The sequence below is a fragment of the Nicotiana tabacum genome, chromosome 18 (assembly GCF_000715075.1).
Source record: "Nicotiana tabacum cultivar K326 chromosome 18, ASM71507v2, whole genome shotgun sequence".
Classification (NCBI taxonomy): Eukaryota; Viridiplantae; Streptophyta; class Magnoliopsida; order Solanales; family Solanaceae; genus Nicotiana; species Nicotiana tabacum.
In genome coordinates, this window is record NC_134097.1 from 110,063,238 (window position 1) to 110,135,326 (window position 72,089).

Genomic DNA, 72,089 nt, shown 5'->3' on the forward strand with positions numbered 1-72,089 from the left:
GTGCCGGATTTTCTTGAGACCATGCCCGATCCATTTCAGCCATTTGTGCTTTTAATTTCCTCATCTCTTCTTTCATAGCACCCACATCTGTTACCTCAACCTCATTCGAAGGGTCTACGATGCTGATTTCCGAATCCTGCCCGGTCATTTTTACTTGATCTTTCGACCGGGTGTTATACGGGTGAGTTGCCAGAATTACCAATCAACTAACCACCTGCCTGGACTCACAAATTTAGACAACCACTTTGTTAGCGATTAGGTCTTAATAGATTTAACAACCGCACGTTGGCATGAATGCACTTATACAGTTATTCATTTCTATTATGCGTTTGCTCTATTGCATGCGTCATCCCGACATTTCATCCCTTGTTTCTTTTTACCTTTCTTTCGGATTTCTTCACCTTATCCTTCTCTTGTGCTTCTTCTTTCTCTCTCTGTTTTCCGCTCTTTTCTTTCTTTCTCTCTTTCTCGGTTTTCCTTCTATTTTCCTTTTCTTCTTTCTGTTTTCTTTACGATTATGTTGAATCCTGTGGAGATTACCTACATATCGTGACCCCGCACGAATCAGACCGAGTGTAGTTCGTGCGAATAAACGCGAAAATAAAAAGTGGAAGTAAGAATTTTTTCGAAATTTTCAATTTTTATCACTAAAACAAACTATTACAAACGAAACTTAACAGAAACAATTCTTAAAAGCAAATACAGACTCTAAAACTGCAGACATACTTGACCTGGGCAGATAACAGACATACGAAAGACTGACTCAAAATGGTAGAAAATTACAGACACGGACTATGCATATTCTAGTGCTTCAAACTTAGGTGTCCGCGGGGCGTCGTTCGGCCTCGCCGCGGGTCTAGGGTCCAAATCCCTTTCAAGCTGCTCTAACTCATTCATGGTTCGCTTCACATAGATCATCACTGCTGAGACAAAAGTAGTACGGGTCATGTCTTCACAAACCCGACATCTACTGGTAATAGCATGAGCAATGGCTCTAATCCTGTCTCTTGTTTGCTTCTTTTCTATAAGCAAGCGTCTTATCTGATCGCTGCACGTCTTTAAAGCTCGAGAGTCTTGCAGGTGTTGGTCTTGCAGCTGCTGCACTTCTACCTCCATTTGGGCCAGCAAGTTGTAACAATTTCCACTTTCAATTTCAAAATCTCTAGCCTGCCTAACCGCTTTACCCTCAAGGGCAACCACTTTTATCTTTAAATTGGCAACAATTTTCTCATGGTCCCTTTTCAAATGATTCAAGTATTGGCGACGCTCCTTGGTTCTTGTAGCCCACTGTGCTTTAAGTTCTGCCATGACATTCTCAGATTTTTCTAACTCATCCCGCCATTCCCTGACTTCATTTTCCAATCTTTTTACCAATTGTTCATCGGATCGGCTCCTCGGTTGCTTATCGATGGTTATCTTCAACTGTCGGATTTGGGTCCTAAGTGCATCATTTTCTCGAGCCAGTCTATTATTTTCCCCTTGATCCGCGGCAACCTGTACACTGTTCTCGAATTTTAGACTCTCAACTTGCTGCTTTAGTTTACCAATCTCATCTCGATAGCTTTTTTCCTTTGCTAACCAGTCCCACTGCTCTTGGGATGACTTGGCGAAATCTTCGAGATGAGGTCTTTTAGCCGGTCTCCCACATGCCACGTCACCTTTGAACCACTCGTGATACCCTGGGGCAACTTCCCCTTTGAACCTATCTGACATGCAAGTGTTTGCCGTCAAATGTTGACACTCGCTCCAAATTTGGCGAACTTCTTCCTCGGGGAATCGACCGTCAGGAATGATTTCGACCACTTGGGTACTCAAATCTTCATCTCTCGGTACTACTTGATATCTACCGAGTTGCCTTAGAACCCGATATGGCGCATAGGGCTGGATGCTTTTTAGTCCCATCAACAGAAAATGCGGGCGGGCTGATGGCATATATACGACCTCTTCGACAGGCAACCATCCAAGCACCCACTGTATCTGGCTGGCATTGAGGTTCCGAAATAGTAATGCCTAGGCCACGACTCCTTCAGGTAGACTATCCCCCTTGATTCTTATGTAAAATTCACTTATACAAGTTTTCTCAACCAAACCATAACTCAATAACTGAGAGCGAGGGCACAAATGCTCAGTCATCCACATTTGTAACAACAAGTTACATCCCTCAAAAAATTTGCCCCCAGCTTTGCACGCAGTGAGAGCTCTGAAGATTTCAGCCACAATCATAGGTGCTAAAGTGCTTTTCCCCATGGTTTGCAAAGTACTGACGACGCCCGCTACTTTGAAATCAATATTACCATCTTTCCTTGGGAATATTAGGAGGCCCAAAAGAGCTATCATAAATGCCACTCGTCTGTGTTCCTCCCATTTTTGTCTGCTATTTCTACTGCACAGCTTAAAGTCTGGATTGTTGAACCCACCCACATGGCCATATCTATCATACATGAAGCGGAAACTGCATAAACCCTTTGCAAAATCTGGATGGTGAACTGTTCTGGGTATTTTCAAGGAATCCAAGAATCGGTGTATGGTAATGGCCCTAGGAGCAATCAAGTATTTGAATCTCAATGGAGCTTGATCACTTCCAATGTACCCCGCTATTTCTTCCAATGTTGGGGTGAGTTCAAAGTCTGAAAAATGAAATACATTATGTGCCGAATCCCAATGGGCGACCAATGCCCTGATAATATCCCCCCGAGGCTGAATGTTTAATAAATCCGGAAGGTCTTTCAAATATTTTCTCACTTCGTCTTGCCCCTCTTTGCCTAAGTCATTCCACCATAATTGCAACTCAAAAGGGATTTTGGTCATTATTGAAAAGGGCTCATTCACCATCGTGCTCATCCTGCACATTTATTAAAGCGTTTTAAGCAAAAGAAAACTCTTGTTCGACTCAAAACAACTTGTCTATATTTGCGACTCAAAATTACCTATATCTTTTCAAGCGAAGAACTTGACTTTTAAACATGGACTTTCAGTGCTTTGGGAAAATTTTTTAAGGCTATTTATGACAAGACGGCTCTACTTAGCTTCTTCCCTCTTTTTTATTTCAAGATAAAATCAAACGAAAACACATGCCCAAAGGTGGCTATTTATGCCAGGTCAGCCTTCCGGCGTTTCGTTTGGGAACATTTGGCTAATTTTGACAAAAACGGCATCACCTGGTTTATTTATGACCAAAATTAAAGTTTTGAGATGTTCTAGTTATTTTTTTGCAAAAGGGAAAGTTGGACCCGATGAGGGTTGCCTACGTATCTCACGCCCTGTGAGAATCAAACCATGCGTAGTTCGCGCAAATTAACCGAACTATTTTAAAATATGACTCTTTTTTCCATTTTTATTTTTGCCATTTCCTAAGCGAATAAAACTATTTTTGGAAGCAAGACTCTCTCCGTTTTTTCAACAAATAATAAAACAACCTATTTTCCAAACTAAAAATAAAAGACTTTTTTTTTTTAACAAATAATGAAACAACTTATGCTTCCCAAACTAAAACAACAACCTTTTCTTATCCTTTTCTTTATCAACAAACAACTTTCCAAAAATAAAAGACTCTTTTTTCTATTTTCTTTGCATTTTTTTTAAAAACAAAATAAAACATTTTCCTTTTTTTTTTCAAAATTTCGGCAGAGTTTCGCCAGTAATTGGTCATTGATTTTTATTTCTAAAGTAATCAATTAACTCCCTAACTGATATATTTTTTTCCACTCTTTTCTCTTTTTCAATTTTCCAACACCCGAGATTCAGAAACCGGTCAACATGCAGGTTCGAAACAAATAAATGCACAGCACAAGAGAATACATCAGGATGGTCTTTTCATTTCAGGTTGCTAGTCCTAGACGGACCCAACCCCTGTGTTGAGTCCCCTAAGTCAAATGCAACGTGATACAAATAAGCGTTCCTACTAGGGATCCGGCATAAAGTCATGTTATTCTATGTTCAAAACCTGGGTTAGTGTTCTAGACCGTGTACCCGAGCGGACAACTCGAGTCGAGGAGGGGGCAACTTACCGGAAACCAAAAGGCCATCCGACTTCGTAACTTGTCCGGCCTCTTTCTTATTTCAAGGTATGACACTAACAGAATAGGGAGTCTCAACCAGTAAGCACATCCCCGGAGGTGAAGAGAGAAGGGTGTCGGCACAGTTTATATACAGTTCAGAAAATATCAAAGCGGTAACATTTAGCACATTCGGCATAAAACATGTAGGAAAATCGGATATAATTAAATACAACAATTTTTCTAAGCTCGAATTCTGAACCCTGAACCAAAGATTCTGGGTTTGAGTTCCCCAGCAGAGTCGCCAGAGCTGTCACACCTCCTATTTCTACCTACACCCCCGGAAGGGCGTGAAGGAGTTTTTCCAATTAAAGGACAATCAGAACGGGATTTAATTATTAATTATTCAGAGTCGCCACTTGAGAGATTAATGGTGTCTCAAGTCACCGGTTGTATCCCGAACCGAGGAAACATATGACTCTGTTTACAGTCCGCAAACCAGAAATCCGAGTAAGGAATTCTGTTAACCCGGGAGAAGGTGTTAGGCATTCCCGGGTTCCGTGGTTTTAGCACGGTCGCTTAACTGTTGTATTTGATTTTATCTGATTTTAATACATGCTAGCTTATGTGCCTTTTATTAGTTTTACACCGCTTTTATTATAATTATTTTTTTTAGAATTGCGACATCATGAAAACGCGTTTCGAACCACGTCGCAATCAATGTACCCGTAGTTATCAACACATTTCGACTTCGTCGAGATTTGGATTTGAGTCGCATCAATGCGCACCCGAATTTAGGAAAGCCTTTAATTAAAATCGTGCCTAAAGATTCTAACGTATTGTTATTTTGAGAAAGGTGGTGAAATTCGCTAAACAACCTTTCCCAATCTAAACAACGAAATAATTATGCTATTAGTTACTTAAGGATCCTAATTGGTTAAGGCCAACAATTTGTTAAATTTGAATTTTGAATATTCGGGCAGAAATGCTGAGAAAATGGGCTTTAAGCCCATATGGTCCAAATCATGCCATTGCACATGCTGCAGGCACAGATCCATAAATCGTTAGGCGTCGGACATGAAGCAGGCCCAAAATTTTAACTCGTTGACAGCAATTATATAGCCCAAGGATCGAACCCTTGGGGAACCTCTTGAATTAATTGTGTTCTTAAGCCTTAATGCACCTATGCCTCAATCCAATTTGTCACTTAACCAAAAATCTGGGCTACCTATTAATATGCCAGGCCCAAAACTGGCCCAATACTAAGCTATTGAATGTACAATTCATATTAAACCCAACATTAAAAGTAGTCACGGGTATCGAACGCCAAATCACTTACGATTTTGCAAATTTGAATTCAACAGACATGTGAAATTTAAGCACAACTGAAAGCTACGATTACATCAACATGAAATGTACGGCCTAAACAGTCCACAGTTTTGACTACCTACATGAATCTGCATATCCCAGTACCTACTTAATAATAAAAATGAACAAACTCATGCTTAATAATTCATCAGTCCAATTTATACAATCCAGGAGTAGTCTAGTACACAAATGTCATGAAATATTAAGTAAGCTAGCTGTTTTATACATTAAATCAAGCACAAACATGAGGAGTTCAGAGATCAACTTTAAACAGCATATTTACTTCACTTCCATAGACTTGAGAGCCACAGAACAAATACCTGGAAATTGAAATGTAAGTAGAGAGAAGGAAAGGAGTCAGCTACTTGTAACAACAACAACAGTAAACTCAGCAAGATATACCACAGGACAGGCCAGAAAATGCTTTTAAAAATCAGAAATACATGCAACCTCCACAGATCAATTCAACACATACTTCAAATATACTCCTGACCCTCACAGCTGAAACCAAACACACATGCGATACTGCTAAACCCCAAAATCCAGCTGAAATCCAAAAAAAACTAATAATGAAACTATCATATTATTTTTGATTGCTTCATTTTTTGATGTTTTGTTTTCTGAATAAACTTGGAATTAAAATGCCAGCTGAAATTGAAAGCAGGGAGGGGAGTTTTGATGGGATTTTTGAGCTTAGAGCTGGAAGGCAGAAGCCGAGAGAGGAACCCCCTTTCCCAAGGCATTTCATGCCCTTTTATAGGCAACTCCAAAGAGAATAGATCAGGTTCTGATTTTCCAATCAGTCCCTCCCTATTTTCAGTTTGGTCCCTCTATTCTTAACTTGCTAAACAAGTAAATGCCTTACAATTATTAAAATCTACACTTGTACCCCATTCTAGAAGGCCCTAGGGTATTCCTCTACCCATACAATACCTATACTGCCCTTCCATATATCTTGATATTACTATTCTTATTAGAACTACCCTTTTTCATACCCAGATTACCCCTGAAAGCCCCTTAAAGTTACTGAACCTAACCTCATCCTTAACAGCTATAACCAATACCCTAATTTAAATCTACAACTAACTGAAATTAATTAATTAGCATTCAGAAACTAACTAATCAGACTGACCAAAACCAATTTGTTCAATTATACCAACTCAATCAAGCTAAATGAAATTAAACTGAGCTTAAGCTAATATGATCAAAATTAAGTGAACTTAAACTAATTCTTAAACCATGAACTTACAATCATTCAAACAACTATCAAACTCAGAATCAACAGTAATTGACAGAACCTAAACTAATACAATTAAATCATAAAATCAACAGAAAAATTAATGAAACAAAAACTGTAAATAACACTTCAAACATGCGAGTAAAAGGAAGCAGTAAAAACTCACAGAGGCACAAGGGACTCCGGCCAGTCAGAAACGTCTGAATCCTTTCAGATTTTTGACGCGTAACATCCCTAACCATGTGTTCTTACAAGAGAACACATGGTTAAGGATACTACGGTTCGAAATCAAAAGGATTTGGTTTTAGGGTTTGGCCAGAAATTCTTAGATCTAAGATTCGGGCCGTTTCACAGTGATTTGAAGGAAAATAACCATAGATTAGTGTTGAGGAAGGGTCGGGGGTTGTGGGGTGTGATTTTGGACTGATTTAGATGAACTCGTCACTTGGTCGGAAAATTTCAAACTAAGATTCGACGAGTTCCGGCCTTGTTCGAGGTAAACCAGTGGGTGCAATGGAAAGAGGAGAGTGAGGAGGATCTGTGGTGTTAACCCCGGAGTGAACGGCATAGGTTGTGTTCAACGCCGGCGAGGGATTTAGGGGCGGCGCGGATTAGGGTTTGAGGAGAAGGGTGGGGTAAGGAAGACGAGGCAAATGGGGGTAGGGGGGAAGTTTCGGACACTTAAATACAGGTAACCTAGTTAGATCCGGACCGTTGGATTGATGAGATCCAACGGTCCTGATTCAGAGACCCCGAAACGACACCGTTTCATTTAGAAGGGGGGCAGACCGGGCAGGGATTTGGGCTGGACAATTTTGAAGCGTTTGGGCCTGAGAAATTTCTTTAATTTGGCCCAAATTTGGGTCTTTTATTAAGACCCAATTTCTAATCTTATTTCCCTTTTTGTTTTCTTTTCCCATTTTTACAATTTTTTATAATTTTTCTAATTTTTATGGAAATGTAAAACTAACATGAAATCCTAGCTATTTCAAAACAAAGACTGATTAATTACTAAAATTGTTCAAAAGCTATTTCATGACAAGTTCATAGTAAAAATCATTAAAATGCAAGAGTGGCTAATTTTTGTGATTTTCATGTTTTGTTTTTTTAAACAATTAACCCTTAATTGATACTAAAACCTAAACGCAAAAGAAATGCATATTTATGTACTTTATAGAATTAACATGCGCAAATAGAATGCAACAATTATCAGAAAATGACGCCAAAATTGCACAGAAATTGTAAAAAATAAAGGAAAATTATTTTGTTTGAGATTTTGGGAATAATCATATTTTAGGGCAAAAATCACGTGCTCACATTAACCATCACCTCATGCCCAAAGACTTCATCTCATCAAATACAAGCTACTCTACTGATACGCCACACCAATACCACCTAGAATCAGTAACTAGGCAATCCATGCACCAACAAGCAAAATTCAAATGCACTCAAAAATGAAAAATGACTCAAATAAGAGAACTGTTTCGCAAGCTCAACAAGTACCACCACAATGCAATGCTAAGAACCCATCACACACAATAGAAACAAAACACACGAATCTAACACAAAGGATCATATCCCAATATAACTCTGCTGCAATGCATGACCTCATCCAGCACCGGTACCATGAAATTCCTCAAGCCAAACTACTTAAAATCATCAACCACACGCAATTCGCTATCAAGTACACAAAGTTCATGGCCATAACCATGAATAAGCAAACAATACAATATACCACAACCGAAAAAGGCCATAACTAAGGTGCAATCAACTATTCCACACCCCAATAACCATTTCGCTCGAATTCTGCTACAAGACTGAAACAGAGCCGCACCAGGTGTGCATATAGCCAACAAATCACCACCCCTTGTAGCATAGAAGAGTAACACATAGAACATATCAAAACACGAATGAGCTCAACTCTAATCGAATGACTCACCCCTCAACACTAATAGTTCTAAGTCAACAAATTCGACCCGGTGTAGAATGCACATCTTCATTAGGCCTACCAATGAGCCCCCAAATCAACCCTGGTCATCCACAAATAGATAAGTAAGCCCTCCAAAAATCCACAATGATCTAAGCATAACACGTACCGCCATCTGGCTAACTTTGTCCACATCTTCACAGTCCGCAACCGCGAAACAATCTACTTCTGAGAACTCCCAGTCTCCAAATCCATAGAACACACGAATCACCATAGTTGATCCCAACTCCACTACCCAAATGTCTAACACACCTCTTATACACGATCATCCCACGAGGAATACTTCTATAATTATTCTAGGCCATATAGTAAAATCTGAACATCAACAATCGATCAACTAGGCGAGTACCACAATACCAATGAAGCATCCGTAAGTCAAAACATAGCGCCCCTTCTGAAATGAGCACCCTTCTCAGGAAATACCAAATAGTAATAACATTCATCTAATTATATGAAACCATCCATGTTGCCTAAGAATTTATGACATTCCCTTCCAAATTGAATCGTGAACTTGCACATGCAAATCTCAATCCTACACAATACACTGCATCTATCATGCCATCACATGAAAAGCACGAGAATCACATAATCAACTCTGAGTCACTAGCAGAATACATACCTGATCAGTTAGAAACCTTCCATTTGATCCCATATAGGAGAAAATCATAATACGTAACATGCTCCTCACGCCAGTAGGAAATATCTATTCTCAAACCGTGGTAAAAACCATCGATAACTCTTCGAAACTCACTTGCACGTAACCAAGCCATTATAGCTGAATCTCTCTAACTCAACCAAGTCACGCAGGTTGCCAAACCCAAGAGTATTACCACAAAACACCTATAGAGACTCACCACATCATAAGTACCCAAAGAACCGATCATATCCATTACCATGTTGATCCAACCTATTACCAAGTTGTCTTATTTTCTCCGAGTTCCTTCCGAATTACCCTCAAATGGACACTTCTCCTTTCCAGAACTTCACGATCCTTAACCAAAACTCACCCCACGAGATCCTAGCATAAAATCACATTGTCCTAAGGCCCATAAGCCGCTATATTCCCTCTTAAGCACCACATCAAGACACCTACTCTGAAGAGACCTTATGTGAATCTAAAATCGTTTCCTTCACCCTTCCGATATTGAAATGTAGAATCCATAGTGATACAGAAACACTGTGAGTCCCCGCACTATCTGATGCAAATCACAGATCTTAGCCATATACAAATCCAGTTTGAATTGCCACATATGAATCCTGAACCCATTAGAACCTTCTCGAGAGTCCTCCTCTCTGCTCAAATTTCAATTGCATTGCCCAAACAGGCTAAATGACTTGTGCCCCATTAGCACGGCAACACCCAAAGAGGTAATCCACACCTCTAAACAACCGAGTAAGTTCCTACTCCATGCATACTACATCCCTCGCGAATAACCATTCAAATCATTCTATGATTTCCATATACACAATAAAGTGTAATACATCATGCATCCAGAAATTTCCTTGCTTAAGTCATCCTCAAAACCAATATCTGCAAGTCATAAACGATCCACAAGTGTGCCTCAAACTGAAACCAACACAACACATAACTATGCAATCAAATTGTCGATAGCAGACTCCCCCACTTGGCTCAAAGCCATGGAATAAAACATCTGATAACTTACAATAACCATACCCCATTACTGCCATAATACTGTAATGAGATTCAACTAAATCGTTCATAAGCTCTTATAATACAAACCATATAGTACCTCAAATCATCTGCTAAGCTCTCACTCATCCTCGTGACAGTCAGGTCAACTTTCGCAACCAATCCAAACTCAAATCGCAATACCTATACCCACTGGTAGAAAAGAAACCCTCCTCACAACATCATAAGGATGACACATTCGTAGATTACCTCGCAGGTTATAACCCACCTGCTTAGCCTCAAACTGACATCTCTCTATACCCTTTCACAGCCACAACTACTATGCAATCACTTAATCTTCTTGAGTTTGAACTCATCAATAAGAAATAAATCTAATTCGTTCCACAATTAAACAACATAAAAGATCCTTCACTACACTAATAACTCGAGACTATACGTCACATCAAATGGAAATCAACCACCTAATATTCCTCTTTACATCTCAAGAAAACTCTTCTCATCACATTCAAGCATCTAAATACATCCCGCAGTGACATCATACTCATTACATAGCCATCCAACCACTCATCGAGCCACAAATACCACTCATAAGAACACTACCAGACATAAAAGTCCAAAAGCAAGTGCTCACACAACTGAAATCCCTGTGCTCAAGCAATTGTCAAAATATGGCCTCAAGTCCTCCAGGTTGGCCTATCATCAGCACATAGAAATCACATTCCGCACATTGTCCATGGAATCACAAGCCATTAATGCACAGCTGATAACGAGTGCTCACATGCACATACGAGTGAGTGGAAGGAATTCAAAGAGATATGCTTCAAGCTGAATCAATGTCGCATGATAAGGGAAGAAAGATGGAAAGTTTATCCTAAGTGACATGTAGCCTCTCGAAGATAAGTATGGACGTCAAGACTCTACTAGACACTTGCTCATGACTCGTAGAACCTATGAACCTAGAGCTCTGATACCAACTTGTCACGATCCAAAATCCAACTAGTCGTGATGGTACCTAACCCAAACCCGCTTGGTAAGCCAATTAATAATTATCCAATTTAATGAAATTTATTGAGACAAATGAATAATAAAATAATTGAACCTTTATACATTACCCAAGGACTGGTAGTACAAATTATGCGCTTCTAAGATTTAGAATTTACAAATTTGGTATGAAATAAAATGCATCATCTGTTTGAAATGTACATGAACAGATTAAAACTCTACAACCAGCAAGATCAAGAGGCGACTATGACCGGAACGCAGGCACATCTTCAAATCCACCTCTTGTCGTACACAGTAACATCAGCATCCAACAGCTGCATGCAAGGTGCAGAAATATAGTATGAGTACAACCGACCCCATGTACTCAATAAGTAATAAACCTAACCTTAGGTTGAAAGTAGTGACAAGCTAGAACAAAGGTCAGAGTCCAACAACAATAGCCAACAATAGTTCATAACAACATAATGAAAGTGATAAAAGAATTAACTTAGAGATATAATGCTCAACTCATTCAAATTCCAGAAAATGGGCATTCTTTTCAAGTATATCAGTGAAAACCCAAATCTTTTACCGAAATCACCAAAATATGAGTAAGTTTGTAAAACTGTGATTTTTCCCAAAACTTTCAATAGGTAAATGTTTCATTTTAAAATGGCATGAAGAAAATACTTTTCTATGCTTACATGTCAATGTGTATGTGAAGTCATGAATGACGCAATATCATACATCATGAGGAAAATGCATCTCTATGCCTGTATATCAAGTGTGCATGTCGAATGCAATACAACTCAGTGATAAAACCATATGCATACTTTTAGAGTAGCAATTCACTCAGTCCTCCCATTCACTCAGTCCTTACAGTCATTCAGTCCTCATAGTCACTCAATCACTCAATCCTCATAGTCACTAAGTCCTCCCAATCACTCGGCACTCGCGATCGGCACTCGCACTCATACTCAACACTCTCACTTAGTAGGTACTTACACTCACTGTGGGTGTGCAGACTCCGAAGGGGCAGATCCAGCCCAAGCTCTATAATAAGCCAATCATGGCATGAATCAATAATACCTACTGGGGCATGCAACCCAATCGCATCATGAATCAATAATACCTGTTGCGGCATGCATCCTGATTGCATCAATATCCTCACAACGAGGCCTTCAGCCTCACTCTGCCATCAATCTCTCCAGTCTCTCGGGCTCACAATATCATGAAAAATCATCCCAAAATGATGATGTAATGTATCAATAAATGGTAATAGAGACTGAGATATGATATGCAAATAAATGCATATGATTGAGTATGTAATTGCAATGTACGCAAATAACTCATTAGCAGAAATGACCTCAGTAGGTTCCAACAAGATAAGCATATAGCCTAGACATGGTTTCTAACATGGATCACATTCAATTACTCTAGCACATAGAGATTTCATAGATACAAATAAGATTAGGTAACTACACAGTACCACAGAAATAACCGGGTCACAATTCACACAGTGCACGCCCACACGCCCACACGCCCGTCACCTAACATGTGAGTCACCTCAACACCAAATACATATCACGTATATTCAGGGGTTAAAACCCTCAGAACCAAGTGTAGAAGTGTTACTTACCTCAAACAAGCCAAATCCAATACCAAGCAAGCCAAACGATACTCATGCTATCCCGCACGTACCGACCTACGAACGGCTCAAAACTAGCCAAAAGCACCTCAAATACATCAAATAATGCATAAGGAAGCAAATCCAGATGATAAAGGTCGAATTTTTAATCAAAAGCCCAAAGTCAACCAAAAAGTCAAACCCGAACTCGCACATCGGAACTCGACAAAACTGACAACCCATTCAATTACGAGTTCAACCATACAAGTTTCATTCAAATCCAACTCCGAATCGATGTTCAAAACTCAAAATTTCACTCTATAAAACTTTAGACAAAATCCCAAAATTTTCTCTTTAAAATTCACAATCTAATTACCAAAAACAAAGATAGGTTCACAAAATATAACCAAAACCAAGTAGATAACACTTATTCCAATTGATATGGTGAAAAGCGCCTCAAAAATTACTTTAATCCGAGCTCCATAGATCAAAGTATGTAAAAATGGCCGAAACCTCCAAAATAGAGTACTTTATAATTACTGAGCGAATTAATGAATCGTGATCATGGAAATACCCTAGCGATCATGAAGAAGAAAATGCAGTGCCCCCTTAAAATGCCCTACACGATCGCGGAACACAAATTGCTCAGCCTCGAAAATTCACTACGCGAACGCGGCCCCAAGCTCACGAACACGATGAAGAAGCCATGAAGATCTGCCCAGCTCAGCTCTACACTGCAAACGCATGCACATGTGCACGAACAGGATGCTTAATCTACCACAACCTATGCAAACACGGACTATCATTCGCGAATGCGAAGAGAAAATACTCAGCTTCAAATTTTCCCTTACGCAACCGTGTCACATTATAATGACCCGGCCAGTCGTTTCATGAGTTACCGCTTCGGTTCCCCCATTTCTACTTCTTATTGCTTTGGTTATCAGTATTATGCATTATCGGGTCGGTTGGCTCGGGTTCGGAGAGGTTTTGGTAAGGTTTGAGACACTTAGTCTCTTTTGAGAAAGCTTACGTTGGAAAAGTCAACCAGATGTTGACTTATATATTAAAGGGCTTGGATGTGAGTTTCGATGGTTCGGATAGCTTCGGGAGGTGATTTAGGACTTAGAAGCATAATCAGAATGTGTTTTGGAGGTTCGAAGTAGATTTAGACTTGAATTGGCGAAATTGGAATTTTGGCGTTTTCCGATTGATAGGTGAGATTTTGATATAAGGGTCGAAATGGAATTTCGGAAGTTTTAGTAGGTCCGTTGTATCATTTGGGATGTGTGCGCAAAATTTTAGGTCATTCGGACGTGGTTTGATAGACTTTTTGATCGAAAGCGGAATTTAGAAGATTTTGGAATTCTTAGGCTTGAATCCGTTGCGAATTTGGTGTTTTGATGTTGTTTTGAGCGTTTCGAAGGTTGGACCAAGTTTGAATGATGTTATTGGATATGTTGTCATGTTTGGTTGAGGTCCCGAGGGCCTCGGGTGAGTTTCAGGTGGTCAAACAGACTATTTCATGTTGTGGAAAGTTGTAAAAAACTGTTGTGTGTGTTGCAGACCAGTTGGACTTCACATTCTCGAGTGAGCCCTCACGTTCACGAAGGTCTAGAATGTGAGGTTGAAGGTTTGGCTTCGCGTTCGCGAAGGACTGGGGTCTTTGAGCATCGCATTTGCATGGTATCAGACGCGTTCGTGATGGCTTGAGCTGTGGAGTAATCGCGTTCGCAAGGGAGTGGTCACGTTCGTGTAAGAGGAATTTGTGGTCAACGTCAGGTTGTGCTTCGCGAACGCGAGGCTTTGACCACGTTCACGAAGAAGGATTTGAATGCCTGGGTAGAATGTTTAAATAGCCATTGTCCGCGATTTTGGGTTTAACTTTCACCATTTTGGGGTGATTTTGAAGCATTTTGAAGAGGATTGAAGAGGGATTCAAGGGGGAACACTTGGAGGTAAGATTTATGGACTTAATACTCGATCCTAATGTGTTTTCTACCTAATTAATCATGGAATTTAAGCCTAATATTGAAGAACTAGGGCATGTAATTGGAAACCTAGAATTAGGGATTTGAGGGATCATTTGTGGTTGGATTTTGGCAATTTTGATATGAATGAACTCGGGGAGTGATAATAAGTCTATCGATGTAATTTTTATCGGAATCTGAGATGTGGGCCCACGGGTCGGGTTTGGCCAATTTCGGGATTTGTGTTGTAATTTGATTTCTTTCAAGTGGACTTCGTTCCCTTAGCATATTTTGATGGTTTTGCACTGATTTTGGTTAGATTTGGAGCATCCGGAGGCTGATTCGAGAGGCAAAGGCATCGCGGGCTAGAGTTTGAACCGGATAGAAGTGAGTAATGATTGTAAATATTGTCCTGAGGGTATGAAACCCCAAATTTCACATCGTTGTGCTATATTGAGGTGACACACACGCTAGATGACGAGCGTGGGGCCGTGCACTGTTGGGGATTGTGACTTAGTCCATCCCTTATGACTGTTTTACTGCGTATTTGATTGAAAAATATTTGCTATCATCATGTTTTGGGATGAATGCCATATTTGGGCCTCTTGCCAATTGTTTGGACTCTTAAGGGATTTTTAATGCTATTTCCTCACTATTTTGATTTTATATCTGTACTCAGTCATGCTCTATTCTACTGTTTTCATAACTCAGCCATATTTACTCTGTTTTAATACATTAAATGATATTTTGGGCTGAGCATCATGTTTTACTATGCCCAAGTGGCTTTTAGAGATTTCTGGCTGAGTAACGCCGAGGGCCTATGTTGTAAGGATACTTTTGGGTCGGGCTGCACGCCGCAACAATGATATATTGATTCATGATTATGAGGTTGAGGGCCTGAGTTGTACGCCACGAGGTGGCTTGATATAAGGCCGAGAGCCTATTGATTATGCCACGAGATGGCTTGATATTGCTCTTGGGCCGTAAGGGGCCCCTCCCGGAGTTTGTACACCCCCAATGAGTGCGGGTACCCATTGTGATATGAGATATAGCCCGAGGGGCTGGTGTTGTTCTATGTTATTTCCCGAGGGGCTGATTCTGTTGACATTGTGCCTGAGGGGCAAATTTTATGTGTTCATCTTTTCTAGCTGCTTTTCATTTATTTGTTTAACTGTTAAAAAAGTGCTTTTAAAGAAGCTTATTCTGAGCTAAGGTATTTTTATAAGATTTCACTGTTTTGTTGCCTTTTTCTGGTTTTACACTGCTTCTTTATAGCATATTATTGTGTCTTACGTGATTTCTTATCGCTCAGTCTTCATTTATGGTTATTACTCACTGAGTTGGAGTACTCACATTACTCCCTGCACCCTGTGTGCAGATACAGGAGCCTTGGGTCCCGCTAGCGAGTGCTGATTGCTTCCAGCTCAGGCGGTTCGGAGTTCACTAGGTAGCTGCTCGGTGTTCGCAGCCTAGTGCTTCTCCCCTATCTTATTTTCCCTTATTTTAGTTCTGTAATAGACTATGTAGACTCTTCCTACTTTTAACCGGTTATTAGATGCTCATAACTGGTGACACCCCGATGTCAGGCCATGTTGTTTACCGCAAATTGTATTATTCACCTTTATTCTGGGATTATTATCATGTTAATGACTTACATTTTGTTACTTTTAATTGTTGAAATGAATTGGGGGTTGTGCGGCTGACCTTGTCTTCACGAGAGGTGCCATCATGGCCAGGTCTGGGTTTAGGGTCGTGAAGCACATACTTTGTGATCGTGAAGACCAATCAAGGCACCAGAAACATGAACACAACAGCAAGCAAATATGAAAGGAAAAATGCTCCAATTCCACTCCAAAACTTACCCAAGCCCCTCGGGGCCCCGTACAAACATGCCAACAAGTCCCATAATATAACACAGACCTACTCGAGTCCTCACATCACGCATAACAACATTGAAAGGATGAATCACACCAAATAATCAAACTTAAATAAACTTTCAACTTCCAAAACTCGCGCCGAAACATATCAAATCAACTCGGAATGAACTCAAATTTTGTACACAAGTCCCAAATAACATAACGAAGCTTTCCAAATTCTCGGAACAACAATATAAATCTGGTATCCTCAAAGTTAACTCTCGGTCAAACTTATGAACTTTTGCAAACCTTCAAATTTTCAAACCTTCAAATTTTCAAACTTCCGTCAATTTGCGCCGAAACCTTCTGGAAATATCCAAATGCGAATCCGAGCATACGCCCGAGTCCAAAACCACCATCTGTACCAAAAGGAACCTTCAAAACTCTAATCTAAGGTCAAATAATAAAAGTCAAACTTGATCAACTCTTCCAACTCTAAAGCCTCATTCATGAAATTCATTATTCCAAATTAATTCCGAATAACCTAAAAACCAAAACCGACGATTCACACAAGTCATAATACATCATACAATTCTGCTCAAGACTTCAAATAGCTAAACGAAATGCAAATACTCAAAACGACGGGGCAGATCGTTACAATGCTAGACTAGAATATATTAATATCGTATATATAAGAAAAATGTAGTCACTAGGCTTAATATCTGGTTTACACTTAAATACTATTGATAAGTGTGAAATATGTGTTGAAGCTAAAATTATAAGAAAGGCTTGTTTTTGTATAAATAGAGAAACTGAATTATTATTATTGATTCACATTGATTTAGGCGATTTAAAGCAGACTATGACTAGAGGTGGTAAAAGATATTATGTGACTTTTATTGATATTTTTTCTAGATTTACTAAGTTGTATTTGCTTAGAAATATAGATGATGCATTTAATGCTTTTATTCTTATAAAACTGAGGTTGAAAATTAACATAGTAGAAAAATCAGGAGAATAAGATCTGGTAGAGGTGGAGAATACTTATCGTTGAATGATATTTATGAAAAAGAAGGAATAATTCATGAAGTAACTCATCCTTATTCACCTGAGTCTAATGGAGTAGCTGAAAGAAAAAATAGAATATTGAAAGAGATGATGAACTCCATGTTAGTTAGTTCTAATGCACCTGATAATTTGAGGGGTGAAGCTATATTATCTGCATGTCACTTACAAAATAGAATACCACATAGAAGAACTGGCAAAATTCCGCATGAATTGTGGAAGAGTTATAAACCTAACTTGAAATATTTAAAAGTGTGAGGGTACCTTGCTAAATTTCTTTTGTCTGTACCTAAAAAGAGAAAAATAGGTTCTAAAACTGCTGATTGCATGCTTATTGGATATGCTGAACAAAGTGTTGCATATAGATTTCATGTTTAAAAAGTGATGTGCTTGATTGCAATATTATAATTGAGACAAATAATATTCTTTTGTTTGAATATATTTATCCCCTGTCTGATAAACTTTTTTATACACCTGTTGAAACAAATAATGAAATTACCTCTAACGAGGAACTGAGAAGGAGTAAAAAACCTAGGAAAGAATATTTTTCTTATGGAAATGATTTTCAATCTTATCTTGTTAATAATGAACCATCAAACTATTTTGAAGCTATATCTTCTTCACAAGCTAATTATTGGAAAGAGGCAATAAAAATTGAAATTGATTCTATTTTTAAAAATAAAATATGGATTTTAACATATTTACCTCCTGGCGCACAACCTATTGGTTGTAAACGGATGTTCAAGGAGAAATTTAACCCTGATGGATACTTGGATAAATATAAAGCTCGGTTAATAGCTAAAGGATTTTCTCAAAAAATAAAATATAGATTATTTTGATACATTTACACCAGTAACTAGAATTTCTTTCATACGAGTTTTAATTACCTTAACGTCAATTTATAGGCTTTATATCCATCAAATGGTTGTCAAAACTACTTTTATAAATGGTGATTTAGAAAAAGAAATTTATATGGTTCAACCTGAAGGCTGTGTCATTCCTGGGCAAGAAAATAAAGTTTGTACATTAATTAAATCTCTTTATCGCCTTAAACAAGCTCCTAAGCAGTGGTATAAAAAATTTGAATAAGACTTACTGAGAGACAATTTTTCATCAGTTGAGGTGGATAAATGTGTTTATACTAAAGTGGTAGACAATGATCATGTGATAATATGTTTGTATATTGATGACATACTTATATTTGGTACAAGTTTAAATACTGTACAATGTACTAAATTATTTTTGTCTGGTAATTTTGATATGAAAGATGTGGGTGAAGTAAATACAATAATGAGAGTTAAAGTTATAAGGTGTGAAGATGACATAATGTTATCACAAGAACATTATGTTGAGAGACTTCTAAAGAAGTTTGAATATTTTAATTCATACATGTGAGCATTCCTTATGATGCTAATTCTCAATTGAAAAAGAATAATGGTGAACCAGTTGCCCAGTCTAAATATGCTCAGATTATTAGAAATCTGATGCATTTAATGAATTTTACAAGGCCTGATATAGCCTATGTTGTAACTGAGTATATACACTCATAATTCCAACAAAGAGAATTGGTTTGCACTAGCTAGACTAATAAAATATTTGAGAGTAACCATGAATTATGGTATCCTATATAGTAGATTTTCTTCTATTTTAGAAGGGTACAATGATACAAACTGGATTTCTGATTCAAATGAGATAAAATACACTGGTGGTTATGTATTCACCCTTGATGGTGGTGCAATATCATGGAAATCAGCTAAACAAACAATCATAGCTAGATCGACTATGAAATCAGAGTTTGTAGCTCTGGAGTTAGCTGGTTCTGAGCTTGAGTGGCTAAGAAACTTCTTAGCTAATATCCTTTTAATAAAGGACAATCACAACCCAAAATCTAACTAGTCGTGATGACACCTGACCCAAACTGACTAGGTAAGCCAAATAGCAACAATTCCATTCAAAAGAGATTTAACTAAGAAAATACATGATAAAAATAATTGAACTATTATACCAAAAATCCCAAGGACTGGTAGTACAAATCATGAGCTTCTAATATTTAGAGTTTACAAAGCTGATATGAAATAAATACATCATCTGTTTTAAATATACATTAACAGATTAAAAATTCTAAAGCTATCAAGAACAAGAAGCAGCTATGACCAAATGCAGGTACATCTTCAAATCCAGCTCCCACCATACACAGTAACATCAACATCCAACATCTGCACACAAGGAACAGAAGTGCAGTATGAGTACAACTGACCCCATGTACTCAATAAGTAAAAAACCTAACCTTAGGTTGAAAGCAATGGTGAGCTTGGACAAAGGCCAAAATCCAACACCAATAGACAAGAACAATTCGTAACATAAGAAAAACAATACAAGAAATGACTCAAAATATGTTGCTCAACTCGTTCACAATTACGGAAAAATAGTCATGCTTCTCAGGTATAACAGTAAAAACCAAATCTTTCACTGAAAACACCAAAGTATGAGTAAGTCAGAGAAACTGTGATTTTCCCAAAAACCTTTTCAACAATAAATAAGATGTTTCATTATCAGATAGTGTGAGGAAAGTACTTCTCTATGCCTACATGTCAATGTGCACATGAAATCATAAATGTCACCAAAATCGGGTAGCATGAGGGAATGCATCTCTATGCCTGTATGTTAAGTATGCATGTCAAATTCAATGCATCACAATGATGAACTCATGTATTCACACTCTCAGAGTACTCAATCTCATTGTCTCACACTCATACTCATCACGCTCTACCACTCAACACACTTAGTCACTTAGCACTGTACAGGGCAGATCCAGCCTAAACATTAATAAATCCTATTGTGGCACGCAACCCGATACCATTGTGAATCAATAGAAACCGTGCTCAATGTGGATGTGCAGACTCCGGAGGGGTAGATCCAGCCCAAGCACTATAATAAGCCAATCATGGCATGAATCAATAAAGCCTGCTGCAACGTGCAGTCCGATCCCATAAATATCACTCACAAACAGGTCTACGGCCTCACTGAGTCTTCAATCTCTCCAGTCTCTCGGGTTCACAATGTCATGAAAGTCAGCCCAAAAATGATGATATGATGTATCAATAAATAGCAACATAGACTGAAATATGATATGCAAATGAATGAGTAAGACTAAGTATGTAGCTACAATTTAACCAAATAACTCAATAACAGATATGACCTTAATGAATCCCAAAAAAATAAGCATATATCCTAAACATGGTTTCTAACATGGATCGCAACTCAATTACTCTAACACGTAAAAATCTCATGGATAAAAATAAGATTAGATAACTACACAATACCACATAAACAACTAAGTCATAGTTCACACGGTGCACGCCCACAACCCTGTCACCTAGTATGTGCGTCACCTCAACACCAAACACATATCACGTATATTCACGGGTTCATACCCTCAACACCAAGTTTAGAAGTGTTACTTACCCTAAACAAGCCAAATCCAATATCGAGCAAGCCAAACGATGCTCCAAAAATGCCATTCCTTGCGTACCGACCTTCGAATGGCTCGAAACTAGCCAAAAGCAACTCAAGAATATTAAATAATGCCAAAGGAAGCAAACCCAATCGATAAAGGTTGAATCTTTAATAAAAAGCCCAAAGTCAACAAAAAAGTCAAACCCAGGCCCGCACCTTGGAACTCGACAAAACTCACTAAATCTGACAAGTCCAACCATACTAGTTTCACTCAAATTCAACTCTGAATCGATTTTCAAAACTCAAAAATTTACTCAATGAAACTTTGGACAAAACCCCCCAATTTTCTCTTTAAAATTCACAATCTAATTACCAAAAACGAAGATAGATTCATGACATATAACCAAAACCGAGTAGAGAACACTTACCCCAATCCATAAGGTGGAAATGCAAAAATGTCCCAAACCCCCGAAATTAGAGTACTTATAATCAATGGGCGAATCAATGAATCGCTATCGCGGAAAAACCATCGCGATCGTGAACAAGAAAAAGCACTGCCCCAGAAATACTATATGCGATCACGAAGAACAACCTACACTGCCTCCACAAATACGCTACGCGATCGCGAACTAAATCATGCGAGAGCAAAGCAAGTAGGCACCCACACTTTGCGAACGCGCCCCCAATAAGCGAACGCGATGAATAAGCTTCCAACTCCCAACTCTCAACTCCGCCCTATGCGAACACGATATCTCTTATGCAAACGCAATGCCCAATCTACAGCAACCTACGGGAACACAGACAATTACTCGCGAACGCGAAGAAGAAATACTCAGCTCCAGATTTTTCCTCTATGCGATCGCACCTTTAACTTCGCGATCGCGAAGAACTCTTGGTGTACCAGACATCAGCAGGAACAAGCAATGCAATTATGAAGGAAAATGGTACGTAATTGATCTGAATCATGCCCAAGCCCCTCGGGACCCCATCCGAATATTCCAACAGGTTCCATAACATAACACGAACCTACTCGAGGCCTCAAATCACGCATAACAATATCAAAATAGCAAATCACACCTTAAATCGAACTTAATGAACTTTGAATCTTTCAACTTCCGAAACTCGTACCGCAACATTTTAAATCAACCCGGAATGAGCTTAAAATTTGCACACAAGTCCCAAATTACATAATGAAGCTATTCAAATTCCTGAAACCACAATTCAAACCCGATATTATAAACGTACACTCCCGATCAAACTTACGAACTTTTCAAACTTCATATTTTCAACTTTCGCCAATTAGCACCTAAACTTTTTAGAAATATCCAAATGCAAATCCGGGCATACGACCGAGTCCAAAATCACCATCCAGACCTAACAGAACTATCAAATCTCCAATCCGAGGTCAAATACTAAAAAGTCAAACTTGGTCAACTCTTCCAACTCTAAAGCTTCAATCATAAAATTCATTCTTCCAAATGAATTCTGAATACCCTGAAAACCAAAACCGATGATTCACACAAGTCATAATACATCATACAATGCTGCTCAAGACTTCAAATAGTTGAACAGAAATGCAAATGCTCAAGACGACCGACTGGGTCATTACATTCTCCCCCACTTAAACATACGTTCGTCCTCGAACGTGCCAAGACTCGTTCCAAAGCCATCAAATTGCCGAGTAACCTTACCATGCACATATCCGGGGGTGATTCCACGTCACCCCAAGCTATACAAGACTGACGACACAACATAACTGAAGATCCATAATCCAACCTTAGCCCATAAACCTTGGAATCAAATTCCCAATATTCGAAATTCCTTACAAGACCTGAATATCGCATCTACATATTGTATAAGCGTGAACAAGATGTATCAAGACATAACCATAATACAAGATATAATCACATGATATACCACACGACTCGCATACTGGTAGCCAAATTTCTGACCACAATAACTGCTCTAACCAAACCCGGTACCGGTAATAAACCTCATATCGAACAAAACATCATTCAAAAACTTCGTACACTACCGATGATGAAAGAAACATGTAGGAACTCATAACCACTCATCAGATCAACGAGTCATGGAGCTCTCCCTCATTCGACAAGAACTATAGCCAATTTCTAAGTTGATTAGTGACATTATCCTACCTAATATACCACAATAAAATTCGATAGCACCCATTTTAGGTCCAACGACACCATCTCATCAAATGCAGTCACTCTACTGACCTTCCACACCAATACAATTTAGGCCATAAACAGTGCAATCCGTGCACCAATACGCAACAATTCAAATACTCAAAAATGAAAAATGACTCAAATGAGAGAACCATTTTGCAAGCTCAAAAATTACCACCGCAATGCTATGAGCCCATCATACATAATAGAACCAAGACACACGATTCTAACACAAAGGATCTTATCCCTACATAACTTCGCTGCATTGGGTGACCTTATCCAAACACTGATCCATATGAAATACCTCAAGCCAAAATTTTCAAAATCAACAACCACCCGCAATTTGACGTCAAGTACACAAAGTGCATGGCTATGAACAAGGCGCAATCAACCATTCCACACCCCAATAACCATCTCGCTCAAATTCCGCTACAAGGCTCGTATAGAACCACATCATGCATGCATATAACCAACAAATTGCAACCTCTCATAAAATAGAAGAGTAACACATAGAACATACCAGATACGAATGAGATCAATTCTAGCCGAATGGCACATCTCTCAAAAATAGTAGTTTGGAGCCAACCAATCCGACCCGGTGTAGAATACATATCATTATTAGGCCTACTGATGAGCCCCAAAATCAACCCTGGTCATCCACAAATAGATATTTAACCCTCCAAAAGTCCACAATGACCTAACCATAATGCATACTATCATCTGGCTAGCTTTGGCCACATTTTCACGATCCACAACCACGAAATAATCTGCTTTTAAGAACTACAATCTCCAAATCCATAGAACACATGAATCACCATATCTGATTCCAACTCCAATGCCCGAATGACTAACACATCTCTCATACACGTTCATCCCACGAGGAATACTTTTATAAATCTTCCATGCCACATAGAAAAATTTGAATATCAGCAGTCAATCATCTAGGCGAGTACCGCAATACCATTGAAGCATCCGTAAGTTATAACTCAGTGCGCCTTCTAAGATGCGCACCCTTCTCGGGAAATACCAAGTAGTTATAAAATTCATCTAAACATCGAAAACCGTCCATGTTGTCTAAGAATTTATGACCTTCCCTTCAAAACTAAATCGTGACCTTGCACACGCAAATTTCAATCCCACAGAACACACCCCATCTATCATGACATCATATGAAAAGTATGAGAATCTCATAATTAACTATGAGTCACAAGCAGAATACATACCCGGTCAGTTAGAAACCTTCCATTTGATCTCATCCAGGAGAAAATCACAATATGCAACATGCTCCTCATGCCAGTAGGAAATATCTACCTCAAACTGTGGTTGAAATCGTCAAGAACACTTTGGAATCCATTTGCACATGACCAAGCTATCAGGATCGAATACCTCTAACTCAACCAAGCCATGCAGGATGCCAAAACCCAAGATCATTGCCACAAAATACTTGTAGAGACTTACCACATCATAAGTACCCAAAGAATCGATCATATCCATTACTGTGCTGATCCAACCTACTACCAAACTGTTTTAGTTCCTTCCGAATTACCCTTAAGGTGACACTTCTCCTTTCCAGAACACCATGATCCTTAACCAAAACTCACCCTACAAGATCCTGGTATAAAACCACACTGCCCTGAGGCCCATAAGTCGCCGTATTCCCTCTTAGGCACCCCTAAAGTACCATAATTGAGACACCCACTCTGAAGAGAACTTCTATGAATCTAAAGTCATTTCCTTCACCTTCCTGATACCGAAATGTATAATCCATAATGATATAGGAATACCACGTGTCTCGATACCATCCAATGTAAATCTTAGATTTTAGCCATATACAAATCCTAAAAATTTCCAATTGCTACATATAACTCCTAAATCCATTAGAACCTTCTTGAGAGTCATCTATTTTGCTCAAATCTCAATTGCACCGCCCAAATGGGTCGAACGACCTGTACCCCATTAGCACGACGACACCCAAAGAAGTAATCCATACCCCTAAGCGATAGAGCAAAATCCTACTCAATGCGCACTACATCTTTCATGAATAACAACTCAATCATTCCATGATTTCCATATACTCATAAAGTGTAACATAACCCATACCCATAAATTCCTTTACTTGAGCCATTCTCGATCTCAAACTCCACAAGTTATGTCTGATTCACAACTATGCCTCAAACCAAAACCAGTACAATACATAAATATGCAATCAAATCGTCGATAGGAGACTCCTCTACTTGGCTCAAATCCACAGAACAAAACACTCGATAACTCATAATATCCATATTCTATTACTTCCATAATCGCGCACCGAAATTCAACTCAATCCTTGATAAGTCATGTAACACAAACCATCTAATACCTCAAATCATCTATAAATATCACATTCATCCTCATAACAGTCAGGTCAACTATTACAATCGATCCAAACTCAAATCGTGCAAATAAAACCCACTGGTAGAAAAGAAAGCCTCCACACAACATCATAAGGATCACACATCCGTAGATTACCCTGCAGATGATAACCCACCTGCTTAGTCTCAAACTGGAATCTCTCTATACCCTTTCACAGCCACAACTAATACACAATTCTTAATCTTCTCGAGTTTGAACTCGTCATTAAGACATGAAAATATACTTCGTTCCACAAATAAACCAAATGAAATATTTCGCATTATGATCATAACTCGAGACTATACAACACATTAAAACAGAATCAAGCACTGAATAGTCCTTTAAACATCCAAGCAAACTCTTCTTGTCACATTCAAACCATCTGAACATATCCCGTAGTCACATCATACTTCATCATATAGCCATCTAACCACTCATCTAGCCATAAATTCAACTCATAGGGACAGTACCAGACATATAAGTCCAAAAGCACGTGCTTATATAACCGAAGTCCCTGTGTTCAAGCTAGGCAAAAACCCAACCTCAAGTCCTCTAGACTGGCCCATCATCAGCATATAGAAATCACATCTCACACCTCATCCATAGAATCACAAGTTGTCGATGCACAATTGATACCGAGCGCTCACATATGCATACGAGTGAGTGGAAGGAATTCAAAGACTTACACTTTAATGTCGCACGATAAGGAAAGAAAGATGGAAAGTTTATCCTAAATGCCCTATAGCCTCTCGATGATAGGTATGGACATCATCATACCGATCCGCAAGACTCTACTAGATACTTTCTCATGACTTATAGAACTTATGAACCTAGAGATCTGATACCAACTTGTCACAACCCAAAATCTGGCTAGTCGTGATGGCATCAACCCAACTCGCTAGGTAAGCTAAATAGCAACAATCCGATTCAAAAGTTATTTATCTGAGAAAATACATGATGAAAACAACTGAACTTTTATACCAAAAATCCCAAGGACTGGTAGTACAAATCATGAGCTTCTAAGATTTAGAGTTTACAAAGCTGGTATGAAATAATTACGTAATTTATTTAAAATATATATGAACATATTAAAAATTCTAAAGCTACCAAGAACAAGAGGCAGCTATGTCCGGAACGAAGATACATCTTTAAATCCAGCTCCCGCCATACACATCGACATCAACATCCAACATCTGCACGCAAGGTGTAGAAATATAGTATGAGTACTAATAAGTCGGGATTTTGACTGCTTATTAGCACCTTTTAGCTTTTGTTTTTGACCGAAAGTATTGAATTATGTTCCCTAAACTAATGAAATTGCAGGAATGCTAGATGTTTGGTCTACCAAGATAAAATCCGACTCAAAAAGGAGTGTTTCTAAGAACAAGACAATAAAAGGCATAGAAGCACAAATGTGCGGTCCACTAAAGGAATTCTATGGTCTCAAAAGAAATTGCGGACCACAGAATTCCATTAGTGTCCGCAAACCAAGAAGAAAAATCTAGCAGAACTTTCAGCAATGTGAGGATCACAAGTTAAATGTGCGGTCACAGAATTGGGCTAAGAGTCAAAGATCAGAGAGTATGCAAAAATACCAATTCCAGTAGCCTTTGTGAATTGCGGACCGCACAAGAATTGTGCGGCCACCAAAAAGTGCCTCACAGCCGCAATCCAGAAATGTGCAGATGCAGAAGACTGCCTCGCGGCCGCAATTCAAAAATGTCCAGCCACAGAACTCCACTTCCTGCCAACTGAAGAAATCTGCAGACCGCACATGGAATTGTGCGGCCGTAGAACCTCCCCATGGGCATTTTTGTCCAAGATTTTCAGCCCTGTATAAATAGATGAGTTTCACAAAATTAGGTTAAGTTTGAACATCTAAAGTTTTTGTAGCCATTTTGTTTACTACTTTAGGAAGTTTACATTATTTTGATGTTTTAACATTATATTTCATCATTTTAATCTTCCATTATGAGTTTAATTACTTTTCTTCTCTATTTTTTGTAATATATATTATGAGTAGTTAGACTTCTACTAGGGTTGTGACCCAACCCTAGTGTGTAAACCTTATGGGTGATTAATTTAGTGCTTGTTTTTGACTGGGTGTTGATTATTTAGCTTAGTTAATGCTTCAATTGTAGAATTAATGGTTGCAAATATTGATTCATGCCTATTTGACTTAGTCTCTACTTGAGAAAGAGGGACCTAGTCTAGGATAACTTAGCTAAAAAATAATTGGGTCAATTGAGAGATTGATTAACCCAATTAAAGGGTTCAACCTAGAGATAGTAATAACTCGACTTGAGCTCTTATCAACTATTTTGGTTGATACCCATTTGGTCTTGAGAAATCCAAATTTGGCAAAACCACTCTCTGGCCGAGAGGTATTGAGTGGGTAATATAAAGTTGTGAGCTCTACTACACCCCAATCAACAAAACAAGCATTAACGTCTTTATCCCATTAGGCAAACACCTATGTTATGGTCATAGTCCTACCCCTTTGCTACAATTGGAATAATCTTAAAAACATTTATCTCTAATCTATTTTCTTTAGCTTGCATTCATTAGAGTAATTATAGAAGTAGGAACCAAAACTGTGTTATGGAAGTTCAATCTAGATAATCCAATTGCTCATTTCAAATATATACCCTTAACTCTCATCATAACTCCCAGTGGATTCGGCCCGAACTCCTAATTAGGTAATTATTATTGCATACGATCGTTTCATAACTCTATTGAGGTGTGTTGTGGACGTGATCAATTTTTGACGCCGTTGCCAGGTAGTTAAAAACGGTGTTAGCTACATATTTGGGTTTGTTTTTGGACAATCTTCTTTTCCTTTCGTCAGTACTAACTTGTGTGAAATAATTTTAGGTACAATTATGGTGGCAAATAATGAACTCAGAAATACACCTTTGGGGGATGTGGACATCGATGATGAACAAGTTGATGAGGTTCATTTTGAACATTAAGCCAATAGAAGAGGCCGAGTGCTTCATGACAATATCCTCGCTCCACTTCCACCTCTACCAAGAGCGGCTCCATACTTGGTGTTACCCAATGAAGGGTATGCTAGTGTTATAGTCCCTCACCGCATTAGGGCCGACAACTTTGAAATCACCAATGTGATGCTCACTTTAATAGAGAAACATGGTTTCTTCATCGGTGCTTCAAGTCAAAATGCATAGAAACATCTGAAGGGGTTTGTGGACATTTGTTGGGGGAGAAAATAAATAAATGTCTCCGAGGATGCATTGAGGCTAAGGCTTTTTCCCTTCTCTTTGCAGGGGAAAGCTTTAGATTGGTTGGAATGACTTCCGAACCATTCTATTCATACTTGGATGAGTTGGCAGAGAAATTTATTGCTAAGTTCTTCTCTCCCAGGCATATGGCTACACTTCCCGATGAGATTTTGTCATTTAAGCAAGAGTCATATGAACCACTACATGAGATATAAGAGCAGAATAGAACAATGGTCAAGGAATGTCCCAACAACGATATGACGGGAAACGTTGTTCAACAAACCTTCTATCGTAAGATTAACACGACCAACCAATGTGTAGTGAATCAACTTGCCAATAGAAATTTATTGACTACGCCTTATATGGAGGCTTGTGAAATTTTGGATGAAATGGAGAAAACATCATCAGCGTGGCAATCCTAGGCTAATTTCCCACAAGGTGATTTGAACATGATCCACCTTCATAAAGAGTTGCATGACCATGGGCAAGCCATTGCCAAATTCATAACTACAATGAATCAACTAGCAAAGGCTCAACTTCAACAAGTGCAAAATCCTAAGCAAGTCAATGCCATGGAAAAGGTGAACATGATGATAAACAAGAGAAGGATCAATGGTCTACAAGTGCAAAATTGAGTGGAGAATTATGTGCAAGAGAATAGTGGGTTTTATCAAGATGATTCATATAATGAACAAGAAGAGGAGGTGCAATATGTGAACAATTTTCAAGGGCAAATAAATAACTTCCAAGGCCCAAACCAATAATAATGGCGACCACAAAACAATCAAGGCAATTGGAGTGGTGGCAACGATCAAGGGAACTGGCATAACAATAATAATCAAGGAAGTTGGAGTGGTAATAATCAAGGAAATTGGGGGGGGGAGGGGTAACAATCAAGGCAGATGGAACAATAATCAAGGCAATCGGGGGTCGGGTTTTCAAATGCCCCTGATGTATCAACAACCGAGCAACCCGCCTCCTTTTCCTTCCTATGGCCCAACTTCTTCAAACAATGAAATGGGGCGTATTGAGAATATGTTCAGGCAAATGATGGAAAATAATGCTAATTCAGATGCCAACTTGCCTCACACAACACATCAATCCACAACTTAGAAGTTGAAATGGGGAAAATCTCTCAAGCTCTAAATTCTCATCCAAAGGGGGCACTACCAAGTGACACAGTGCTAAACCCAAAGGGTGGAAACAACATGGGGCATGCCATGACCGTTACTACAAGAAGTCGAAGAGATGGGAATGCACCTACCTCAAGTCAAAGGGAACTTGTGGATGATGAGCAAGTGGTGCAAGAAGAGGAGATCCCAAATAATGTGGTGCAACCTAATGATGAGGTTTGGATTAATATTGATGATAGATTGGAATAGACTCAAGAGAAGGTGAACCCATCTAGGGATCACATTATTGACGTACTAGAACCGGTAGTGCAAAGGTAGAAGACACCATTGCCTAAGCCTTCACCTCCATACCCTCAAAGACTTTCCAAGCAAAATGGTAAGAATCAATTCAAGAAGTTCATTCAAATGATGAAGAGTCTCTCAATCAATGTGCCATTAGTTGAAGCTTTGGAACAAATGCCCGGCTATGTAAAATTTATGAATGATCTCGTGAAAAATAAGAGGTCAATGAATTTTGAAACCATCAAAGCCACTCATCATGTGAATGCAATTGTGCATTTAATGGCTCCTATGTTAGAGGATCCCGATGCTTTCACGATTCCTTGTACAATTGGAAGTTCCGAGTTTGCTAAAGCTCTTTGTGACTTGGGGCAAGTATCAATTTGATGCCCTATTTGAATTTGAAAACGTTGGGAATTGGGCAACTAAGGCCCACTTCTATGAGATTGCAAATGGCCTATCGTACTATGAAGAGACCTTTGGGAGTGATTGAAGATGTTTTAGTTTGTGTTGATAAGTTCATTCTTACGGGGGATTTTGTTATTCTCAATTGTAAAGTTGATTATGAGGTGATGATTATTCTGGGGAGACCTTTCCTTGCTATGGGGAAGTCTCTTTGTGATGTTTAAGCCCGTCAACTTACATTCTGGGTTGGTGATGAAAAGTGGTTTTCTATGTGTGTAAGTCCATGCGACAACCAAATAGCAATGAGGTGTGCTTTTTTTGGACATAGTGACCGATGTCATTGTTGATGAAACAAGTGCTATGATCAATGTGGGTGATATGTTAAAGGCCGTCTTTCTCAATTTTGATGATGACGAGATGGATGGTTTTCATGGAATGTGTGAACTCTTTGCAAGGAATGGGGTCGTACAATTATGCACCCCAAAAATTGTCCTTGGATCTTGAAAATAGGACAATTCCTCCCACAAAGCCTTCCATTGAAGAACCTCCTACCTTAGAGTTGAAGCCATTAAATCTACATATTCGGCATGAATCTCTTGGTCCTTGTTCTACTTTACCGGTTATTTTCCTCTTGTTTGACTAACATATAGGTATACTCCACTTTGGCGACGCTACAAAAGAGGAAGAAGGCTATTGAGAGGACATTGACAAATATTTGGGGGATAAGCCCCGCATTTTTCATGCATAAGATCAACTTGGAGGAGGGCGCCATACCATCCATTGAACATCAAAGGAGGCTCAATGAGGCTATGCAAGAAGCTGTCAGAAAGGAGATTATCTAGTGGTTGGATGCCGTGGTTGTCTACCCCATCTCCGATAATTCATGGACTTCTCTGGTTCAATGTGTCCTAAAGAAGGGGGCAGTATAGTGGTCACCAATGACAAGAATGAGTTGATTCCTACAAGAATGGTGACTGGTTGGAGAATATTTATGGACTATCGTAAGTTCAAGAAAGTCACAAGGAAGGATCACTTTCCACTTCCTTTCTTAGATCAAATGCTCGATAGATTGGCCGGGCATGCTTTCCATTGCTTTCTTGATGGATATTCGGGCTACAACCAAATCTTATTGCTTCGGAGGATTAAGAGAAAACAACCTTTACATGTCCCTGTGGTACTTTCGCCTTCAAGCGGATGCCATTTGGTTTGTGCAATGCACCAGCAACTTTTCAAAGGTGTATGATGCCTATCTTCATGGACATGGTGGATGACTAACTTGAAGTTTTCATGGATGATTTCTCGGTGGTTGGAGATTCTTTTGATGATTGTCTTGTAAATTTGGATAAAGTGTTGGCAAGATGTGAAGAAACAAATTTGGTGCTCAATTGGGAGAAGTATCATTTCATGGTCGAGGAAGGCATTGTCCTTGGCCACAAAATCTCAAAGAATGGAATTGAAGTTGATAAGGCAAATATTGATATGATTTCTAAACTTCCACCTCCAACTTTGGTGAAGGGGGTGCGGAGTTTCTTAGACCACGCGGGGTTTTACCGGCGCTTCATCAAAGATTTTTCTAAGGTGATGAACCCGTTGAGCAAGCTTATTGAGAAAGATGCAAATTTTAAATTCAATTATAAGTGCATGAGAGCTTTATTGTTAAAGTTCAAGTTGAAAACTACTCCCATCATCAACGCTCCAAATTGGAGTATCCCGTTTGAACTCATGTGAGATGCAAGTGACACAGCAGTTTGGGCTATTTTAGGGCAATGTATCAACAAGATTTTTCATCCAGTCTGCTATGCTAGTAAGACCAAGAATAGTGCCCAAGTTAACTATACCATTACGGAGAAAGAGCTCCTTGCCATTGTGTTTGCAATCGAGAAGTTCCGCCCATACTTGATGGGTGAAAATGTTATTGTCCACACAGATCATGTGGCACTTAATTATCTTAGGAGCAAGAAAGATTCTAAAGCTCGGTTGATGATATGGGTGCTTTTGTTGCAAGATTTTGATATTGACATCCAAGATAGAAAAAGGAGTGAAAACCAAATGGCGAACCACTTGCCTCATTTGGAGGAGGAGGGGAGGCTGCATGATGGCCTTGAAATCAATGGCTCCTTCCCCGATGAGCAACTCTTGGCTATTTCAATGAAAGAGGTTCCATGGTTCGCGGATCTAGCAAATTTTCTTGTGTGTGGAATAATCCCGAATGAGTTCTCTTCAAACAAAAAGAAGAAGCTGAAACGGGATTGTCAAGATTATTATTGGGATAAACCATACCTCTTCTGGATTTGTATGGATGGTGTGATTAGAAGATGTGTATCACAAGAAGAACAAAGTGAAATTCTTGGGACTTGTCATTCTTCGCCATATGGTGGTCATCATTGTGGAGCGAGAACGAAAACCAAAGTGCTTAGTTGTGGTTTTTGTTGGCCCACTCTTTACAAGGATGCAAGTGAGTTGGTGAAAAAATGTGATAAATGTCAAAGGGCCGGTGGAATCTCAAAGAAAAATGAAATGCCTCTCACTACCAATTTGGAGATTGATATTTTTGATGTGTGGGGTACTGATTTCATGTGTCCTTTTTTGAGTTCTTGTGGATACACCTATATCTTGTTCGTGTTGGATTATGCATCCAAATGGGTTGAGGCCGTTGCTCTACCCAACGATGAGGCGAGAAGTGTGGTGGTGTTCTTGAAGAAGAATATTTTCACAAGGTTTGGTACACCGTGAGCTATTTTAAGTGATGTGGGGTCACATTTTTGCAACATGGCTTTCAACACTTTACTTATAAAGTATGGTGTTACTCATAAAGTCACGACTCCCTATCATCCACAAGCTAGCGGTCAAGTGGAAGTACCCAACCAGGAGATAAAGAGTATTTTTTCCAAAACAGTGAATGCTAACCGGACGGATTGGTCCAAGAAGCTTGATGATGCATTATGGGCTTATCGGACAGCTTATAAAACACCTATAGGAATGTCTCTATACCGGTTGGTGTTCAGAAAAGCTTTTCATCTTCTAGTAGAACTTGAGCACAAGACCATGTGGGCTCTAAAGAAGTTGAATCTTGATTGGGATATAGCCGCTAACTTGAGGGTTGCACATTTGAATGAATTGGATAAGTTCTTGTACCATGCTTATGCAAGTTCGTCCTTGTACAAAGAAAAGATGAAATATCTTCATGACAAATATATTTGGAACAAAGAGTTCAAGGTGGGCGATCTTGTATTGTTGTTCAACTCAAGGTTGAGAATGTTTCCTGGGAAGTTAAAATCTAAATGGAGTGGTCCTGTTGAAATTATGGGTGTGACACCTTTTGGTGAATTGGACTTGAAAAATAAAAACAATAAAGTATTCTGGGTCAATGGTCACTATGTGAAGTACTACTTGGAAAAACTGCGAGATAGCCACGTCGTGGCGCTCACTTATTTCAATTGATGGTATTCTGCATCATGCCGTAACCTAAAATTAGGCACTTCTTTGGAGGCAACCCATGTTTCTTTTCCTTTTTTCTTTTTTTGTAATTAGGTGTTATTTTTGTGCTAACTTGATTTGAAGTGTGCTATAGAACTAAGTGTGACTTACAGGAATTGTGGACAGAAATCTAGCTAAGTGTTGAAAGAATTGCGGACCGCAGTTGAATTGTACGGACCACACATTTATAGTTGCTGTAGCGAAAGTGCACTACGGTCGCATAATTATCTTACGGACTGCACAAATGGAAGGTGGACAATGTTAACTCTCTGAATGGAAAATGTTAACTCTCTGAAGTTTAGTCTGTTAGAGAAAAGATCGATGTGCAACCACAAAAAGAAAATCTGCACCTGTAACATGAAATTTGCGGCCGCACACAAAATTGTGCGGACCGCATATGAGATTTCGAGTTAAGGTCACCAGGTAACAAAGTGTGGACAACACATGAAATTCTACGGCCGCACTCGGCCCTTCTTCCCTTAGAAAACCAAGTAGTATTGGGGCAGTTGCTATGTTTTTTCCCTCTCTGTGAACAAACACAGTAATCTATTGAAATTTCTTAGTGAATCTATCTATCCACACACACAACATCTTTGATCAATCACTCATCACACTAATTCATCTCGTATGCTTCAATTTCTTGTTAATCTTTCTCTTTTAATTTGTAGATTTTTATTTATTTTTAGGCCACTTGTCAATAGAATCAATTGTATATCCATGTAGGGGTAAATATGTAGTGGGTCAACTAATATATGCTCTATAGGGGCTGGGTAAACATATTTTCATGCCTCTGTGATGTTAGTATGTCAAATTATGCAAAGAAATTGCAAAATGTAGAATGACCTAACTGAACTGTTCGAAGTTTTTGAATTCTGAGGCCACACCTGAAATTGTGCGGTCTGCAAAAATTGATTCTAGGGTATCATTAGTGAAGAAGGCATCTGCGGTTGCAAGGTAAAATGTGCGGACCGCAAAATTTCCATTGCGGCTGCATAACAACTCTTTTACTGTCATCAGAGAGTCTACACTTTGTGACTCAAATATGCGGTCGCATGTCTAATTGTATGGAAGGCAAAAATCATGTTGCGGCCGCACATCAGCCAATTTTCTGTTATCAGAGAGTTGGTGTATTTTGGGTTTTAGAGATGCAGCCGCAAGTGAAATTGTGCGGACCTCACTTCACTGTTGCGACCGCAAGAAAATTGTATTCTTATCCTGCAAGCATGTTTTAACTGTGAACCTCACTATGTTTTTTGGTGTATACTTGAAAATCTCCTTATCTGCCTGAACATTGAATTACAACTATCAATCGCCTTTGCTTGATACAGACAATGGTTCGATCTAGAGGCAGAGGCGACACTTCTAAAGGGAGGGGTGGACCTTCTTGGGGTCGAGGCAAGAGTGCCTTACACCTCGGCCAATAAAGGACAATTACAAAGAAAGCTACATTTGGCAAAGGGAGAGGTACAGATCTCTCTGAGATGACCTCTTATGTCCCGTCTAGGGAAGCATCAGAGGGCAACTCATTTTCTATTCAAGAACAACCGGCTATACAGTCAAGGCCGCAAGGGGGATACCAACTCAGGGATGAGTCGTCCTCATCTCATAGCACTTCCGAGGGATCAAAAAGTGCTAGTTGATAAGTAGGGATTTCAATCTATTATTTGCTCTCTTTTACTTGTGTTTTGAGCCAAAAATGTGTGAAGATATTCCCGGAAACTAATGTGATATGCTTGCTTGCAGGAATTGTTCAAAATGAGAAAAATGAGTCATAATCAACTCATAAAGGAGTCAAAACTTGAACAAAAACCAAGATTGGACCAAGAGATCTGAAACACAGACAGATCAAATATTGTGTGGCCGCGAAAGCCACAATACGGCCGTGATCAGAAATACGCGGTCCGCAAAAGGGAGATTCATAGAGTTGTATTTTCAGGCTAAATGACAAGCGCGGTCCGCGTCAAAATTATGCGGCCACAGAAGTCCATTATGCAGCCGCAATTTAAATTATGCGGTCGGAGAAACTCAACTCAACCCAGATCCAGATTCGAAGAACATGGACCGCGGTCAGAATTACGCGGTCGTACAACCTCCGCAGGGGTATTTTTATCCGAAAATTTTAGCTTAGTATAAATAGATATTTTTGATATTTTTAGGTCATGTTATGTGTTAGCAGAGCACGTGAGATGGCTGTATATTCCGTTTTGGGAAATTTTGTACTAGAATTATCTTTCAACGTTAGATTTTCATCTTTTAATCTAGTATTATAAATTTTATCTTCATTTCATCTTTAATTTTTGTTATTTCCATGAGCAGCTAAACCCATATCTAGGGTTTTGACCCAACCCTAGTGTGAGTATTTGATTTTAGGGCTTGAATGTGTATGGGTTAATGATATTTAGCTTAGTTCTTGCTAGAACTATAGAATTAGTGGTTGCAAATACTGATTCATGCCTGTATGACTTAGTCTCTACCTGAGAAAGAGGGACTAAGTCTAGGAAAACTAGGCTAACAAGGAATTGGTAGAAATTGATAGCCCCAATTAAAGGGTTAAACCTAGAGATAGTAATACCCGACTTGAGCTAGTATCACTTGAATTGCATGAATACCCATTTGGACTTGAGAAAGCCAAATTGAGAAAAATCACTCAAATTACCGAGTGGTATAGAGTGAGTACCTAGGTGTGATAGCTATATTACGATCCCAATTAATTATGAGCTTGCCCTAGATTTTACTATACATTAGATATCCACCTAGGTGAAGTCACGACCCTAGTCTCTTTAAACATTTGAAAAACAACAACAAAAATATTGTCCTTAGTTTCAATTATTGTAATCTCTAGAGTAAAGATTAGAAGTAGAAATCAAACCCAAACATTTGTGGTTGTGTACTTAGACTCAAAGCCCGCATTTAGCTTAGATATAAACCTAATTCCAATTGTTAACTCCCTGGGAATTCGATCCCGACCTAGTTGGGTTAAAACTGCATCGACCACCCTCTCTACTCAATAGTAGTGTAGGCTTGGACCCGATCAGCTTTTGGCGTCGTTGCCGGGGAGATTGACGGTTTTAGCTATATATCTGAGTATTTGTGTGTTTTGTTTTTCTTTCCTTCCATTTTTCTAATTTGTGTGTGAACTGCTTTTAGGTACCAAATGACTCTTAACAATGAAGCCCTCAGAAGGAGAGGTTTCCCGCCTAATGACAATATCCCAAACCCTCCCCCACCTCCTCCAAGGGAAGCAAACCGGGTATTGCCTAACGAAGGCTATACAAGTGTAATAGTCTTGCCCCAGATTAGTAAGGGCAACTTTTAAATAACCAATGTCATGCTTACACTATTAGAACAAAGGGTTTTCTTCACCAAAGCTCCACACCAAAACACCTACAAGCATCTCAAAGGTTTTGTTGATAATGTCTCTGTGGACGCATTGAGGTTAAGGCTTTTCCTAATTTCTCTAAGGGGGAAGGCTTTGGATTTTCTAGAAAGGTTACCCAACCATTCCATCACCACTTGGGATGAGTTGGCCAAGAAGTTCATCGCAAAGTTCTTTTCTCCGGGACATATGGCAAGGCTAAGAGATGACATCCTTGATTTTAAACAAGAGCTGAATGAACCGCTGCATGAGATTTGGGAAAGGTATCGGACAATGGTTAAAGAATGTCCGAATAATGATATGACCGAAGCCATGATCTAACAAACATTCTACCGTGGCATCAACACAACAAACCAATGTGTGGTTAACCAACTCGCCGGGGGGAACTTCATGTACATGCCATGTGCCGAAGCATGTGAAACACTTGATGAGATGGCGGATACATCCTCGGCGTGGTAAAGTAGAGCCAATGTGCCATAAGGTGACCGTAATGTTATTCACCTACACAAGGAGCTACATGACCATGACCAAGCTATAGCCGAGTTGATTACTACCATGAACCAATTGACCAAAGCTCAGTTGAAACAAGTTGAAGGGCCAAAACAAGCGAATGCCATGGAAGGAGTGAATATGATGATCAACAAGAGAAGGAAACAAGGTCAACAAGTTCAAAACAATCTGGATCAATTTGAGCAAATTGGTAATGGGTAAAATCAAGATGATTCATATGATGATCAAAGCGAAGAGGTTCAATATGTCAACAATTATCAAGATCAACAGGGCAATGCTCCGAATCAACAACAGTGGAGATCACAGGGAAACCAAGGAAATTGTGGCAATCAAGGTCAACACGGAAATTGGAATAGTGGCAATAACAACAACCAAGGAAATTGGGGGAACAACAATAGTCAAAATTGGGGTAATCAAGGAAATCAAGTCAATTGGGATGGCAACAATAATGGTAATTGGGGAGGCAATGACAATCAAGGGAGTTGGAACAACAACAATCCAAGGAATCGGGGGTCGGGATTTCAAAGGCCCCCGATGTATCAACAACCAAAAAACCCGCCTCCATATCCATCACAAGGTCCTAGCTCTTCCAACAATGAGATGGAACATATTGAAACAATGTTCGAGCAAATGACGAAGAAAAATGCCAATTTCTATGCCTAATTAGCCTCCCACAACACTTCTATCCGTAACTTAGAAGTCCAACTTGGCCAAATTTCTCAAGATTTGAATACTCTCCCTAAGGGGGCACTACCAAGTGATACGGTAGTAAATCTGAAGGGTAGGAACAATACAGTCCATGATATGGTGGTGACTACAAGAAGTGGTAGAGGTGGAGTTGCTAGTACCTCTAATCCAAGAAAGATTAGGAGTGATGATGTGTTGGTGCAAGATGATGATGAGCCAAGCAATGATGTGCAAGTGAATGAGGAGAATGTGAATTATTAAGTGAGGATAGACATTGATGACAACGTGGAGGAGATACAAGATGATGTGAACCCGTCTAGGGGACGTGTGACAGACATACCAAATATGGTAGTTCCCAAAGCCACGACTCCTCTACCAAGGCCTTCTCCACCATATCCTCAAAGGCTCGCAAAGCAAAAAAATGAGAACCAATTCAAGAAATTCATTGATATGATGTGTCCATAAATGTGCCTTTGGTTGAGGCTCTAGAGAAAATGCCAGGATATGCCAAGTTCATGAAGGATTTGGTAACAAAGAAGAGATCAAATAACTGTGAAACAATCAAAATGACACATCAAGTGAGTTCTATTGTGCACTCCATGGCTCCAAAGTTAGAAGACCCCTATGCCTTTACAATCCTATGCAATATTGGTAGTGCCGATTTCGCCAAAGCTTTGTGTGACTTGGGGGAAAGCATTAGCTTGATGCCATATTCTGTGTTCAAGACATTAGGTATTGGGAAACCAAGACCCACATCCATGAGGTTGCAAATGGCAGGCCGGACAATGAAGAGGCCATTGGAGATAATTGATAATGCGCTAGTTCGGGTCGACAAGTTCATATATCCCATAGATTTTGTGATACTTGACTGTCAGGTTGACTACGAGGTGTCAATCATATTGGGGAGACCTTTACTAGCTAAAGGGAAGGCCTTAGTTGATATGGAAGATGAGGAGCTCACTTCCGGGTGGGTAATGAAAAAGTTGTGTTCCATGTTTTCAAGTTAATGAGGCAGCCTAATAGCAACGAAGTGTGTTCATTTGTGGATCTTATGGCCGAAGTAATTGTTAATGATGTAAGTGCTGTGATGAATGTTGAATACCTATTGGAAGCTGTGTTATCGAATCATGATGAGGATGAGAAGGAAGGCTTCGTAGAATGTGTCAATGCTTTGCAAGGAATGGGTTCATATACATATGAGCCCCGAAAACTTTCTTTGGATCATGAGAACCGGAAGACTCCACCAACAAAGCCCTCAATCGAGGAGTCTCCCACATTGGAGTTGAAGCCTTTGCCTCCACACCTCAGGTATGAGTTCTTAGGCCTTTGTTCCACTTTACCTGTTATTCTTTCCTCGTGCTTAACTAACATGCATGTAGATTTCACCCTTGCGGTGCTCCAAAGGAGGAAGAAAGCAATAGGTTGGACATTGGTAGATATTCGGGGTATAAGCCCTGCCTTTTGCATGCACAAAATCATATTGGAGTGCCAAACCCTCTATGGAACATCAAAGATGGTTGAATGAGGCCATGCAAGAGGTAGTCAAGAAAGAGATCATCAAATGGTTGGATGCTGGGGTTGTCTACCCCATTTTTGATAATTCATGGATTTTACCAGTATAATGTGTCCCAAAGAAGGGGGAATGACTGTGATTACAAATGACAACAATGAGTTGATCCCCACAAGAACTGTCATCGGTTGGAGAGTATGCATGGATTACAAGAAGCTCAAAAAAGTTACTCAGAAAGACCATTTTCCGCTTCCATGCCTTGATCAGATGTTGGATAGGTTAGCCGGACATGCTTATTATTGCTTATTGGATGGGTATTCCAGATATAACCAGATTCTTATTGCACCTGAAGACCAAGAAAAGACCACCTTCACTTGTCTGTATGGCACATTTGCACTCTCAAGGATGCTTTTTGGTTTATGTAATACACCGGCTACTTTTCAGCGACATATGATGGAAATATTCACGGATATGGTGGAGGACTTCCTCGAGGTTTTCATGGATGATTTCTCTATTGTGGAGGATTCTTTTGAATATTTTTTGGATAATCTTAATAAGGTCTTGGCACGTTGTGAAGAGACCAACTTGGTGCTTAATTGGGAGAAGTGTCACTTTATGGTTGAAGAGGGCATTGTCCTTGGCCATAAGATCTCCAAGAATGGTATTGAAGTGGATAAAGCAAAAATTGAAGTGATATTAAAACTCCCTCCTCCTACTTCAATCAAAAGAGTGAGGAGCTTTCTAGGCCACGCAGGGTTTTATCGTCGGTTCATCAAGGATTTCTCAAAGGTGGTGAACCCCTTGTGCATGTTGTTGGAAAAAGATGCAAAATTTGTGTTCAGTGATGATTGTATGAAGGAATTTGAGCTACTCAAGTATAGGTTGACTACCACTCCCATCATTACCACACCAAATTGGAGTTTACCATTTGAGCTCATGTGTGATGCTAGCGGTGTGGCGGTAGGAGCGGTATTGGGGCAAAGAATCAACAAGATATTCCACCCGACCTACTATGCTAGTAAGAACATGAATGATGCCTAATTCAACTATACGGTGACCGAGAAAGAACTCTTAGCCATTGTGTTTGCTATGGAAATGTTCCGCCCATGCCTCATGGGTACTAAAGTGATTGTCCACACTGATCACGCGACACTTCGTTATTTGATGAGCAAAAAGGACTCAAAGGCTAGATTGATGCGGTGGGTACTTATTCTATAAGAATTTGATCTTGAAATCATAGACCGAAAAGGGAATGAGAATCAAGTGGCGGACCACTTCTCCATTTGGAATAGGAGGGGAGGCCCCATGATTGCCTTGAGATCAATGATTCATTTCCTGATGAACAACTCTTTTCCATGTCTTTGATCAGGATGCCTTTCTTTTCCAATGTGGCTAACTGTCTTGTGAGCGGAATTGTCCCGACTGAGTTTTCTTCAAACCAAATAAAGAAGCTCAAATGGGACTGCTTGGATTATTATTAGGATATGCCATTTCTTTTCAAAATTTGCACCGATGGTGTTATCCGGAGATGTGTTCCAGAAGAAGAGCAATTTGGATTCTTGAAGCTTGCCATTCCTCGCCCTATGGTGGTCACCATGGTGGGGCGAGAATTGCTACAAAGGTCCTAAGTTGTGGATTCTATTGGCCTACCTTGTACAAAGATGCTAGCGAGCTTTTTTAATAGTGTGATGATTGCCAACAGGTCGGTGGGATTTCCAAGAAGAATGAGATGACTCTCACCACCATTATTGAGATTGATATTTTCGATGTTTGGGGCATCAACTTTATGGGCCCATTTGTGAGTTCGTGTGGAAATACCTATATTCTTGTTGTTTTGGATTACGTTTCAAAATGGGTTGAAGCCATGGATTTTCCCAACAATGAAGCACGTAGTGTGGTGGATTTATTGAAGAAAAACATATTCACAAGGTTCGGCACCCCAAGGGCCATCATTAGTGATGAGGGTTCTCATTTTTGCAACAAAGCCTTTGACACTTTACTCTCCAAGTATGGTGTCACTCACAAGGTATCAACCCCCTATTACGCCTAGGCAAGTGGACATGTTGAAGTCTCCAACAGGGAGATCAAGAGTATTGTATCCAAGACTATCAATGCAAACCGGACTAATTGGTCAAGGAAACTTGACAATGCTTTATGGGCCTATAGAACAACTTACAAGACTACAATTGGTATGTCTCTGTATCGGTTGGTGTTTGGGAAAGCATGTCACCTCCCGGTGGTATTAGAGCATAAGGCCATGTGGGAATTGAAGAAGTTGAACCTAGAGTGGGATGTAGCTGCCAATCTCCGGGTAAAGCAATTGAATGAACTTGATGTGGTCCGGTTCCATGCTTACTGCTATTCGTCCTTGTATAAGGACAAGATGAAGTGCCTGCATGATAAGTATATTCAGAACAAAGAATTCAAAGAAGGTAACCTTGTTCTCTTATTCAACTCTCGGTTATGGATGTTTTCGGGAAAGCTAAAGTCAAAATTGAGTGGTCCCTTTGAAGTGGTGCATGTGACTCCTTTTGGTGCTCTAGATTTGAAAAACAAGAATGGTGAGATCTTTAGAGTCAATGGGCACTGAGTGAAGCACTACCTCGATAAGGTTGATGATGGACACGTTGTGTCATTGATCCATTTCAAGTGAATAACGGTAACATGCATTGTGCCGCGACGTTAAATAAGGCGCTTCTTAGGAGGCAACCCATGTGTTTTTTTTTTTTTGATTTTCTTCTTAGAATAGACATTGTTTTGGACTAACTGATTGTTAATTGTGTGGAGGAATTGGTTGTTCAGTGCAGGAAATTGACAAGAAAAAGTTGGCTAAGTGATGAAATCTTGCTGACCGTACCCGAAATTATGCGGACCGTGCAAGCATTTCGCGGCCGCACAAATCTGTGCACGGTCGCGTAGCTGAATGATAGAAATTGCCAACTCTCTAAAGTTGGTCTGTTGAAATTCCTTAAGACTTCGCGGCCGCGTTCATAATTCCGCGGTCCGCACAATTTGTGTGGTCACGGCCAATTTTTCGCCGACCGCGTCCAACTGAGCTACAAACAGATAAAGTGTTCTGACCGCGACAAAATTTCGCGGCCGCACTCAGGTAAGTCAGTGGGGTCACTGGGTTCAGAGTATAAATATGACTTCTTGGAACTATTCACACTTTACAAACCCTGACCTCTCACACACACCTAAAAGCATTGTGCACTTGTTCTTTCTATCAATCTCATACCATTTTCATCAAGTGTTCATTTTCTACTACTTTTCACAACTGGTATGTTCATTTCAATGATTTAATTTCTTATTTTTCTTTTCTTTTCTCTTTGTTTTATTTTTCTTTTTATATAGGGTTAAATTCATGCCAAAATGTCAAATTGATGCTTAAATCTTGCTTAGAATCACATGGGTAGTGTTAAAATGCATAATAGGGGCTGGGGTTAGTAGCTTTGCATGGTTAATTTCCATAAATTCTGTTTAAATAGTGAAAACCCTAGTATCAGGTGTTCATCAGTGCCGATGTGATTTGAACTTCCCGGTCGCGCACATTTTTATGCAACCCGCGATAGGGTATGCAGCCGCATACAAAATTGTGTGGTCCGTGATACCCTAGTTCAAAGTGCTAACATTTTCTAGATTTCACGGTCGCATTCACTTTTGTGCGGTCTGCGACCGATCTTTCGCGGTCGCACTCAATTTTATGTGGTTCACACGTGAACTTCAGAGACTCATTGATTTGTTTTTGTGGCCGCACTCACTGTTGTGCGGTCCATGATGGGTCTTCCGCGGCCGCACTCACTACTTTGCGGTCTGCATTTGACCAACTTCAGAGATCCAGTAGTCTGGTCCTGGTCTCTTCGCGACCGTGTTCACTTTTATGCGGTCCACTCACTTTTGTGCGGTCCCCGCAACCTTGTTCTGAGAAGCATTATCTTTCATTTCATCTGTAATGCTTTAACACATGTTGAACCCCAATTCTAACTAACTTTCACTACTTGTGTGTTGCAGGCAATGGTGCATTTCTGAGGTCGTGATGATACTTCCAAAGGGAGGGAAGAACCCTCCCGAGGCTACGGTCTAGGAAAACCCAACATACCTCTATCAGTCCAAAAAGTAATTGGCAAGAAAGCAACCACCAATAGAGCCCCAAACACTTCTGAGACTAGTGAGCATGTCCCACCCAGGGACGTCTCTGAAGGAAACTCCAGGCAATCACAGCCGGAAGTCCAGTCCTAACAAATCCAGGGGAGATTGCATTCTGTTGATGAGTCCTCATCCTCTGAGGGTTCATATGAAGGTTTTAAAGAGGGAAGTGAAGATTTTGAACCCCCCCTCACATGCTGCCCCAGCTACAATCAATTTAGATGATGATGACGAAGTCTTAGATGATGGGAGAGGGGGCGATACATTTGTGGGAGGTCTGGCTAGATCAAGGAACTCAAAGGTGTGGGCGGATATGTTCGTTAGTGAAAAGGCTTATGCCAAATTTTAGGAGTGGTGGACCCAAAGGTTGGTCACTTTTGAGCGACAATTCATAACCAAAGACCTCAGCCAACACAACCCAAATGTCCTAAAGCAATTCTCGGAGAGAAAAGGGCAGAAATGGTTCTCCATCCGTCCACATGATGCCAATGAATACCATGTTAAGGAGTTTTATGCCAATGTTGCCCACATCAAAAAGGGTTTAAAAGTGACGAAGGTCAGGAACTTGAAAATTCGGTTTGATGGCCAAGCACTAAACAGATATGTAGGGTTTGAGGAGGTTGAGGCGATGCAATACCTAGAGAAGCTAGCCTTGGGTGAGGCAGTTTACCTATGGCTAGCTGAGTTACTTGCTATTCCGGGGTCGACACCTGTATGGCTCACAGCAGGAGTGTCAATCCTCAGAAACACCCTTAGATTTGAAGCAAAACGGTGGCAAACATTCGTGTGCATCCATCTTGACCCTTGCCAGCATGACCATGTCCTTCTACTTTCCTGAGTAGTGTTGGTAGCTTCTATCATGGTAGGATATCCTATAAATGTAAGGAACTTTATGTCATACAATATCTCCAACGCAGTCTAGAGAAAGATCTTATCCCTACCCCAACTTCCTGACTGAGTATTTCAAAGATCAAGGGGTGGAGCCAAGACACTTTGATGTGGAGGTGAAGGCTAAAAAGCATTTTTCATAGTATCACGTCCGGGGAGCGGACAACCCTAAATTTAAGGGTAAAGCCACTACCTCCACTGGCCACTCTGAAGAGCTGGGGGTAGGGGCCGCTGGATCAGTTGCTGAGCCCTCCATAGCTATTGATACTTCTACCGAAGCAGCAGCCATGCCTCCTCCATCTTCAGTGCCACTTTCAGCGCCTTCGTCTTCTACATACCCTCAGATTGCACTGAGGGTTTCCCAGATACTGTCCAGTCTCAACAACTGGATGCAGGCAGCTACCACAATGCTATCTTCCATATCTAGTGCAATGGCAGCACAATCTTTAGTCCCAGTAGAGCTTTAGGTACCTACATCAGTGGATGACTCATTGAAGAAGATTCTGGACAACTAGAAGAAGATTTTGGACGACCAGAAAAAGATCATGGAGACTCTTGATGCACATGGGAAAGTAATCAAGGATATGAGGAAGCTGAAAAAGACTCAAAAGGAGTCGGTTGGGAAGTTGGCTAATGAGGTTGAGAAGATTGCACATGCATGAGACTTGCTAAAGGACCTTCTCATGGATGATATAATCCCAGCAGCTCATGCAACAGAGCTCGAGGCACCAAGGGCAGCAGCCGGTCAGTCTAAGGAGCCAGCTGCAGCATCACACACTGCTGAGGAGCTGATTTAGATGCTCAGCAACCCCTTAGTCCCCCAGTCAGAGGATGAGGAGATACAGTTAAAGGATGCTGAGGACACTGTTCAGGTTGAGAACCCGATGCAGACAGAGACCACACAAGGAGTTTTCTTTATTCTCTACCCCTTTTCCCTGTTCTTATGTGTTATTAGCATTCAGGAAAATGCTATCTTTCATTTGGGGAGTGGTCCATTTTGATTTATGACATTTGGCATGTAATAACCATTACACTATTTTTCTTTATCTTTATTTATCTTTATTTTCCCTTTTGGCATGTATATATTCGTTCTTTTCACTTTTGGTATGTACATATTTTTACCATTTGATGTATATATTAATTTTCATTTATGTATATATTCGCTTTACCTCAAGTTTGTATATATTCAGTTTAATTTCCATAGTTTACTTCACAACTTCTTTCGTTATTTTCCCTTAGTAGCATAGTTTCTTATTTCCTTTACTAGCTTCTTTTTTATGCTTTATGTGAAAAATAAGCCTTTGGTTTTTTGAATGCCACAGTTCTTTCCAAAGGTGGATGTTGTGTGAACCGGGTGGATCTTCCCAATGATGGATGGCGTGACAACCTTCTTAAGGGATTGAGTCCATTTTCTTTATGTTTTGGTATATATATAGTAGTAATGAATAAAAGTGTCTCATGTAGGCTTCACTTGGTACTAACACATTTACCTTCGACCTTATGGTTAGAAACAAGTTGATTGGTAAAGAATAGTTCTAGTTGTGACCTTTAGACTTTGTGTTGACTAAAACAACCATCGAGTGGTTTCTTTGAGCCATTTGTGATGTTCAACCTTAGCTAGGGTTGTTGTGGTCCCTAAACTCTATTCTCTTTAATAATCCAACAGATTGTGAGATGATGTATTGAATTTCAAGTCCAAGTTGCGTGCCAATAAGTCTAGAACTTGCCCTGAATGTTTGTCTAGGTGAAATTCTAAGTGTAGCTCGACTTGAGAAATGATTGTAGGCTCTCCTTGATCCAATTTGAAACTTGAAAGCTTCCTTAGCCTACCAATGTGATATCCCTAGTCAATCCCTTTGAGCCGAAGCCCTTTTTCTTTCAATAACCACGTTACAAGCCTTTATCCATTCTATGATGACCCTCTCTTGGCACCCGATCTTTCCTTGATATTCATGATAAACAAGTGGCAAAAGCATAAGTTTGGGGGAGAGACGAGGAATGTGAAAGTGATAAAAGGTACAAAGAACAAAAAGAAATGAAGAAAAGGGAAGGAAAAAGAAAAGAAAGAAAAGCCAAAAAAGAAATATGTCAAAAAAAGAAGAAGAAAGAAAGTGAATAAGATAGAAAGTTGAAGGGATTCAAAAAAGCAATGATAAAAGGCTGAAATGATTAGAAAAGGAGAAAAATGATTATCATGAGCAAAAAGAGAGGGACAATGTATCTCTCTAGCTACCCTAAGGAAGAAGAAAATGAATCAAAGATTCAAGACAGTATGAGCCGAAATGAGATAATGGAGTGCTTAAGGAAAGATGAAACCTTCATATGCCGATAAATCCTATCTTGATCCAAAATCCTTCATTACATTCCCACAAATGCCCTATATGATTTCGAGTTGAGCGAGCTTACATTAGTGGTAATTTACATAAGGGGCAAGCTTATGGTACTTAGAGCCGGACTTGTGTCATTCCTTTGAGAGAGATGAGCATGCTTCTTCACAATCCATGTTTGAGTGCTACATTCTAAAGTGAGATTTGCTTATGGACAGTAGAGGAGAAGGATTTTGGGTTCCATTGGGTTCTACAATGACCTACGTGATAGAGCGAGCTTCCTTAATGAATTAGGTAAACTCTTGATGCTCTAGCGTCGCATTAGAACTATGGTACTCAAAAGGTCAAAACATTGTGTTGTTGATAATTCATTTGTGCTAAGGGTAATTGTTAGTCTCAATTGATGCATGATTGTTTCACCTTAGGGCAGCTAAAATATGCTTCTATTTTAGTGGAGGTGGGAATTACCTTATTTTCTTGAGGACAAACAAAAGCTTAAGTTCGGGGGAGTTGATAAGTAGGGATTTTAACCTATTATTTGCTCTGTATTACTTGTGTTTTGAGCCAAAAATGCGTGAAGGTATTCCCAGAAACTAATGTAATATGCTTGCTTGTAGGAATTGTTGAAGATGAGCAAGAGGAGTCATAATCAACTCATAAAGGAGTCAAAACTTGAATAAAAACCAATGCAAGACCAAGAGATCTGAAACGCGGACAACACAAATATTTTGCGGACGCGAAAGCCACTACGCGGCCGCGATAAAAAATATGTGGTCCGCGAAAGGGAGATTCAGAGAGTTGTATTTTCAGGCTAAATGACAAGCGCGGTCCGCATCAAAATTATGCGGTCGCAGAAGTCCATTACGCGGGCTCGATTGAAATTATGCAATCTGCGAAACTCAGCTCAACCTAGATCCAGATTTGAAGAATGCAGACCGCGATCAGAATTACGCGGCCGCAAAAGCAAGAATGTAGCCGCGCTCAGAACTATGCGGCCGCACAACCTCCGTAGGTGTATTTTTGTCCGAAAATTGCAGCTTATTATAAATAGATCTTTTTGACATTTTTAGGTCATGTTATGTGTTAGCTGAGTATGTGAGACATCTGTATATTTCGTTTTAGGCAATTTTGTACTAGAATTATCTTTCAACATTAGATTTTCATCTTTTAATCTAGTATTATGAGTTTTATCTTCATTACATCTTTAATTTTTGTTATTTCCATGAGTATCTAAACTCATAGCTAAGGTTGTGACCCAACCCTAGTGTGAGTATTTGATTTTAGGGCTTGAATGTGTATGGGTTAGTGATATTTAGCTTAGTTCTTGCTAGAACTATAGAATTAGTGATTGCAAATACTGATTTATGCCTTTATGACTTAGTCTCTACTTGAGAAAGAGGGACTAAGTCTAGGAAAACTAGGCTAGCAAGAAATTGGGATGAACTCAAGAAATTGATAGCCCCAATTAAAGGGTTAAACCTAGAGATAGTAATACCCGACATAAGCTAATATCACTTGAATTGCATGTATACCCATTTTGTTACATCTCTCGTTTTTGTACGTTAAAATTTTATTTTTAGTTAACCGACGTAGACTCGGGGGATGAGATCATCTTGACGTTAACGTACTTACGCTATTTATAACAAGCGATAAATAAGTGTTATGAAGGATAAATGGGTACATGATTAAAAAAATGAGTTTCGTTGAAAGTGAATAATTTGGAATAAAATATGGGTCGAGCGATAATACCCGATAATTATGAACTAGTACCATACTAGGTACCATATGACCACGGTAGTATAATATATAAAGTATATATGAAGTATTTTAAAAATAAATAGAATTTTAAGTAATTTATGGTAATTTTTAAATTATGCGGGTAATTGATTAATTACCGGGTAACATGACATTACCCAGTTAACTAATAAGTGGATAAAAAAAATAATAAATTATCTCACCCCACCCCATGTGGCAAGAAGCCACAAGATTTGGAAAATGACTAAGTATACTACTTTGCCAAATGGCAAACTATGAAGATTACTTAGTAACCAAATTCAATAGAAAGAAACACATATTCTGTCTTTGGTTAAAACCAAAGACATTAGGAACAAACAGAAGCCTTAGTATGGAAATTACACACGTTCTGTCTTTGGTTTAAAACCAAAGGCATTAGGAACAGAAGCTTTGGTCCTTCCAAGCCAAAATAAATGTGATTCGTTCCATAAAGTTCAAGGAAGCAGAAGAATTTCGTTCGTGAATTTTTAAAGAAGCAGGGGCAAGTTTCACTCAGTGAACGAAGGTTTCCCAACGGAGTATTATACGAAGTTTTTCCTACTCCAGGTATGCTAATGCTAAAATTTTCCTTCATTTTGGCATGATATCGTAATTATACAAGTTTGATAATGAGGCATAAGGAAAAATTCATATCCCGGAATTTACGTATATTTTGCTAGTCTCGCAAATTATATATATTTTCCTAGTTTTGTAAGTTACCATATTCTTCTTATCGAGACTGCGCATTCAGTTGAGTATTTCCTTCTTCTAGACAAAAGAGCAGAGAGTTTAAATATGTACAGTATTAAAAGTATTTTTATTACCATCAAGCTATGATCGATGGGCAGGCCCCTATTAGGCAACCTCTTATCAGATGGTAAGTTATATACCGATCCTACTGTGGCCGAGCGCCTATGAGCGAGCCCATTTGGTCGAGAAACAAAGCCTAGTATGGCCGAGTGCTTATGAGCGAGCCTACTACGGTAGAGCGGATATGTATGTATACTGAGCCTTATAAGGCCGGACAACTATTTTACTCACTATATTGAGAGAATTGAGTTAGTATCAGCAGATGAGCATATCTTCAGATTTTCTTTGACTCCCAATTGTTTTCAGTTATTATATTATCAGTTCAGTTTTAGCTTTCAGTTATTCTGTTGCCTTACATACTCAGTATATTTTTCGTACTGACGCCCTATTTTAAAGGGCCTGCGTTTCATGCCCGCAGGTGCAGGTAGACGAGCTGAAGGTCCCCCTTCTTAGGATCCCTAATCAGCGAGAGTTGGCGTGCTCTATTTGATCCAAAGCTGATTTTGATGTTGGTACGATACGTTTATATATATATATATATATATATATATATATATATATATATATATATGTATGTATATGGGTATGATGTGGCTCAGTCCCGTCTTTGTACAGTTATGTTTCTATTAGAGGTCTGTGGATAGTATGTCTAGTTGGGTTGTATGTGGCCTTGTCGGCTTTCAGTTTTGGATGTATAGTTGTCTATAGCAGCCTTGCCGGCTCGCCCATTGTATTCTGCATGTATACGTACATATGCCTTGATGACAGGTTTCCTTCACGTTTGTCAATTTCGTAATGCAGGAGACGTTATATATGTTCATATCCTAGATGCATGTTTAGGGGTGTTTGACAGGTAGGACTCAGGCACCCATCGCGGCCTATTGATTTGTGTTGTGAAAAAGTGGTATCAGAGCAGTTCTGTCCTAGGGTTGTTTGCAGAATGTGTCTAGTAGAGTCTTGTTTATGGGTGTGTCGTGCACCACACTTATAAACAGGAGGGTATAGGACATATAGGATATTATCCTCTCTTCTTATCTTAGATCGTGCAATATGAGCATTCATGCTCCTAACAATGCATTATGTTTTTAGCGATGCCTCCAAAGTCTAATGCCGCTAGCACAGGTCAGAAGGCTACGAAGGTGAAAGAGAGATAAGTTATACTATGGATTCAGACCCATCAGAGATCATGGGTTCTATAGAGGAGGATCCATCCGAGAATCCATATAAGTCATCCGTTCGAGTTGTTTCGACCATTCTGACAGTAGATGGGGTGAGAGGAGTTCCGACCTCACCAATACCCTTAGTTTCATAGTCCATTGATCAAAGTATGAGGGGAGTAGTGCATGGATTGGCACAGCCGGGATTCCCTCAGGCTCAAAACTATGTCAAGGTATTTGGGGACACCAGCTCTTCTGAGTTTCCAGATAGTCCACAGTCTTGGGAGTCCATCAATCAAGGTTTGTTAGTGTATGTTATGGGATATACATAGGAAGAAGATAGTAGTCGGGCTAAGAGGAAGAAGGTAACTAATAATGACATAAAGATTCCTTCAAAGTGTGTTCGATCGAGGTTCTTATATAGGATGAGGCAAGGACCCTCTACTATAGACTTCCTCCAAGTATCAGGTTTTGGTTAGAGAGTTCCACCTCTTCTTGGAATATTACGAAGTCAGGGTTTTAAATGTGTTTGGTTGTTTTATGAGGATGTAGAGAGCCCCGTCCCGACTTGTATATATTATGGTTATGCCTACTTATAGGTTTTGCAGACAGTATCCTGTATATAGTTTTGGGTGTGATATGCCTACGACTTAGTCAACCCCTATGTATATAAACCTTCCTCTAAATTGGTTATGCGAGTTAAGTCTTAATATTGTTACTTACATATATGGATGTCTCCGTAATGACCCGTGATAGAGTTGATAATAAACAAAGATAAGGTACGTGGTGTTCGGTTGGGTAGGACTCGATATTATAATGGGAATGGATTGGTTGGCCTTTTGTAATGTTAACATCAAGTGTAGGTCAAGGATGGTTTAATTTCAGTCCCCAAGAGAGCCTGTTTTAGAATGGGAAGGTAATACGACATCATCAAGAGGTAAAATTATCTCTTATCTCAAGGAAAGAAAGATAATCAGAAAGGACTATTTATCACTAAGTTCGGGTTTGGGATATGGAAGTGGAGTTACCAACCATTCAGTCCATCCCTGTGGTGAATGAGTCTCCCAATGTTTTCCTTAATGAGCTTCGGGGTCTTCCACTAGAGCGATAAATGGAGTTTTCCATTGACCTACTACCAGATACTCATCCAATATCTATTCCCCTTATAAAATGGCCCCCGCAGAGCTGAACGAGTTAAAAGAACAACTAAGGGTCTTGATTGAATAGGGTTTTATCAAACCTAGTATTCACCATGGGGAACACCTGTGTTGTTTGTAAGAAATAAAGATAGTTTCTTACGAATGTGTATTGATTATAGGCAACTAAATAAGGTGACAGTCAAGAATAAGTACCCGCTCCCGAGAATTGATGATCTATCTGATCAGTTACAAGGTTCCAAGTATTTTTCAAAGATAGACTTGAGGTCCGGATACCATCAGGTAAAGGTTAAGGATGAAGATATCCTGAAGACTGCATTCAGGACTAGATATGGGCACTTTGAGTTTCGGGTTATGTCATTTGGTCTGACCAATGGCTCAGCAGTATTCATGGATTTGATGAACCGTGTGTTCAGGACTTTTTTTTAGATCTATTCGGAATTGTAATTATTGAAAATATATTGGTATATTCTCGTTTAGAGGCTTAGCATGCAAATCATCTACGTACTGTGCTTAGAGTTCTACAAGAAAGGAAGTTGTATGCAAAATTTTCTAAGTATGAACTCTAGTTGAACTCTATAACTTTCCTTGAGCATATTATTTTGGGTAAAGACATCTGAATGGATACACAAGATACTGAGCCAGTGAAGACATCGCCTAGACCCACAACACCGATGAAGGTTCATAGCTTCTCCGTTTGGCAGGTTATTACAAGAAACTTGCAACAAAATTTTCTTCTCTTCTAAGCACCTTTGACCTGAGTGGTATGTGGCGTTTTGCTTGATATTCCGGAATAACATAAGGAAATCTATGGTGCAAGCAGGTTGAGGAAAGTTTGCAAATAAGTATAAATAGATATCTGTAGGTCGCAAGCTAAAGTATGGTAGAGCGACAAGGTTCTAGGAAGACAGGAGGAAGGATAAGAAAGATGAGTAAAAAGGGTAACAAGAATGGATGAGTCCTTGGGAATAAGTTCATAAGAGAGCTGATGGTTTCCCTAAGTTATAGGAGGCTCAATATATCCCAAATGAACTCAAAGGAGCCTAAGACTGGTAACGTTTAGGATAGATGAAATGTTGCCCTAATAGTGTAATAAAGGCGCAATTGTGAGGGATAAAAGATGAAGTTTGGGCCTCCAAAAAGAAGAATTTCCTGAATTGTACAAGATTAGGATAACCATGTAAGTTAACTCATAAGGGAACTAGGTTTCAATGGACCAACGCTTGTGAACGGAGTTTTCCAAGCCTTAGAGGACAGATTAAATTCAACACCGATTTTAACACTTCCAGAAGAGACTGATGGCTACGTTATCTATTGTGACGCTTCAGGCATTGGATTGGGTTGTGTGCTGATGCAACATGGTAAGGTTGTGGTTTATGCTTCTAGACAACTTAGAAAGCACGAGGAGAACTACCCGACCCACGCTGATTCATGCACTAAAGATGTGGAGGCACTACTTGTATGGAATCCACACTGATATCTATACGGATCATAAGAGCCTCCTGTATATCTTCAAGCAAAGGTAATTGAATCTTCATCAAAGGAGATGGTTGGAGCTACTTAAATACTATGACGTTGATATTTTATACCATCCAGGGAAGGTGAATGTAGTAGTCGACGCCTCAGTCGTAGATCTATTGGTAACCTGTCGTATTTACAGCCAAAAAAGGGGAATACCCCATGAGATTCATCAACTAGCTAGTCTTGGAATTCGGTTACTGGACTCAAGTGACGTTAGAATTACTCTTCAGGATACGACAACATCCTCATTAGTAACTGAAGTAAAGGCACGCAGGTACGAGGATCCTGTGTTAGTTTATTATAGGGATACCACCCTTCAAAAGGAGAAGACATCATTTGAGATTACACAAGATGGGGTCCTCAGATATTGAAGACGATTGTGTGTGCCTAATGTTGCAGGGCTGCGTTGGCAGGTTATAGGAGAAACTCACTATTCTCATTATTCTATCCATCCAGGAACAACAATGATGTATCATGATATCAGGGAAGTGTATTGGTGGGAAGGAATGAAAAAGGATATAGCAGAGTTTGTTGCTCAGTGTCCTAACTATCAGCAGGTTAAAATTAAGCATCAGAAACCCGGTGGATTATTGCAGACTTTGGAGGTTCCGACTTGGAAATGGGAAGTAATTAATATGAACTTCATTGTAGGCTTATCTCGTACCCAGCATAAGTTCAATTCGATATGGGTGACTATTGATAGGCGTACAAAGTCATCCCATTTTCTGCCCATTAGAACTACATATTCCTTAAAGGATTATGTGAGACTTTATATTAAGGAGATAGTACGACTGCATGGCGTCCATGTATCTATTATCTCGGATAGAGGAGCTGAATTTATAGCTAACTTCTGAAGGTCCTTCCAAAAAAAAGATTGGGGACTCAAGTAAGTCTTAGTAAAGCATTTCATCCCCAGTTAGACGGACAGGCGGAGCGTACTATTTAAATATTATAGGATATGTTATGAGCTTGTGTAGTAAACTTCAAAGGTAGCTGGGATGATCATCTACCGCTTATTGAGTTCACATATAATAATAGTTACCATTCTAGTATTCAGATGGCTCCATACGAAGCTCTTTATGGACAAAAGTGTAGGTCGTTTATATAGTGGTTCGATGTTGGGGAAACTATATTAGTAGGACCAAAACTGGTACAACAGGCAATCGAGAAAATAAGCTTATACAGGAAAGTCTATTGGCAGATCAAGACCGTCAGAAGGCTTATGGGGATAATCGACGACGAGACTTGGAATTTCAGGTGGACGATTGGGTATTCCAAAAAAGGTATCACCGATGAAAGGTGTTATGAGGTTTGGAAAGAAAGGAAAACTTTTCCCTCGGTGCATGGGACCATAAAGGATTATACGCAAAGTAAGCCAGGTAGTATATGAATTAGACTTGCCTTCAGACATGGAGTCTATACATCAAGTCATTCATGTGTCTTGCTCCATAAATATATCAGAGATCCTTCCAGAATTGTGTTAGTTGACGATGTTCAGGTCATAGAGCAGCTATCATATAAAGAAACTCCCATTGCTATATTAGACGGACAAATTTGAAGATTGAGAACTAAAGACGTGGCTTCGGTGAAAGTACTTTGAAGAAACAACAATATGGAAGAAGTAACTTAGGAGGCCGCGGGAGACATGAAGTCTAGATATTCCTATTTATTTCCTCCTCAAGAGAAGGATCCGACTGAGACATCATAATCATAAGGTATGAGTATAAATCCTTGTGTTGGTTATTATCGTTGGTAATGTGAGGCCATTGTCATTATTCATAATCATAGTCCTGTGTGTCGTTGGATTATTAAGCTTCTATGGGGATAGTTCCTGTGTGTAGTGGTGTTGTTACAGAGACAACCTTGTCGAAGTTATATAGATCATGGGGAGTTGAACATTCGAGGACGAATGTTTCTAAGGGGGAAAGAAGTTACATCTCGCATTTTCGTACGTTAAAATTTTGTTTTCAGTTAACCGACGTAGACTCGGGGATGAGATCATCTTGACGTTAACGTACTTATGCTATTTATAACAAGCAATAAATAAGTGTTATGAAGGATAAATGGGTACACAGATTAAAAAATGAGTTTCGTTGAAAGTGTATAATTTGGAATAAAATATGGGTCGAGCGATAATACCCGATAATTATGAACTAGTACCATGCAAGGTACCATATGACCATGGTAATACAATATATAAAGTATATATGAAGTATTTTAAAAATAAATAGAATTTTAAGTAATTTATGGTAATTTTTAAATTATGCGGATAATTGATTAATTAACGGATAACAGGACATTACCCAGTTAACTAATAAGTGGATCAAAAAATTAATAAATTATCTCACCCCACCCCACGTGGCAAGAAGCCTCAAAATTTGGAAAATGACTAAGTATACTACTTTGCCAAATGGCTAACTATGAAGATGACAAGATATGACTTACATTTAAGTCTTATCTTAAGACTTAGTAACCAAATTCAATAGAAAGAAACACACATTCTGTCTTTGGTTAAAATGAAAGACATTAGGAACAAACAGAAGCCTTAGTATGGAAATTACACACATTCTGTCTTTGGTTTAAAACCAAAGACATTAGGAACAGATTAGTCCTTCCAAGCCAAAATAAATGTGATTCGCTCCAAAAAATTCAAGGAACTAGAAGAATTTCGTCCTTGAATTTTTAAAGAAGCAAGGGCAAGTTTCGCTCAGTCAACGAAGGTTTTCCAACGGAGTATTATATGGAGTTTTTCCTACTTCAGGTTTGTTAAGGCTAAGATTTTCCTTCATTTTGGCATGATATCATAATTACACAAGTTTGTTCAAATCCCGGAATTTACGTATATTTTGCTAGTATCGCAAATTACATATATTTTCCTAGTTTTGTAAATTACCATATTCCTCTTATCGGGACTGCGTATTCAGTTGAGTATTTCCTTCTTCCGTACAAAAGAGCAGAGACTTAACATATGTACAATATTAAAAGTATTTTCATTACCATCGAGCTATAATTAATTGGTAGGACCCTATTGTGCAACCTTCGATCAGATGGTAAGTTATATACCGATCCTACTGTGGCTGAACGCCTATGAGCGAGCCCAGTTGGTCGAGATACAAAGCCTAGTATGGCCGGGCACTTATGAGCGAGCCTACTATGGCAGAGCATATATATATGTATACCGAGCCTTATAGGACTAGACAACTATTTTACTCACTATATTGAGAGAATTGAGTTAATATCAACAGATGAGCATATCTTCAGATTTTCTTTGACTCCTAGTTGTTTTTCAGTTATTATATTATCAGTTCAGTTTCAGCTTTCAGTTATTCTGTTGCCGTACATACTCAGTACATTTTTTGTACTGACGCCCTATTTTACGGGGCCTGCGTTTCATGCCCGTAGGTGTAGGTAGGCAAGCTGAAGGTCCCCTTATTAGGATCCCTGATCAGCGAGAGTTGGTGTGCTCCATTTGATCTGGAGCTGCTTTTGATGTTGGTACGATACGTTTGTATATATATATGGGTATGACGTGGCTCATTCCCGTCTTTGTACAATTATTTTTCTATTAGAGGTCTGTGGACATTATGTCTAGTTGGGTTGTATGTGGCCTTATCGGCTTTCAGTTTTGGATGTATAGTTATCTATAGCAGCCTTGCCGGCTCGCCCACTGTATTCTGCATGAATACGTACATATGCCTTGATGTCAGGTTTCCTTCACATATGTCAATTTCATAATGCAGTAGATGTTATATATGTTCATATCCTAGATGCATATTTAGGGGTGTTCGACAGGTAGGACTCAAGCACCCGTCGCGGCCCATCGATTTGGGTCGTGACACATTTGGACTTGAGAAAGCCAAAATGGGCAAAATCACTCAAACTACCAAGAGGTATAGAGTGAGTACCCGGGTGTGAGATATATTACGATCCTAATTAATCATGAACTTGCCCTAGATTTTACTATCCATTAGATATCCACCTAGGTAGAAGTCACGACCCTAGTCTCTTTAAATATTTTTAAAACCAACAACAAAAATATTGCCCTTAGTTTCAATTATTGCAATCTCTAGAGTAAAGATTAGAAGTAGAAATCAAGCCCAAACATTTGTGGATGTGTAATTAGATTCAAAGCCCGCATCTAGCTTAGATATAAACCTAATTCCAATTATTAACTCCCTGTTGATTCGATCTCGACCTAGTTGGGTTAAAATTGCATCGACCACCCTCTCTACTAAATAGTAGTGTAGGCTTGGACCCGATCACTAGTCAGGCTTCTGAGTCATCAACTACACCTGTCTCTGAGGTGAAAGATACACCAGTTCAGGATATCCCCGATGATGGCAAAGGGAGAAATGCTATAGCTGCCGGTCTTGAAAGATCGAAGAAGAAAGACTTTTGGGAGGACTGATTTATTAACTTGTCTACCTTCACTAGCTTTCGTACATGGTGGCCAGTGAGGTCGCCAACTCTTGAGCGATAGGTCCAGTTGAAAGATTTGGAAAGGTACAACCCAGAAGTGTTGAGACAATTCAGGGAATGCAATGGGTGGATGTGGTTCACTCAGAGTGTAGTGGATGCCAAAGAGTACCTTGTTCGTGAATTCTACGCTAATGTGGCACATATTAAAAAGGGGAAAAAGGGAATGAAAGTGCGTAACCTCAAAGTGAGATTTGATCATCATACACTCAACACGTATATGGGCTTTGAAGATATTGAGCCAAAGGAATATTTAGAGGAGTATTAAATGGGAGATGCATCCCGGCCGTGGTTAGCAGAGATTCTAGAAGCACTAGGGGGCCACCACCATGGATTGTCGCTGGGGTTTCTATTCACCAGAGCACTCTGAGTTTCGAGGCTAAGGGGTGGCAAACATTTATTTGCAACAGACTGGACTCGAGCCAGAATGAGACATACCTTTCGATTCCTTGGGTAGTTCTAGTGGCTTCTATCACGGTCGTGTACCCTATCAATGTGGGTGCCGTGATGTCGACCAACATCTCAGTGATTTCTCGGTAAGATAACTCGTCCTACCCGTATCCTAACACCATTACAAAATATCTTACGGATGCGAAGAAAGAGCTGAGGGATTATGATACAAAAGGTGAAGTCAAAGAAGCCTTTCTTTTAGTACTCATTAATGGATGCGAACAACCCAAAGAGAAAAGGTCATCCTTCTACCACCACATGCTAGTGTGATGAGCTAGTTGTGGTAGTTGCGAATGCAGTTGGTGTTCTATCCACTTTGGCCGAGCCTTCCTCTAGTGCCGCAGCTATGCCTCCACCATCATCTACATTCCCTATTGCAGTTTCTGCCACAACTTCCACCTACTTTGAAGCTAGTGCCTATGCCTACTATCCCACTTTCTGCGCTGCGAGTCTCTTAGATATTAGCGAGCCTCAACAACTTGAGGTAGACAGCCACTGCAAAGCTGTCTGACTTATCCACTACTGTTGCAACACAATCTTCTATTCAGGCACTTCAGGTCCCCCATTTGTTGAAGAGACATTGGAGAAGATCCTGGAGAACCAGACCACTATTATTGATACCTTGGTACAACACAGGTCAGTGATCAAAGAGCTAGGAAAGGAAGTAAAGATTATGCGGAAATCCCAGGCCAGCAAGAAGTCAGTGGATAAGCTCCGAAGAGAGGGAAAAGAATTGATATAACAGGAGATCTCCCCTTTGACATGTTGATTGACCCACACCATTCATGCCCAGATCCTATAACACCATCTGCACCAGTAGCACCAGCTGGCCAGTCGGAGGAGCCAGACCATTCTGCCGACACTGTTGAGGTAGTGCACAAGATGTTCACCAACCCAACCACTCCTAGAGTTGAGGATGATGAGATTCAGTTGGATGAGCCTGAGGGCAGTGACATTGCTGGAGACACAAAGATGTCCAAGGAGCTATAGGGAGTTTTCTTCACTCTTTCCCCTCTTTTACTCTTGTTTTGTTAAGCATTGGGGACATTGCTTATCTTTATTTGGGGGGAGGGGGTGGAGTTTATTGATTATATTTGATATATTCCAAGACATTTGGCCTGTAATAACTTGATATTATTTTCTCTTTTCTTACTATGTAAATATTCTCTCTCTTTCTCTCATTATGTATATTTATTCTATCTTCAGTAGTTTTTGTTTATTAGCTTCTTTATTTTTGTTTCTTTATTAGTGCTTAGTTTGATTTACTAGCTTCTTTGGTTGACTGAATAACTTCTTTTTATGTTTTACTAGATAACAAGCCTTTGGTTTTCTTAATGCTACGATTCTTTCCAAAGGTAGTTGTTGAGTGAACCGGGTGACTTGTCCCAACAATGGATGGCGTGACAACCTTCTTAAGGGAATCAATCCATTTTTTTGTGTTTAGGTAATAATAGTAGTAGTAATGAATAAAAAGACCTAATTAAATCATGCTCAAAGAGTCAACCATGCTTCAATTGGTACCAACATACTTAACTACATGCTTATGGTTAGAGATAAGGTTTTCGAAAGAAATAGTTCTAGTTAGCGACCTTGTGTTGACTTTGCCAATTATCGAGTGGTTTAATTGGACCATATTGATCTTTAAACTTGAATATGGTTATTGTGGGCCCTCGATTCTGTCCTCTTTTACAATCTGGTTACGTGAGGGGTGAGATGAATCGTTGCTTGTCCAAGTATCAGTGTGAAAGGTCTAGAACTTGCCCCGAATGTATTTTAAGTCGAACTCCTAAGTTTTGCTTGGTTTGAAAAGTGATTGTAGGCTCTCCCTGGCCCGTTTGAGTTTTCTATTGCCAACCAATGTCACTATCCCTAGTTAACCCATTTGATCCTTTAGCCTTTCTCATTTGAAAACCATGTTACAAGCCTTTACCCATTTTGTCGTGACCTTCTCTTGGCACCCGATCTTTTTTTAATACTCTTGTGAAATAAATGGCTCAAAACATAAGTTTGGGGGAGAGACGAGAAACTTGAAAAAGGAATCAAGGCACAAAAAGAGAAAAGAAATGATGAGAAGAAAAGGCAATAAAAGAAAATAACAAAAGAAAAATGCAAAAAAAATGAATAACTGGAAGGGTTGAAGGGATTCAAAGAGAGCTAATAATACCAAACATGGAAAATCAAAATGGGAGAAAAAGAATGAATTCATCAATAAAGAGTGATGTTAAGTCTCTCTATCCCCCAAATGAAAAGAAAGTTCCTCGACGAATGGGCAAAGTCTGAGCCGAGAAATAAAAAATAGAGTGGTTAAGGAAAGGTGTAATGTTACATCCCGCGGTATTATATTACGATGATGTTACATCCTGCAATATTATATTATGATGATGTTACGCCTTGCAGTATTACATTACTATGATGTTATGCTTCGCAGTATTAAATTACGATGATGTTGCATCCTGTAGTATTGTACGTTGAATTTGTCTTAAGGTAATTGACATCAGTCCAAGGAAAAGATTATTTAGAGATTATAACGATTATGCTATTTCAAACAAGTGATGACTAAATTCGTGAAGGTGAGATGAGAATCAAGTCAAAGGAAATGAATTTTCGTCCAAGTTTGAAATGTTGGGATAAAATACGGCCTGAGCTAAAATACTCGGTATTTATGGACTAGTACCATACAAGGTGCCACATGACCATGATAGCAAGATGCATAAAGTGTATTGGAAGTGAGTAGTATTTTAAGTAATTTTAGATAATTCTTAATTGTGTGGATAATTGGTTAATTATCGGATTGGCGGGGATTAACAAATTTGGTGGATAATATTAAGGGGGACACTACCCCTCAACGTGGCAGCCAAGGATTTTATATGAAGGTGACTCTTAATTCACATGAAATGTGGCAAAGTTTAATGCATTTTTGTGGCCAAATCTTGCTAAGTAGGGGTCCACTCTCAAATATTAAAAGAAACATTCCTAATTCTTAATGGAATCTCTACAAAGCTCAAGACAGCTTCAGCAAACAAAGTACGTAAGCATTCATATATTTCCATCTTGGAGGAGCTATAACGTGAATACTATTTACATAGTAGAAACACAACATCATATGAATATAATTTTAACATGAATTTAAATTGTAGTAGCAGCCAACGATCACCCAATGTTTACCAACTTCAAATTATTCTTTAGCAAATTAAGTTCGCTGCGGCAGTGAAGATTTTCATTCTTCAACCAAAATCCAACGAGATTTCTTAGCACACTAGCAACGTGAGATTTTTTAATTCTAAGGGAGTACGGTGCAACCTTTTCCAAGAATATCATACAGATTTTTTCCTACTCCATGTATGTTAAGGTTATCTCTTCTTTCTTTTTGGCATGATCCAACTAATACAAATGAAACGAGCAAAATACGCAACTTTCATAAATGACGCTATTCATAAAAATACTAGGGATGTCTATATTTTTGATTCCCCACATGAATTATTATTATATCTTCTGTTCATGGGTCTCAGGAAAATATGTATTTGATAATGTTTATCTGAAAGGCATATTGATTTATAAGGCATTATGAGAAAATCTTATTAACGTAGTTCTTATGCATTTCATGCATTTATACATGTACATTGACCCATGACCAGATAACGTTATATATATATATATATATATATATATATATATATATATATATATATATATATATATATATATATATATATATATATTATATGTATATGGTATATGGAAAAAAGATTATGGTGTTATATACACACCACCACCAGATCAGCTGGTCTACGTTGATGATTTTGCCCACAGTGGCTGAGATGTTATGATGGGATGCCATCAGAGGCTTGATGATATTATGAGCCCATGTACTTATGCACGACATGATATTCATACGCATATACATGACTCTAGAAGTATATCATGATTTATAGAGTTGTCCATACTTACAGGTTGAGCCATGTACTCTATAGTTCTTCCATGTCTTTTATGCATTTATTTATGTGCCTTACATACTTGCCACATTATTCGTACTTACGTCCCTTTTTCCTGGTGACGCTGCCTTTCATGCCCGCAAGTCCTGATAGACAGGTTGAGAGCCCTCCAAGTATGCTATCAGCTCAGCAGAAAATGTTGGTGCGCTCCATTTACTTCAGAGTTGCTTGTTTGGTTAGTATGTTTAGACGTGTGTTGTTTGGTATGGCAGGATTCTGTCCCAACTTTTATAAAGGATATGTATTCTTAGAGGCTTGTAGACAGATGTTATGTACGTAAAAGTTTGTATGGCCTTGTCAGCCTATGTTCAGTATACGAGTGGTTATTTTGGTCTTATTGGCCCGTATGTCTTATGTATAAGTTGGTATCACATGTTGTATTCTACTTATCTCATGGTAGCCTTCCGGCTCAGTTATCTATAATAGTATGACATGAAAATATACGTTATGTTGGTACTCGGTTTAGTAAGGTACCGGGTACCCATCGCGGCCCATCGGTTTGGGTCGTGACAAAAGTGGTATTAGAGAAATTATGTACTAGGGAGTCTACAAGCCATGTCTAGTAGAGTCTTATTTATGGGTGTGTCGTGCACCGCACTTATAAGCAGGAGGCTACAGAGTATTTCGAATGTAACTCTTTCTTCTAACTCTAGATCTGTGGTAGATCTCACTTATAAGAATTTAAATTTCGAACTTCTATTTTATTTGTAATAAGACGATGCCTACGGTCGATAAGATATATAGTTGTGGAAGTGTTGAGTTAGAGGAACTCAATTTTGCATCTTTTTTATGATAAGAAAATGTGAGGTCTTCAGCAGATCATGCGTATACTAAAAGGTGTAAGGTTCTTGATAAGGAGCTTAAAGGAAAGAATACTTATCCACTCTTACGGTAAAAAGGAATAACAGGATCAGAAGTTAGACACAAGTTTCAACAAGTAAAAGAAACAAGGTGAAGAAGGGAAAGAGGTACCTAGTTAATGAAGATTATGGGTATTTACAATTCAAAAAGAAAAATATAAGCCTTTTGATTTACCTTCAATTGTAAGAAAGGTATATACAATTGGCCAGACCCATCTCATTTATGCCCTATGAAAGCTAACATAAGTAGTATAAGAGAAGGACAGATATCAGGATCCGGCTGGTGTTAGAGTGAGCCAAAATGGTGGATAGATTGTTTGCGTTAGTTGACATTCCTGAAGGATAAAGTGCTAATAGATCTCCTTGTGAGACACCCGATGGTACACTCTAAAATAGTACAGCTAGATATGAGTACTACAAAGATAGGCACTGGAAGCCTGGTAATGATAAATATCATCTTAGTATGACTCCCGTCCCTAGTAGAGAGATAATGTTAAGCAATCCGAAGAGCCAGTTGATAGAGAAAAGAGGAGCTAAAAGCAAAAGAATATCTTGCCGATAAGTTTTTAGAATAAAGTGATAGATAGAAATGTTAGCTGGAAATATGAAGAGAGTGCATTGTGAGTAAGATGTGATACATGGATGACAACGGTAGATCAGGAAAAAAATGACAGTATTACAGAGTTTGTAGTCAAGTAAAGGAAAAGACGATAAGTGACAGGACTTGAGACAACAAAAGAGTATAGGCCATAAAGTCGTATCCTCATTTCGAGAAACAAGTTCGTGAACAAAAGGAAAAGTTAGACCCCAAAAGTAATTCAAATCAGTATGGGTAGGTGAATAGGATAACTAAACGTGAATTAAGGACTGGGTGATTGGATAATAGTCAGCATCATCAGGATTTCAGATTTTGTGTTGGCGTTAATAGAATGGACAAAAGAAGAAAATTCATGAGAAATTCAAAAAATGGTCATTTAGGAAGACGCTTACCTAAAGCAAACAATGTGAGCAAACTTAAACTAAAGGACTATACGTGCTGGTTACACTAGGTGTCTCCCTCTTGAGTAATGAAATTTGTTATCCTTAGTACAGAACGATTATCGCAAGGCAAGTAAGGTTCATCGATGATGTGAAAAAATGCCAAAGACGAAGAGGTAAAACATTTATATGTAGATCATCATAGCACTAAATGTTAGTACTCCCCTAAAGGGGGGAATATGGAGTGGTATGCCATGAAGTTAGAATTAAGTGCTGTTAGTAATCATGGAATAATAAAGGAAGAATGCAGTAAAAACGAAAAAGGAATGAGATTACACTTATTTAGCTCCTACGTATATGCTACGATTCTGGAACATGAAGCAAGCACAGCGCCAAGGAGAGGAAGTAAGGGTTCCGGCCCGGGATGTTATTGATAAATAAAGAGCCAGTACAAGATGTAAGTTAAAACAAAGGAAATAACCCAAGAAAGATTACGTGGAGTATTGATATGAGAATGGACCAACGAGCAGTTAGTAGTTGATTTAGGAAGAGTCTAGTTATGGCTAGACAAGAAGTTACAGACAAATCAGTAGATCATGCAAGATAAATATAGTAAACCTTAACATGGAGAATTCAACCTCGCAATAATTTCATTATAATACTTGAGATATATTCAAATAGGAGTCGGGGTAGTTAAAGGTACCGTATGAGTGTTACAAAGATAAGAGAAAGTGCCACTGGGAAGGCAGTCAAAATATCAGTTCAGAAGAAACTCTACAAGCACAAGGGCATAGAGGTAAGCAACTACAAATGATTATGGGCAAGGAAAGACATCAAAAGGTCCGTAATAAGCTCACAGCTTTACGAGAGTTAAGGGTTGTCCCTAAATACTACAACGAAAAGACTAGCTGAGGAAATAAGGAAGAAGGCTTCAACCTAAGCACAACGACCTAAAGAGGAAATGGTCATGTAACAACAGTCTCACAACAACATTGTAAGCACTCCAAAGGAAAGTGGCACCTACCGTGGCTAGTGAACGAAAAGTAATATCTAAAGTAATATTCGAGACCATATGAGTTGCATAAAAAATTCCGGCATGCGTGGGAACTAGGATAAGTTAAGTATGTACGGAACAAGGGGCAGAAAGACCATAAAAAGTAATTGCGTACGTTTAAAGAAAGAGAACGAAAGGAATTATTCGATCAATGATCCCAAGTTGGTGATGTTATGAACGCACTTAAGAGTTTGGAGTTTTACATTTGCAGAATATACAACCGTAGAAGATTCTGGCATACGTTAAAAGAAAGAATTGAGCCCAGGTCATAGATGAAGGATTGAATTGCTAAAGGATTGTATCATGGATATTCTATAACGCCCACGAATGTATAGATTAATGACTAATACTAGGAGATGCAAATCGGAAGATATCTTAAGCCTACATAAAGTCTAATAAGAAGGAAGAGGAAACTAAAGAGTTACATCAACTAACTAAATCAGTAGTTTTGGTTTATTAGCTTCTTTATTTTTGTTTCTTTATTAGTGCTTAGTTTGATTTAGTAACTTCTTTGGTTGACTGAATAACTTCCTTTTATGTTTTACTAGATAACAAGCCTTTGATTTTCTTAATGCTACAATTCTTTCCAAAGGTAGTTGTTGAGTGAACCGGGTGACTTGTCCCAACAATGGATGGCGTGACAACCTTCTTAAGGGAATCAATCCATTTTTTTGTGTTTAGGTAATAATAGTAGTAGTAATGAATAAAAAGACCTAATTAAATCATGCTCAAAGAGTCAACCATGCTTCAATTGGTACCAACATACTTAACCACGTGCTTATGGTTAGAGATAAGGTTTTCGAAAGAAATAGTTCTAGTTAGCGACCTTGTGTTGACTTTGCCAATCATCGAGTGGTTTAATTGGACCATAGTGATATTTAAACTTGAATATGGTCGTTGTGGGCCCTCGACTCTGTCATCTTTTACAATCTGGTTACGTGACGGGTGAGATGAATCGTTGCTTGTCCATGTATCAGTGTGAAAGGTCTAGAACTTGCCCCGAATGTGTTTTAAGGCGAACTCCTAAGTTTTTCTTGGTTTGAGAAGTAATTGTAGGCTCTCCTTGGCCCGTTTTAGTTTTCTATTGCCAACCAATGTCATTATCCCTAGTTAACCCCTTTGATCCTTTAGCCTTTCTCATTTGAAAACCATGTTACAAGCCTTTACCCATTTTGTTGTGACCTTCTCTTGGCACCAGAGCTTTTATTAATACTCTTGTGAAATAAATGGCTCAAAACATAAGTTTGGGGGAGAGACGAGAAACTTGAAAAAGGAATCAAGACACAAAAAGAGAAAAGAAATGATGAGAAGAAAAAGCAATAAAAGAAAAGAACAAAAGAAAAATGCAAAAAAAAATGAATAACTGGAAGGGTTGAAGGTATTCAAAGAGAGCTAATAATCCCAAACATGGAGAAATCAAAAAGGGAGAAAAAGAATGAATTCATCAATAAAGAGTGATGTTAAGTCTCTCCATCCTCCAAATGAAAAGAAAGTTCCTCGACGAATGGGCAAAGTCTGAGCCGAGAAATAAAAAATAGAATTGTTAAGGAAAGGTGTAATGTTACATACCGCGGTATTATATTATGATGATGTTACATCCTGCAATATTATATTATGATGATGTTACGCCTTGCAGTATTACATTACTATGATGTTATGTTTCGCAGTAGTAAATTACGATGATGTTGCACCATGTCGTATTGTACGTTGAATTTGTCTTAAGGTAATTGACATCAGTCCAAGGAAAAGATTATTTAGAGATTATAAGGATTATGCTATTTCATGCAAGTGATGACTAAATTTGTGAAGGTGGGATGGGAAGCAAGTCAAAGGAAATGAATTTTCGTCCAAGTTTGACATGTTGGGATAAAATACGGCCTGAGCTAAAATACCCGGTATTTATGGACTAGTACCATACAAGGTACCACATGGCCATGATAGTAAGATGCATAAAGTGTATTGAAAGTGAGTAGTATTTTAAGTAATTTGAGATAATTTTTAATTGTGTGAATAATTGGTTAATTATTAGATTAGTAGGGATTAACAAATTTGGTGGATAATATTAAGGGGGACACTACCCCTCAACGTGGCAGCCAAGGATTTTATATGAAGGTGACTCTTAATTCACATGAAATGCGGCAAAGTTTGATGCATTTTTTTGGCTAAGTCTTGATAAGTGGGGGTCCACACTCAAATATTAAAAGAAACATTCCTAATTCTTAATGGAATCTCTACAGAGCTCAGGAAAGGTTCAACAAATAAAGTACATAAGCATTCATATATTTCCATCTTGGAGGAGCTATAACGTGACTACTATTTACATAGCAGAAACACAACATCAAATGGATATAACTTACACATGAATTTAAATTGTAGTAGCAGCCAATGATCACCCAATATTTGCCAACTTCAAATTATTCTTTAGCAAATTAAGTTCACTGTGGCAGTGAAGATTTTTATTCTTCAACCAAAATCCAACGAGATTTCTTAGCACACTAGCAACATGAGATTTTGCAATTCTAAGGGAGTACGGTACAACCTTTTCCAAGAATATCATACGGAATTTTCCCTACTCCAGGTATGTTAAGGCTATCCATTCTTTCTTTTTGGCATGATTCAAATAATACAAATGAAACAAAAAAAATATGCAACTTTGATAAATGACTCTACCCCTAGAAATACTAGGGGCGTCTATATTCTTGATTCCCCACGTAAATTATTATTATATCTTTTGTTCATGGGTCTCAGAAAAATACGTATTTGATAAAGTTTATCCGAAAGGCATATTGATTTATATGGCATTCTGAGAAAATATTATTAACGTAGTTCTTATGCATTTCATGCATTTATATATGTACATTGACCCATGACCAGATGGTGTTATATACACGTATATATGTATATTATATGTATATGGGATATGGGAAAAAGGTTACAGCGTTATATACGCACCACCACCTGATCAGCTGGTATACGTTGATAATTTTGCCCACAGTGACCGAGATGAAATGATGGGATGCCCTCAGAGGCTTGATGATATTATGAACCCACATACTTATGCACGACATGATATTTATATGCATATGCATGACACTAGAAGTATTTCATTATTTATAGAGTTGTTCATACTTACATGTTGAGTCATGTACTCTATATTTCTTCCATGTCTTTTATGCACTTATTTATGTGCCTCATATACTCGGTACATTATTGTACTAATATCCTTTTTGCCTGGTGATGTTGTGTTTCATGCCCGCAGGTCCCGATAGACAGGTCGAGAGCCCTCCAAGTAGGCTATCAGTTTAGCAAAAGATGTTGGTGCGATTCATTTGCTTCGGAGTTAGTTGTTTGATTAGTATGATTTAAATATGTATCATTTGGTATGGCAGGGTTCTGTCTCGACCTTTATGAAAGATATGTATTCTTAGAGGCTCGTAGACAGATGTCATGTAAGTAAAAGATTGTATGGCCTTATCGTCCTATGTTCAGTATACGAGTAATTATTTTGGTCTTATAGGCCTGTATGTCTTATGTATAAGCTGGTATCACATGTTGTATTCTACTTATCTTACGGCAGCCTTCCGGCTCGGTTATCCATAATAGTATGACATGAAAATATACGTTATATTAGTACTCGGCTTAGTAAGATACCAGGTGTCCGTTGTGGCCCATCGGCTTGTGTCGTGACATGTAACCACTTACCCATACGGTATCCTACCCTAACCTAAAATCCTTCATTACCTCCCAAAAGAAGTCCTACTTGATTTAAAGCCGAGTGAGCTTACATTAGTGGCGATCTACATGAGGGTCAAACCTATAGTACTTGAAGCCGCTGTACTTGTGACATTCTCTTGAGAGAGATGAGTGAACCTTTCATAAATCTTTGGATCGAGTTCTAAATTTCTTATGTGAGCTCAGAAAATGGAAAGTAGAGGAGGATGATTTTGAAGTCCACTATGACCCTCATGATAGAGCAAAAATCCTTGATGAGTAAAGTCAATTCTTGAAGCTCAAATGTCACATTAGAGCTATATGTGCATGAATGTTTAACTTGTCGCCTTGTGTATAATACATGAGTAGTGTAGGTAATTGTTGGTCCCAATTGATGTGTGGATGGCTCATCTTTGACTCTCTAAAATGACTCTTTAACTGTTGTAGGTGGGAACTAATTTATTTTCTTGAGGACAAGCAAAGACTTAAATTTAGGGGAGTTGATAAGTGGGGATTTTGACTGCTTATTAGCACCCTTAATATTTTACTTTAGACCGAAAGTATTGAATGGTGTTCCTGAAACTAATGAAATTGTGCAAATTGCAGGAATGTTGGAAGTTTGGTCTCCTGAGATGAAATCCGACTCAAAAAGAAGTGTTCTGAAGCACAAGGCAATAAAGGCGCAGAAGCACAAATGTGCAATCCGCATAAGGAATTTTGCGGCCGTAGAAGAAATTGCGGACCACAGAATTCCATCTGTGGCCACAAACCAAGAAGGAAAATCTAGCAGAACTTTCAGCAATGTGCGAATCGCGAATGAAATGTGCGGCCGCAGAACTGGGCTAAAAGTCAAAGATTAGAGAGTATGCAAAAAGGCCAAGTCCAGGAACCTTTGTGAATTGCGGACCGCACAAGAATTGTACGGCCACAGAAGAGTACCTCGTGGCCGTAGTTCAGAAATATGCGACAGCAGAAGACTGCCTCGCAGTCGTAGTTCAAAAATGTGTGGTCGCAGAACTCCACTTCCTGACAACTGAAGAAACTTGCGGACCGCAATGAAACTGTGCGGTCCAAGAACCTCCCGAGGGACATTTTGTCCGAGATTTTCAGCCCCGTATTATACACAAGTTTCACAAAATTAGGTCAAGTTTTAATATCTGAAGTTGTTGTAGCCGTTTTTCTTTACTACTTTAGAAAGTTTTACATTATTTTGGTGTTTTAACATTAGATTTCATCATTTTAATATTCCATTGTGCATTTAATTAGCTTTTCTTGTCTATTTTCTGTAATTTCTATTATGAGTAGGCAGACTTCTACTAAGGTTGTTGTCACACCTCCTTTTTACACCCGAATGTGATATATAAGGGAGTTTTTCCAATTTAAGTAACATTATTCGAAATAGAATTATTTATTCATTTTTATTCAGAGTCGCCACTTAGGATGGTTTGTTTTTTGGTGTCCCAAGTCACCGGTTTATTTTAAAATCCCAAATCAAGGAAAATTCGATTTTCCTTTTGAAGTCTGCGAACCAGAAATTCTAAATAAGGAATTTTGTTAACCCGAAGGAAGGTGTTAGGCACCCCCAGATTCCGTAGTTCCAGTACGGTCGCTTAAACTATCATAATTGGCTTATTATATTTTTTTAATACATGTTTTAACCTATAATATAATTTTAAGTTATTAAACCGCTTTTAATTAATATTAGGAAGATTCAATGTTATTTAAAACACATCTTGGACCATGCCACATGAAATGCACCCGCAGTCCCCTACACATTTTATTTAACGTTGTTTAGATTTGGATTTGGGTCACATGAAATGCACACTCGAGTTTGAGGAAGTTAATTTAAATTACGTTCCTAAAGCAACTACGCCCTTTCAAATTTGTGAGGGCCATAGAAAATTCAACTAAATGGCATGCCTCGATTTCTAAGGATTAAAATTAAATAAATGAGGGCCATGCATTTTGAGATTTTATTTGGCACGACACACCTCGACTAAGTAAGGACCTAATTAATTACTTAAAAGGCAAGGGGGATTTCTAATTGATTTCCAGCCAAAGTTTAAGCTAAACTTGGTGATCATTAAACTTAACAAAAACGAAAACAGACAGTGTTTAGTTGTTGTAGGAGCACAGACGGGCTGTGAGCCCAATAACCAACTGCCAAATGCAGGAACGAGCCTGGAGACACAGCTGGGCTTACCCATGAAGCCCATTTCGAGAGTCGGCCAGTTAAAGGAGAAATTCGGCACAAATGGGCTAATGCTAATAGCCCATTTAATGCCTCAGCACTGACATTTGAGGCAACATTATACTTTTATGAACATCTTTGAATCTGAACCAACACTGACGAACTTAAAACACATATACAACAACATTTGAATGCCAATATACATTCTATGC